The 71,876-nt window shown below is 48.8% G+C and overlaps 4 protein-coding genes across 4 annotated transcripts; 3 read left to right on the forward strand and 1 right to left on the reverse strand.

Moving 5' to 3' along the window:
* Positions 1–979: 979 nt before the first annotated feature.
* Positions 980–37,126, reverse strand: LOC137039693 (uncharacterized; the record flags this gene model as incomplete). Its single annotated transcript, XM_067414965.1, has 13 exons — positions 980–1,377; positions 1,632–1,928; positions 2,115–2,426; positions 5,024–5,435; positions 24,170–24,290; positions 29,224–29,304; positions 29,417–29,436; positions 29,653–29,778; positions 30,420–30,445; positions 31,487–31,612; positions 31,796–32,104; positions 36,368–36,709; positions 36,793–37,126. Coding segments are annotated over 13 exons (2,658 nt in total), but the record flags the coding sequence as incomplete, so codon positions are not given.
* Positions 37,127–39,274: 2,148 nt separating this feature from the next.
* LOC137039694 (zinc finger protein with KRAB and SCAN domains 7-like) lies at positions 39,275–43,970 on the forward strand. The gene is made up of 2 exons (XM_067414966.1): positions 39,275–40,153; positions 43,403–43,970. The coding sequence occupies exons 1-2, from the start codon at positions 39,275–39,277 to the stop codon at positions 43,403–43,405; spliced, it is 882 nt and encodes a 293-aa protein (XP_067271067.1). The 3' UTR covers positions 43,406–43,970.
* On the forward strand, positions 43,954–48,619 carry LOC137039695 (zinc finger protein with KRAB and SCAN domains 7-like). Its single transcript, XM_067414967.1, has 2 exons — positions 43,954–44,832; positions 48,085–48,619. Exons 1-2 carry the CDS (start codon positions 43,954–43,956, stop codon positions 48,085–48,087), a joined length of 882 nt encoding a protein of 293 aa, XP_067271068.1. The 3' UTR covers positions 48,088–48,619.
* A 4,672-nt stretch (positions 48,620–53,291) lies between these two features.
* Positions 53,292–57,949, forward strand: LOC137039696 (zinc finger protein with KRAB and SCAN domains 7-like). Its single transcript, XM_067414968.1, has 2 exons — positions 53,292–54,170; positions 57,415–57,949. The coding sequence occupies exons 1-2, from the start codon at positions 53,292–53,294 to the stop codon at positions 57,415–57,417; spliced, it is 882 nt and encodes a 293-aa protein (XP_067271069.1). The 3' UTR covers positions 57,418–57,949.
* Positions 57,950–71,876: the final 13,927 nt, after the last annotated feature.

Raw genomic sequence — 71,876 nt, forward strand, 5'->3', positions numbered from 1 at the left:
TGTAACCACGTATTGTGGTACTTGACAAAGGTTTGCCAAAGTAGTCCTGAGCCCATGTAGTGATATCGCTTATAGATGAATGACGATTCTTAATGCAGTGCCGCCTGAGGGATCGGAGATCACGGTTGTTCAGCTTAGGCTTGCGGCCTTGTCCTTTACGCACTGAAATTCCTCCAGATTCCTTGAATCTTGTAATTATGTTATGCACTGTTGAATGTGAAATATCCAAATCTCTTCCTATTTTTCTTTGAGGAACATTGTTTTTAAACATTTCAATAATTTTCTCACGTATTTGTTGGCAAACTGGCGATCCTCGGCCCATCTTTGCTCCTAAAGGATTAGATCTTTCTTGGATGCTGCTTTTGTACCAAATCATAATTTCAATCACCTGTTGACATCACCTGTTTCAAATTACATCATTATTTAACCCTTTACCTCATTACTAGCCCTAAATTGCTCCTGTCCCAACTTTTTTTGAAATGTGTTGCAGGTCTGAATGACAGGAAAGGATGCTTATTTACAAATGACATGAAGTTGACCAGACAAAACATGCAATATTTTGTGTTCATATTGTCTGCAATGAAATGCAAGTCAAAGTAAATTTAGAAATCACTACTTTCTTTTTTTATTTGCGTTTTCCAAACTGTCCCAACTTTTTCTGATTTGGGGTTGTAGTACTGATCTAAAGTACAGAGGGAGAGATTTAATTTATAGAGTGACAGCAAACATTAGCCTGTTTCACAAGCTCCTACAGTAACAGAAATAAAAATGATACTGTTCAACATATATGTATAGTGCATCTGGAAAGTATTCACTTTTTCCACATTTTGTTATGTTACAGCCTTATTCCAAAATTGATTAAATTCATTATTTTCCTCATAATTTGACATGCAATACCCCATAATGACAACATGAAAGAAGTTTTTTGTGAAATCTTTGCAAATGTTACGGAAGAGGAGCCGAGCAAAAAAAAAAAAAAAAAAAAAAAACATCTCGAGATTAAAGTCATTATAATGCGAGATTAAACGCGTTAAATTTCGAGAAAAAAAGTCGAGATACAATCTCGAGAATAAACTCATTAAATATCGAGAATAAAGTCGTTGTGTTTGCCGGAGATAAGTCGAGGGGAGCTTTGCGGCGAAACTTAACTCAGAACACGAGACTCATGAGACATCCACGGTTCTCCGACTGACTTCTTGCAAAAGCAACACCCGATCAAAACCAGTCACATCTGTTCTGTTTTCTCCGTTTTGGCTCTTGTAGCTCTGACGTCATTGAGAAGAAGAACAGCAGCAGCCGCAGCAGCCACGCCCATCAGCGCAGTGACGACCAATCGGAGCACAGCTTCAGCAGAATCACAACAGTGGGCGTGGACTTCTGAATAAAACAAACAGCATGAGCAAAGATTTAAAAGATTAACCAGCTTACTTTAGTCTATGTCAGAAATCAAAATAAAACTCGGCAAAAAAATATTTCCTTTTGTGCTCCACAGAAGAAAAATGTCAAAACTTCTTTTAAGAAATACATGAGTGGACTAAAATTAGAAAGAAGGTCGATCATCATTTCTGGCAGTTTAAGTCTCAGTAAAATCAACAAATTAAGTAATGTAGATAATATGATCTCTGCCATACCTGCACATGTGTGGCAGAGTTGAGTGATGTTGGGATGTCTGGTCTGGTTGCTGATGGGATTGTTCAGCACACAGCTGTAGGTGTTTTTATCCTGATATTCCACCTCCAGAGGTAGAGAGAGACTGATGCTGAGATCAGACACACTGATGCTGGACAATAAACTGTTTCCTTTGAACCAGGAGAGAGTCACATGACTCACATTCAACACCGAACACACCAGAGAACATGAGGATGATGATGATGAAGATGAAGAACAGTGTGAAGAGTTACTGGTGATGACAGGAACAGGAAGACGGGCTGGAAAACATAAAAAAGAAGAACAGGTCAGTTTACTGCAGCATCATTGAGTTTGACAGTAATCTTCATACATTTATAAAAGTGTATTATTTACATGCAAGGACAAATATCAGAGAGGAAAAGTATGCTTAGTTGAAATTATTATTATTTTTTTTATTTAAGATTAAAAGAAAACATCAAACTCACCATATACATTGAGACTGAAACTCTTGCTCTGACTGTTTGTCTCTAGTTTATAATCTCCAGCATGTTCAGTTGTGGTGTGTGTGATGGTCAGAGATCCAGTGTGATGATCCAGCTTCAGTCTGTCTCTGAATCTCCCGTCAGGACCATCATCATATACAGTCATGCTGTCCTCTGGTACATCGATCTCAGCTATTAAAGTGTTTTCAGCTCCAAACCTCCACTGAATCAGATCATCATCATCTATATCAGTGAGATCAGAGTTTAGAGTGACTGAATCTCCCTCCATCACTGACACTGACTCACCAAACACACCTGAAGAACAGAGAGTTATTTTTATCTGGCACTGTTAACACAATAGAGGTGGATCTTTGGGTGGAGTCACATGGGCATTTAAAGTTGCTTATACAAATCATTTTTAATTGAAAAAGTTCTTCAGGTTTATCCATCCAACATTAAGTATAGCCAATTTAAGTTTGGAAACAATATGTTGTATTTATAATGTCACACTAGAACACACTAATAATTCAAATGTTTTTTCATACATAAAAATATATAGATGGATGGATTTAGAAAGGGGGTCCCTCATAAAAGGTTCATCATATTTGGGGGGTCCTTGGCATCATAAAGTTTGAAAACCCCTGTTTTAGATCACAGAAGCTACTAGAGTAGAGAGCGCTATGAATTGTTCTTCACATGCACAGAAACTAAAATTGAAGACTCAATAAACGGGGGAACGGAGATGTAGGTCGGACGTCACCGACAAAATGGGATCCCTTCTGGCAGCCCCTATCAGCTTAGAGATATAGAGAACAGGCCAATGGCCTTTGGCATATGAGATTTGCATCTCGCACTCCGCAGCGTGGGTATGAAGCGGAAGGAGATGCAGTGCACCCTTTTTTCACTGAGGAGCTGAACTTAGTGACTCAATCCCGCAGTGATGGTACAGCAAATGTTGCGACAGGACGTATGTCTCTGATCCCTTCTTCAGGGAACGAAGGTTACAATTTAGTTGGATTTCCTTTTCAGTTGGTCACATTTGATGTACGTCGGACATCACCGATGAATTGGGATCCCTATGGAAAACACCACAGTTACTACCAGTGCCCAGCGAAAGCCCATCAGACCCCATCTGTTTCGGGCAGGAAATTTACGCAGGGAAGTCACGCTGCTGTTCCGCAAGACCCACTCAGCAGAGAATTGGATAACACTGGGAAAGCGTGTCCTGGGGATCCGCTGCGGAGCCACGTCCTACCCGTAGGGAGGTATTATGGGGAGTATACACTTATGGACTGGCCATGGGCAGTGCAAAAAATTGAAGTGATGTGAGTCTGGCTTGTCAGGCTATTTGCGACACATTGCCAGTTTATTCTTGACCAGATCAGAAATACAATTTTTAACTTTAGATGATGCAATAAAATGAACAGCATGGCAATAAATTATTTTTTTTTTGTACATTGTATCCAGTGTTGGGTGTAATTAGTTACTGAAATTGAATTACTTTTCCCAAGGCTGTTTCTAGCCTTTCTGGCACCCTAGGCAAGATTCATGTCTTGCACCCCCCGTAAACTATTAAAAAAGATATATATATTTTTTAAACTATAACTTATAAAGCAAATATGACTTCCTTATTTCATGGCCATATTGTATGTGCATTAATCTAATAATGTAGCCAGGTTTATTTTCACTGAGATCACACATTAGAAATGAGAACATTATGATCTACATATGTGTATTTTAAGATGTTCAGAAGGCCAAAAAATTAGATAACAATAGCTTGAAAACCATGTCATACGGCGCCACTGCGGATTGAAGAACACACTGACACAAAGACTCAAAGACGGGACGAAGCCGTAGCCGTAGCCGAAGCCGAAGCCTCGCGCCAGTTTCATATGTTTTAAAGGTTATCACATATTTTTTTAGGGGGGGCTGAGGCATAAGTTCATAAAAAAGGGCCTAGTGACGCCCATGGTTATGACAGTATTACTTGATCAATTTAAAAGGTCGGTGCAGCACTAACAGTTCCCCTGAACACTGCAGGAGTTCACATGCAGGTTTTCTTCTGGCGGCGCGTGTGAAATGTCTTCATCAGGTACAGTCAGTGGCATATGTTTCAGCATGTCATATGAATATAATTTCATGTGTTTTATTTTTTTCAAACGCCAAATAATCACGATGCTCACGTTTACAAGCCAGCGTCATTATAGTAAGATTATAGTAGTTGGTTACCGTTTTACAGAATCTATATGATACTTCAGTTCAATGTTTGAGTGGTAAGTAATCACATTAACAAGCAGGACAGCATCGGTCGGGCAGGCCTCCTTCAGCTCATGCCAACGAGCAAACGCTGGTCACATGTTGATCCTCATCCTGGCTTTAATCACATCACTTTTTCGTTTCCTCTTATTGCTTTCCTCCAACAAAACCTTTTCTTTTTTTATGTGTCTGTGCTGCTTCGGACATGACTATTATCCGACGAACAAAGTTGGGCTCGCACGTCCGAATTTAAGGAAGTGTGTGTGTTGGTGGAAGTGACGTATATGCCGTAAAGCAGTCGAATTTTGTAGTTCTTTTTGTTCTCGGGTTACTACCCGAAACCTGAAGTTTAAAAGTACGATTAAAAGCAATACAGACCCCATCAGGCGATGGCAGACGTGTCATTCAACCTATTGTAAGTTGATGTATCATCACAAGAGTCTTAAAAAATATATTATGAAGGTTGAAAAGTTACCTAGTGCTGATTTAAAGTCGGTTTAATGTTAAATTCAGTTTGAGCAGCAAAACAGGTTATGATTATATGAACAATAATGTAATTTGAGACAGTGTCCCACCTAAAACAGTCCAAGATGAGAAATAATTTATTGGCAGTATTCAATCTGTAAAATTCTTCAGGGTCAATGACATTGACTCACCAGTGACGATCACATTGAATGTCTTTATGGTTTCTTCAGTGCTGCTGCTTTTTCTGAAGATTTGTGTGCTGTTACACTTGCTGTTTCGGTTCAACCTTGTGCTGATTCCTGTTCCCTTGCTTCTGATGTGATCTGCTTCATAACGTCCGGCGTGTTCAGGTCGGATGTCTGTGATAGTCAGATTTCCAGTCTCATTGTTAACCTTCAGTCTGTCTCTGAATCTCCCGCCTTCAACGTCATATAAACAAATCTTACTCAACTCTCCGCTGATTTTAACAATGCGGATTTCATTAAAATACCACAGCATAATGTCGTCATGATTTTTGGTAACACCAGTGGGTAGAGTGACTGAATCGCTCTCCTTCACTGACACGTACTCTGGCTTCACTTCTGCTTCCAGCTCTGAAAACACCTGAAGACACAAATAAACAGTTAGTGTTAGTGTTAGTGTGTGTGTGTGTGTGTGTGTGTGTGTGTGTGTGTGTGTGTGTGTGTGTGTGTGTGTGTGTGTGTGTGTGTGTCCCAAATGAAATGTGCTAATCCAATACTCAGATCAGGTGGTATATGCTCTAATACTGACAGTGTTATTATACTTCATCTGGAGATCAAGGTCTTTGTTTCTGCATAAAATTACTTTATCTGGCTGGAGTTTAATGGAATTTTATCAGGGGTCCTCAGAAAATTTCAGAGAATAAAAAGCAAAAATGAATAAAGTCTACCAAACATCAAAACGGAATAATTTCTAAATTTTTCTCTCCCTTCTTGCCATTTACATATACTTTCCAGATTTGTATATGTTTGCTCACTATAGTACCCTTTATCTCGATCACTGGCAGGGTTGCCAGGTTTTTACAACAAAACCCGCCCAATCGTGTTTTTAGGGGTTCCCTGGTCAAAAAAATTCATTACGGAGGGTGAAAATATATGTTTTTTAACCAGGGTTCCCTTCTAAAATGAGTATTTTTGGCGCTAAATATAACATAATTGTAGTCACTTCAATTCGCAGACATAAAAATGTGTTCTGAAGATGAACGGAGGTCTTACGGGTGTGGAACGACATTAGGTGAGTCATTAATGAGATTAATTTCATTTTTGGGTGAACTAACCCTTTAACTGTGAGTTGTGTTGTATTGTGTTTTTTCTTATTGTCTGATTCCATCTTGTGACATGATCACCTGAGAGCTTATGCCAGCTATATGGAGTCAGACCCTGTGATTCAGTGAAGGGCCTACAGCTGACGTTCAACTCAGACCTGTTTGCATTGTGGGATTCATTTCATTTCAGCTAAGCTGTCACTTTATATACACATACCCAGGAAAAAAGGCCTTACATATTATGCACTTTACACTACACACCAACTTGTAACGGAACCAGGAGGACTTCTGGACAACCTGGAATGAATATTGAACGGTTTATTAGAGCGGGGCTCAACCTAACACATTGTTTGAAACTTTCCACACATGCCAGAATGCTGAAACTTAGTGTATTTAGTAGTTGCCATATCGACATTATTTAGAGAAAAACTGCACCAAAATGACAAAATCCAGAATAATAATAATAATAATAATAATAATAATAATAATAATAATAATAATAATGTGTTCGATTTATATAGCGCTTTTCAAGGCACTCAAAGCACTTTACATTGAAGGGGGGAATCTCCTCAACCACCACCAATGTGCAGGATCCACCTGGATGATGCGACGGCAGCCATATTGCGCCAGAACGCTCACCACACACCAGCTGATTGGTGGAGAGGAGACCGAGTGATGAAGCCAATCAGGAGAGGGGGGTGATTAGGAGGCCATGATGGACAGAGGCCAATGGGCAAATTTGGCCAGGATGCCGATGTTACACCCCTACTTTTTTTCTGAAAGACATCCTGGGATTTTTAACGACCACAGAGAGTCAGGACCTCGGTTTAACATCTCATCCGAAAGACGGTGCTCTTTGACAGTATAGTGTCCCCATCACTATACTGGGGTGTTAGGACCCACACAGACCACAGGGTGAGCGCCCCCTGCTGGCCTCACTAACACCTCTACCAGCAGCTCCTGGTTTTCCCAGTTGGTCTCCCATCCAGGTACTGACCAGGCTCAGCCCTGCTTAGCTTCAGTGGGAAACCAGTCTTGGGCTACAGGGTGATATGGCTGCTGGCTGCAGAAGATATCACTGAACATTTTATTTAACATTTTTCATCTCTGTTTTTTGTGCTTATTTAAAATAAGACAAATCTGACATTATGTTAATCTTCTATCTGTTATTTAAAAGTTGAGATGGTTCTTTAATGCTGATCTAACAGCAGAAGAAACGAGCTGCTTTCCCCTAATTCAGCACTTTTTTTTTCAAGTCAGAACACCCCTAGACCAAATGTATAAAAACCCAACAACCCACACACACACACAAAAACAAAAGAATAGGATGTGCCTGAAGCCTGCTAAAACCTTCTCTCGGGGCCACCATATGTGCGAAAATGGTATAAAAGTAAAACATCCCAGCTAACAGGGAACGTTCTCAGAACGTTGGCTAACGTTCTCTGAAAGTTCTCTCAAAGTTATCAAAAAACATTCTTGCAGTAACGTTATTAGAACGTTGTGCCAACGTTATTTGCTATTGAGAAACATTCTACAAACGTTAGCTATAAAACGTTATTCTTACATTGTTAGTGGAACGTTTTAAAAACGTTACTACATTAAAAAAGTATTAGTCATTACAAATTAGTCATACAGCTTTTTTCTCAAACTTCAGATACATAATTTGTATATCCAGAGACAACTTAATAACACTTAAATGCTATTTTCGTGTATATATTTATTTATTTTTACAATCAGAAGAAAAATCTAGTAAACTAATTATATATTAAATATAAATGTAATATAAATATAAAAGTCAATTACAAAAGTGGAGTTAGCTTTTTTTAAGAAAGAATAAGATGTCAATAAACAAAAGCAAGTACATTAAAGGAGAAAACAGGAATATTTTATTTGATCATACTCCACACCCTCTTAGAACCTAATGAGAACGTTAATATAACGTTCCACAAACTGGACATTTCAACGTTCCTAGAACATTCAAAAACGTTTTTAGAACTTAATGGGAACGTTAGGGAAACGTTCTTATAACCTAAAATTGTTAGCTGGGATGTTGTTGTTGTTGTAAAACAACACATGCTGTATTCATGCTTTATATAATTACTTTGATTATAGAGTAGACAAAACTTTAATAATGCAGCACATTTTTAAATTATATTCAATGTGCATTAGATCAGAAAACTTTGTCAAATGTACAATTATCCCACATTCTAAAAACCACATTTCAAAGAAATAAAAGAGAGATTTGTAAGAATTAAGTGATCGCAAGTGTTTTGGTGAAACTCTTCTGTCCACCATTTTGAAAAAAGTTAGAAAAGGAACAACTAAATGACCATATAAAGCAGATGTATAGTGAAAACCATCCATATATCATAATAAAGTATTTAAAACAATGCAGAATAAAACTAAAGACTTTAAGAGATTTTAAGGCAAGATTTTCAGAGACATGAAAGTTTATGAGCTAAGCTGACTGCGTCATTTGTCATCAATGAAACGTAAAGGGTTGGAACAAATAAATAAATGTCTTACCATCAATAAGAAAAGCAAGCAGAAAGAACATACAGCCTCTAGTCATTTTAAATGGCTTTGCAAATTGAACACAATATATTGGTGATTCAAACAGCTCCATTAGATCGTGGATCCGTTGCTGTAATGGAGTCTGACAGTTCCTTTTCCGGGTTCCCCAAGCCCTCAATGCACGAGTTCACTTCACAACAGATGATTTTGACATTCAGTGTAAATGTAAAGTAAGAAAAAAAATCTGATCATTTAAAACAGATAGCTTCAATAATATGACAATAAAAGTAACTCGGGTGTGACCAAACAGCGTGATCTGAATCTGCTTAGAACAATGTGGATTCACTTTTCATCTGTAACATATGTAGATATAAGTTTAGCATGTGCAGGATGTTGTTGTTGTTGTTGATGATGATGATGATGATGATGATGATGATGATGATACATCAGCCAATGTGATATATTGGAAATAAATATAAACATTTGCTAATTTAGGTGTTAAATCTCAAAATGTCAAATATTTAAAAAGGGTACACTGGGGAAAAAAGTGTTTCTAATATTTTCCCTTTTTTAATATTATATTTTAAATATACTTACAAAAAAGTGCAATCTTTAAATATATAAAGTATATTAGCATCATGTTTTCACAAAACAACTTTTAACATCTGGACTGCAGGTAAACAAGTGACACTCGAGGATAGAAAAAACGGCAGCTCGCATGGACACACACTTCATGTTCAGGCTGTTCAGGAGACTTTTAAACTTTCCCACAGATAAAAAATGTCAACAGTCATGGTTGATGTTTATTATAATCGGATACCACAACAATTTAATTCAAGATCGTTCGTTTGTTCGGCCCATTTCAAGCAAGCTTCGCTCAGCATCTTAAACTGAAGAAAGTGGCAATTACAACTGTATTCCTGCAAGCAGTAAGTAGCGATTTATCCACTTATTGACTGTTTAAACAATTTCTGATTAAATTGAAAGTTTCGTAGAGAGACCGCATTGTCTAGATAACGCAAGATGCGAGTACAGTAACAACAGGAAACTCCAAGTACCATACCAAACTAAATAGTGTGTCTAATGACAAAGGGTAATATTATTTTGCATTACAAAATACAACCGTAGATAATTTGCTTACGGATCGTTCACTCGATCCTTCTAGCAAACGTCACCTTTTCCACCATATAACTTAAAACAATTCATTTGACAAGGCTATTCATTTTGTAAAAATATATTTTTGAGAACTTAAAAAGGAAATTTAAGTCATTAGTGACTCACCTAATGTCGTTCCACACCCGTAAGACCTTCGTTAATCATCAGAAGTTTAAGATATTTTATATTTAGTCCGACAGCGTATCTAAGTGTATGCACACTATACTGTCCATGTCCAGGAAGGGAATAAAAACATCATTAAAGTAGATACACTTGGATACACTGTCAGACTAAATCTAAAATATCTTAAACTGTGTTCTGAAGATGAACGGAGGTCTTACGGGTGTGAAACGATATTAGGTGAGTCATTAATGACATCAATTTCATTTTTGGGTGAACTAACCCTTTAAATGTGATGTTTCATGCTTGTATTTCAGAGTACATCACAGTCACTGCGTAACGTTAGCCTACATTGTGACTAACGTTATATAAACATGCAATATCGTTGATGAAAAAAGATGAGTCTAAAATTACTGGTTTTGGTTTTGCCTGAGGGAAGAAAGACCGTTTGTGCTTGCGGCCAATCAGAGCTTTTCTGTGAAAAGAACACGTATACTATATCTGGCAACCATATGCACGTGAGCTCTCTGTCGCGCGCGGATGATCTGAAAACACCAATAAACGAGTAAGCTGCATTTTATCGATCTCCATTTGAGATTATCTGCTTAAAGTGTCATTCAGTCGATCTGTGTTCTGTCAGGACGGTCAGGACTCACGAGCCGCTTCACTGAACTGCTGTGAGCTGCTGAAATAAGCCAATCAGAGCAGAGCTCAACATTAATATTCATTAATATTCATTTATTTTGGAAGACTCTTCCAAATAAGGCAAAAACAGAGCATTCCATCCTAGGGACAATTTATAGGGTTGTAAATGGACCTGTAAAACTGTATCTGGACAATTTTTGCCCTCATTAATTACTCACCCTCATGTCGTTGGACACCTGTAAGACCTTCGTTCATCTTCAGAACACAAATGAAGCTATTTTTGTTGAAAGCTGATGGCTGAGAAAGGCTTCAGAAAGGCCTCCATTGGCATTCAGTACATTCCCACTGACCCACTCACAAGACCCAATAAGGCACTAAAGACGTCGATACAAAGTCCATCTCACTACAGTGGCTGTACAATCATTTTAAAATGCGACGAAAATAGTTATTGTGCGCACAAAAATCAAAATAACGATATAATCCACCAAATTATTGACGTGAACTCTACGCATACGCGAGAATATGACGCAGCGCCACTGTTTGAATCATAGCGAATACATGACCTGGAAGAGGAGGAGCGCCGCTATCGCGTGGGTTCCAGGTGAGTTCACGTCCGAGACCTACACGGAAGACAATCTCTTGGCAGATAAAGTCATTATTTTGATTTTTTTTTGCTCACAAAAACTGTTCTCGCCACTTGGTACAATTATTGTACAGCCACTGTAGTGAGATGGACTTTGTAACAAAGTCTTTAGTGCCTTTTATGGGTCTTGTGAGTGGGTCAGTGGGAATGTACTGAACCCCAATGGAGGCCTTTTTGAAGCCTTTCTCAGCCATCAGCTTTCAACAAAAATATCTTCATTTGTGTTCTGAAGATGAACGAAGGTGTTACAGGTGTCCAACGACATGAGGGTGAGTAATTAATGAAATAATTTTAATTTTTGGGTGAACTAACCCTTTAAATAAGCCACATACCCTCTAGATAGATATCAGAGAACAATTTAACATATTGTTTCAAATCATTCTAGGACACCTTTAAGGATATAATAATATACATGCAGTGAAGATCCCGGTAATCCAGTGTAGCCACAATGACGGTGTCTGTTCATCTGGCAAACGGCCAGATGTCTTTCGCCTCTCGTGAGGTGCGTTATCAGATCATGTTAATACGATTGATCACCGAAAAAGGCACCACGATGTCTGGAGACCACTCTTTGATCTCCCTTGAGAGACATCAAGCAGGCTCCGTAGTGACTTTTATTGCCCCCCAAATCGCCCTGCACGATACCTGACACCCCACACACACACACCCATAGAGCTCCGCCAGTACCAAAGGAATGTATGATTAAAAGTCACCACAAAAACGTATTAAATGTATGCTTTTCTGCTTAAAGTGTTTTTATATGTGTCTGAAACAATTATGAGAATTATAGGAATGTAACTCAAGCTGTGTACACCAACGGACAGTGGAAAGCCTGTATTTGTGTATTCCCAGATCTCAGACTTATGATCCAGGGTATCCTTGTAATCAGAAAAATGCGATCGTACCGAATCTTGTAAAAGAATTTACAGAACATGCATTATTACAAAATTACCAGCGTTGTAAAGAAAAATCGATCGATCTGATCGATTGGACCATCCAGGACATGGGCGTCGCTCGACCTGATCTACAAATGCCAATGTGACCCTCACCCTTCTGCTTTTGCATCGCATCAAACGCCGCAGAGCCATCCGCCATCCGCTTTCCAGCCCCCGAGGGCATTCTTCAGAGAGGAGAAGTCAGCACACTTCCAAGAGACTCGCCGCTCCACACCGACCTCGGAAAGAACCGCCGGACACGCAGGACATTTGAACTCAGAATACATGCACACACGCGAGAAGCCAAAACCAAAGCAAGTATTCTTATTTCTAAAATCCAAACTGCTGTTAAAACGGTCGTGTTATTTCCCGTTTGGGACGAGTTAAATCCGTGAGGGCTCTGTGTAACGAACTGAAGTGAACGCTGTCTCTCTCTCTCTCTCTCTCTCTCTCTCTCTCTCTCTCTCTCTCTCTCTCTCTCTCTCTCTCTCTCTCTCAATTCAATTCAATTAAATTCAAATGTGCTTTATTGGCATGACAATTGTTTCAATGTATTGCCAACGCATTAACATACATGTACATATACGTACATACATAAAATAAAAGAATTATATAAAATAAAATAAATAATAATAATAGTAATAAGTTGAACAATCTGTAAACATTTAGAATTCTAGGAACAATTTTGAATTCTCTCTCTCTCTCTGTGTGTGTGTGTGTGTGTGTGTGTGTGTGTGTGTGTGTGTGTGTGTGTGTGTGTGTGTGTGTGTGTGTGTGTGTGTGTGTGTGTGTGTGTGTGTGTGTGTGTGTGTGTGTGTGTGCATCACTGATTGGTCGACTCCTCCCTCTTTTTGTGACAGGCATTAATGTATCTTGCTGCTAGTAGGATACAATCTCTTTGTTCACCTAATACATGTAGAAGTTGTGTTTTATTGTTTGATTTTATGAAGTCAGGGCAAAGAATTTCGAATTTAGGATAGAATGTATTTCTGATTTGTTCATAGTTAGGGCAGCTGGTGAGGAAGTGTGTCTCTGTCTCCACTTCTCCAGCAGTGCAGTACGGGCAGATGCGGCTCTCTCTGGGCAGCCAGTTCTGTCTGTATCTGCCCGTCTCTACGGCCAGTGTGTGATTGCTCAGTCTGTACCTCGTTATTCTTCTTCTGAGCTCACTGTCTTTCACTGAGCTCAGGTATTCTGCTGTTGTGTAGTTTCTGTTTAGGGCCAAATAACATTCTAGTTTACTTTGTTTTTGTGTTGTTTCAGTCCAATAGGTCAGGTAGTTTTCTAGTTGTGCTGTAATCATTTGGTTGGGCCAGATTGTGTGGATGAGGGTGTCGGTGTCCTGAGGCTGATTATTGTTAGTCGTGTTAGTTTGTTTTTGCAGCCTCGGGACCAGCTGAATTAGGGGACTCTTCTTAGCGTTCACTTCATGGTTTTTAAGGGCTTTAAAAACTCTCTCTCTCTCTCTCTCTCTCTCTCTCTCTCTCTCTCTCTCTCTCTCTCTCTCTCCCTCTCTCTCTCTCTCTCTCTCTCTCTCTCCCTCCCTCTCTCTCTCTCTCTCTCTCTCTCTCTCTCTCTCTCTCTATTTTTAGTCTATTCATTCTTTTCGTTTATGTACCATATTCTTTTCGTTTACTATCTATATTTCTACTCTCTTTATGCATATTTAGTGTGTACTTTCTGTGTGAATTGTAGTGTTATTTTTAGTCTGTGTTTATAAAACTTACAAAATACATTTTTGAATTGAATCTGTTATTCTGCCACATACACAAAGTCAATGAAACTTACGATCCTAACGTTACCTAACTGCTTATGCTACTATTTTAGTAAAGTAACTGGTACGACCATTTGAAATATTGATTTTGTCCTGATCAGTAAAGTTAATGTTTCTTATGCGCTCGTAAAGCAGTAATCCCTTATTGAGAATTGATTTGAAAAGTCTATAACTAATTTGCAGGACAAACTTAGTAAGATAATTTCAAGCAATTCCGTAAAGGGTTACTTGTATTTAATTAAACATTTTTACTTATCGGAAAATTTAAATACGTAATGAACGACTAGCAAATTATATTCATAAATTCATGAATATTGAATATTGAATCCCTTTTGAGTTAATTATTCCTCGAGACATTAAACTCATAGTCATTTTTATTACACCAGGTAACGCTAATGGATTGGCTGAACCACATTTGTGTGGCTGTTAATGCTTAATATTTTCTTATGAAAATGAAAAGAGGCAGAGTGGTGTTTTATGACATATTTCACCTGGAGCGCCTTTAATGTGCATCTATTTCGCTTCAAATGCTCGATTTTTACGCACGTCCTATTAGCTGCAGATGCGTGAATGGATTCAAAATGTTCACGCGTCAAACTAGACGCGGTAGACACGATTTTGACGCTCTGTTCGCGTTCGGTGTGAACGTAGCATAAGGCACGTTTATAACTCGGTAGCGTGATCTGGTTAGCTCTACGAGTCGGTTGGCGGGGCTCCAGAAGCAGGCGTTCCATGACGTCAAGGGGCGATATATTCAATACAATATGTTTACCGTAGCTCGGTTTACAATGGTAAGCGTTTAATTCCAGTGGTACTGGTGGATTTCCATAGTAGGAAAAAAAAAATACTATGGAAGTCAATGGCTCCAGTTAACTGTTTGGTTACTGACATTCTTCAAAATATCTTCCCTTGTTTTCAGCTGAAGAAAGAAATTCATACAGGTTTTAAACCACTTGAGGGTGAGTAAAGGATGACAGTATTTTCATTTTAAAGTGAACTATCCCTTTAATGAGTTTGTCCGTGTTTGTCTTGATGTGATCTCAATAGCGTGTGGGTTAAGAGTGTTTTTCCATTCCTTCACATATGCTCCCAGTTTTACTTCTGCTTTACACAGACACAACTTTATTACGAAATACCTGTGCTGGTGTTTGTATTTAAACAAACAAAAACTAAAAAATAGAAAAAAGTAATACTGTAAAAAGTGAAAATATCATGAAAGCCGAGACTGTTTCATATCAAACCCTGCTCTGTCTGATCTGCGAGGTGTCATATTTTCTCCTCAATGTTTTTTCACTGCATGAGAAACTGGACGTGTGCCATGAGAGCGTAAGAACAGTAACCTTTAATACTGATGTGATCCTGCAGATAACAAGTGCTAAAGTCAGAAGGTATTTCCAGCTCTAGCACAAGAAGCTGAAAAATGTGATATTACTCCTTTAAAAATAAAAATAAATAAACATCATATCCTATTTGTGTCTGTCAATGTCTGAGTATTTAAAAATAAATATATTTCAAGATTCTTTGTTTTAATGTTTCTATTATCATACAAATGTTCAGTGATTAATTGTATTTTTCCATCACTTCTAGGGAGTAACTAACTAAAACGGTTATGAATCAGCGTATTGATTCATGATTCAGATTTTTCATATTTCGAAAAAATTTAAGCATCACTATAACACTTACAATAATAATGACAAATGCTGAACAATAGGCTACTTAAGGATATTACTTTTATTTTTGACTGAAATTATATTGTTTTAGTAAAACAAGCAAAATACAATTTGTTGTCATATGACATGGATAAATCTACACTAGACAAATACAGCCGATGTGAATATTGCTAGGAAAATATTGCTAGGAAAAAACGGTGGAACCACTTTTAGCGTGACTTCTGCTAAAAGGAAGAAGGTTAGCAGGATCTTTACTTTTTTCAAAAGTCGACGCAAACAAAGAGCCTGGCTATGCTGGGGCTTGCAGTGATGCTAGCAAAGAGGAGTTTATTGAAACCTGAGCACCAGCACGACAAGACCGAGAACCCCAGCCCGACACCTGCTCAAGTCCTCCACCCCCGACTCCGCTGCAGACCGAAATAGAAGCAGGTGCATAGGAAGTCGCTGAAAGCGTGCAGAGACGAGTAACATCAGTTTGACGTCCTCAAAATGTAGGCCGCCTATCTAGGCTCAACCCAGTCTCACGGCAGTTCGAAATGTATTCCAATTAATCAAAGTTGCACTGATATGTCACTAGACATTAAGAAATCATGTTAATATCAAATACTTCTATCACTGAAAACAGTAGTCCGGCCAGGATATTGTCATTTAAAAGTTGTTGTTGCGGCCCTCAACTGATGTTGATGTTGACATGTTTTGTTTTGGCCTGAAGCTCCGCCCTCCTAGTCTGACAAGCCAGACCCACATTTAGATGTTTGGTCTGGGAGCTCACCATTGGCAGCTCAATCTGAGAGGTGGGATTAATGGTTGTCTTTCAAACTCCCTCTGCACACAGTTGTATAGCGCTTTAACCAACTAGAGCAACGAAGAAGGATGAAGAGGAACTAGCTGATAGATTAAACTTTCTCCGTATCTGGTCTTAAGAATGACTTCAGTGCCATTCTTTGTTATTTTCTCAGAGAAAAGCTCAACTTCAAGTCGCGGTCAAAGCAGATTCGAAAGACCTCCGTTCGCCAGCCTTTTTTTTGTTTGCAATTAGCACTTGGATCCTCCGCAACTCTGCCATCATTATATTAAACCCCGCCCACCGACTCTATACGCGATGTGATTGGCCTGACCAGAGTTTGGTTTTTACAGCTCAGAAGTGTATTGAGAGTTGCTAGACGACACTCGTGGCAGATTAAAATTGCTGCTAGGGTGCGTCTAGATTTCTAGGCTACCACCCTCCACCTATCTACCAATCACATGAGATGTGTCTATCTACCAAGAGCCCTAGCCCATATGTGTCGGAATCCAGCTTGCTAAAGGTATGCTCTGTTAGACACGTACACATAAGCAAAACGATCTATAAATATGCAACACTATTACATATAAAAACACATTTTACTCACATAAGTATGTTGCACCATTCCTGTCGGGAGTCAAAATGAAACCTGCCGATTTCTGATCTGAAAAGAAATGTGGTTTGAACTGAAAGCCTGTGTGTGTTTTTGAGTGTAGGTGTGAAGATTGTGTTTCTCTGGCCTTTTTGTTCCCCATTCCTGTTGATACGAAGCTCACAAAACAGTTTTGCTATTAAATATAATACTATGAACCCATGAATGCTGACGTTTACCATACAAAGCATTCTCCTTACTGTTTGTGACAGATTAAAATGCCATATACTTTGGGTTAAGATTGCCCTGGTTGTTCATGACCTTTATCTTGCATTGTATACCATGTGATATTTCAGTAGAACTACAAGCTTCTCAGAAAATAAGCGTTGCTATCACACCTAGATTCCACATCCTGAAGAGGATCTTAGGTGCAAGACATACCAACAACATGTTGTTTTTCTGCGTTTGAGTGCCTGGACAGAAAACAGTCGACGCAAGTTGCAAAATTGATGGTATCATGCAGAACTCACTGTTTAGAAAACACTGAACTCACTGTTTAGAAAACATCTGTTTTAGAAAACACTGAACATTGATGTGTTTAAATAATAAATAGATATATGGGTCACTGATGAAACATTTACTGTAATATAATGCTTTTTTGTGATTTATATGTTGTTTATCAAAAAATATTTTTATTAGAATAGCAACAATTGCTGCCAATGGAGAGATATGATTATTCAAAAAAGTACCTGTGGCAGGGGGGGCGTGGTTTAGCGAGGTCTGCAGTGGGAGAGAGAGTCGGGAGATGAACGGTAAGTGAGTGGGTTGGACACAAACTACCAACACCTGTTTCTCGTTTCAGTAATTGGCGCAGAGAGAGTATAAAACGCCAGGAGAGACGGAAGCGAGGGAGAGGCCCAACAGCTCCGGGACTCCTGCCGCAAGTGGCTACTGGCTGAGGGAAGCGACGTGGATCAGGTGATCAATCTAGTGGTGCTGGAGCAATTCATCGCTCGGCTACCCAAGGAGACGGCCTAATGGGTCCAGTGCCACCGCACCACGTCTCTGGACTCGGCCATCGATCTGGCGGAGGACCACATGGTGGCGTGCCCAGGGGTCGGCGAACCCTTGCCTTCTAACTCTCTCCCTCCCCCTTCTCTCTCTCGCCCTGTCCCTCTCCCGGGGCGGGCCCGGGGTGGGATGGGCCCAGGACATTTCAGGAATCCGAGGGCTCCGCCCAGGGGGGCGGGGCTTATGGCTGCCGGGGGAGATATGGCTTCTGTTTCTCCGCTCTCTCCACGCCAATTCTCCAACCGACTCCCTGCCACTGGAGCGGCGGGTAGGGATGGTCTGGCCTGTTGGCGTTGCGGGGACCCGTAGCATTTCGTGGACAGGTGTCCCATGATGGAGGTAGGGACGATGATCTAGGTCCCGGACGTCCCCCAGGTCACCCCCGGTCAGGCTGGCGAGTACCAAACACCTGTGAGTATCAAGGGGGGTACATATCCGGCCTTGGTGGATTCAGGATGTAACCAAACCTCAATGCATCAAAGCCTGATTCAACCGGGGGCATTGGATACAAGCCGCGTGATTAAGGTGCGGTGCGTGCATGGTGATGTGGTGGAATATCCGGTTTTCCCAATTACTATTCAATTTCGGGGGGAAAAGCATAGTGTAGAGGTGGCGGTTAGTCCCCACCTCCGGCATCCGGTAATTTTGCGAACGAATTGGCCCACGTTTGCGTTTTATTGGGGTCATTATGTGTGGATGCCTCTTGGGAAAATAGAGCCCGGAAGGAGACAGCGCGGGTACAAGTGGGAGAAACTTAACCAGGGCCGCAGGGTTCGCCTTCAGAGGAACCGAACGCGATCGAGAGACTAATTCTCTCGGAGCGTGATGACTTTCCTCTGGAGCAGTCCCAGGATGAGACATTAAAACATGCGTTTCGACAGGTCCGCTCCAACGATGGCCAGTCTCTACAACCTGCTCTTCCGATCTCCTATCCATATTTTGCCATTTTAAAAGATCGATTGTATCGAGTGACCCAAGACGCTCGGACAAAAGTGGATGAATTGGGCGCTATGCTTGACATGGGGCTAATAGAAGAATCCAACAGTAACTGGGCGAGCCCGATAGTTTTAGTTCCGAAAATGGACGGCTCAGTCCGGTTCTGCATGGATTATCGCAAGGTGAATGCTGTGTCGAAATTCGACGCGTAATGCCGCGGGTTGACGAGTTGCTTGATCGACTTGGCACGGCTCGTTTTTATTCGACATTGGACTTAACAAAAGGCTATTAGCAGATCCCCTTGTCTCCATTATCCAGAGAAAAGACGGCTTTCACAACGCCGTTTGGTTTACACCAATTTGTTACCCTTCCGTTTGGCTTGTTCGGGACACCCGCTACCTTTCAGCGCCTCATGGATAAGATTTTGCAGCCCCATGCGGCATATACGGCTGCCTATCTAGATGATATCATTATATTCAGTAATGATTGGTAGCGGCATATGCAGCATCTGAGGGCTGTCCTGAGGTCGCTGTGGGGAGCGGGACTGATGGCCAACCCAAAGAAGTGTGCGATTGAGTTCAACCACTCATTCCTAATATTAGGATCCAAAGGAAGCTTATGCAGCGACTATGTTCTTCCACAACCAGGAATAGCGCAATATCTTGCTATCTTTCTCGGCATGTTTATTGTTGTTGACCAGCTAGCACGAGCCCTCCATGAGTCAGTGGGCGGGGCAACTGGATCAGACGCGCGGTAGAGGTGTGTTTCGTCGTGCACTGACGTCAGTATGAAGCACAGGATCGTTTCTGCTGTCTATAAAAGCTTTTCTTTGACTAACAAGGAAGTTTTCAGCTCTGAAACTTAGAGGATAATCTTATATTACCATGACCTTTTATATATCAAAAGCTCAAGGGAAAGTTGATTCCTCAATTCATCACCCCTTTAAAGACCAATACAAAGAAAGGATTTTTAGAAATCTTGGTCAAATGAAAAGCATAACCATGGAAAGTATGAGCATGTAGCACTCAATACTTAGTTTTCATTGTGCAAGGTGTCAATGGTCGTCTTTTGTCAGCAGTCTTCCCCATGATAGTGTAGCTTACAGACCTACACTGAGAGAACATTTAAAGGCCTTTGCAGGTGTTTTGAGTCAATTAGCTGATTAGAGTGTGGCACCAGGTGTCTTCAATATTGAAATTTTTCACAATATTAGAGTTTTCTGAGATACTGAATTTGGGATTTTCCTTAGTTATTAGTCATAATAAAAATTTAAATAAATAAAAACTTGAAATATATCAGTCTGTGTGTAATGAATGAATATTATATACAAGTTTCACTTTTTGAATGGAATGAGTGAAATAAATCAACTTTTTGATGATATTCTAATTAAATGACCAGCACCTGTAGTGTGAGTGTCAGAGAGTTAGAGAGTTGTTGTGTCAGTCGTTATTGAGGTTCATATGTGTTAGGGATATACATTATTACATTATGCTGTTATACTACATTATTACTAGGTTATATAGTTTTTCTCTAATAGTTTTCCTCTATTATTGTAACGGATTCACAGAGGCAGGATTCAAAAGCAAGTAATTAGTTTATTTGACGGATAGTGTCACAAAGGTGAAAACTCAGAACACTGAAGAAGTCCGGATAAGACAGAGCAGTGAGAGAGGCTCTGTTGGCGACACGGGCAGGCTGTGAGCAGCTGTGACTCGGGAGGTCGGTACAGGTAATCCGGGAAGGGATCCAGCGTTTCACGGAAGGGGGAAACGACAACCAACACGGAGACACAAGGGGAAACATCCAACAACGCTCTGACAAAGACAAGAGAGAAACAGAGAGACTAAATAGGGTGAAGGTGATGAGTTGCAGCTGGTGCAGGTGATCAGCCACAGGTGCGTGATGAGCCAATCCCAGGCTCCGCCCTCACCTACATTCAACACGCACCCAAGAGTGAGACAGGGAATCCATGAACCGTGACAGTACCCCTCCCCCTAGGAGCGTCCCCTGACGCTCCCAGCCGACCTTACCTGTTGATTGTAATCATCAATAAGGGAGTGATCCAGAATGTCCCTAGCAGGAACCCAACTTCTCTCCTCCGGACCGTAACCTTCCCAGTCCACCAAGTACTGGAAACCGCGTCCCCTCCGTCTAGAATCCAGAATGCGATTAACCGAATAAGTTGGTTCCCCATCTACGAGTCGCGGCGGTGGGGGAACCGGGACTGGCGGATTAAGGTGGGAGTGAAAAACAGGTTTGATTTTGGATACATGGAAGGCGGGATGAATCCTCCTGTACGCCGGAGGGAGTTTGAGGCGGACTGTCACCGGACTAATGATCTTGGTGACAGTGAACGGGCCGATAAATTTGGGAGCAAGTTTATTAGATACGGAGCGGAGAGGAATGTTCTTGGTAGAAAGCCACACTTTTTGACCGACGACGTAAACGGGAGGCTTAGACCGGTGGCGATCGGCTTTAGCCTTGGTGCGCGCTCCCACCTGGAGCAGAGTCTCACGGGCTCTGGTCCATGTGCGATGACACCTCTGGATAAAGGCGTGAACAGAGGGGACCGCGACCTCGGAATCCAGACTAGGAAAAATAGGTGGCTGGTAACCTACACTACACTCAAATGGCGAAAGGCCCGTAGATGACACTGGTAACGAGTTATGAGCGTACTCAACCATAGAGAGTTGCTGGCTCCAGGATGAAGGATTCTTGGATACCAAACATCGCAACACTCTCTCCAGATCCTGATTGGCTCTCTCGGTCTGACCGTTGCTTTGGGGGTGATAACCCGAAGACAGACTAACCGTGGCTCCTAGTAATTTACAAAACTCCTGCCAAAATTTGGACACAAATTGGGAACCTCTGTCGGAGACCACGTCCATCGGGAGGCCATGTAACCGAAAGACGTGATCTACTACAGATACCGCTGTCTCCTTGGCTGAGGGTAATTTGGGCAAGGGAATGAAATGTGCTGCCTTCGAGAATCGGTCCACGACGGTCAAAACGACCGTCTTGCCCTGGGAGGGCGGGAGGGCGGTAACAAAATCTAGAGCGATGTGGGACCAGGGTCTCGAAGGAACAGACAGCGGCTGAAGTAACCCCTGGGGAGGTTGGTTAGATGTCTTACCAACCGCACAGACCGAGCAAGCCAAAACAAAACTGCGAACGTCGCGAGCCATAAGTGGCCACCAAAATCGTTGCTTTATTAAACTGCAAGTGCGGTTTACCCCTGGATGACAGGCAATGTTGGAGCAGTGACCCCATTTGAGGACCTCGGATCTTAACCCCTCCGGAACGAACAAACAACTCGGTGGGCCGCCGGGCGGGGGCGTTACCCCTTCTAAGGCCACTTTGACCTTCGATTCGATCTCCCATGTGAGTGTAGAGATAACTATCTTCTCTGGCAAAATACACTCGGGAGTAACCGGGCGTTCGGAAGCATCAAAAATACGAGATAAAGAGTCGGGTTTGATGTTTTTAGACCCGGGGCGGTACGAGAGAACAAAGTCAAAACGTCCGAAAAAAAGTGCCCACCGAGCCTGCCTGGAGTTGAGTCTTTTAGCAGATCTAATATATTCAAGGTTCTTATGATCCGTCCATACAATAAAAGGTACCCCCGACCCTTCAAGCCAATGACGCCACTCCTCCAACGCTAACTTGACGGCCAACAACTCTCTGTTACCAATGTCATAATTGCGTTCGGCAGGAGAAAGACGATGGGAGAAAAACGCGCACGGGTGCATCTTGTCATCTGAGGGAGAGCGCTGTGAAAGAACCGCTCCTACCCCCACCTCTGACGCGTCGACCTCTACCACGAACTGACGTGTGGGATCAGGGGCGACTAAGATGGGAGCCGAAACAAAGCGGCTTTTCAGTTTGGCGAATACAGCCTCGGCTGTATCGGACCACCTGAACGTCATTCGGGGAGAGGTCAAGGCAGTCAGAGGTGCGGCTAGTTGGCTGAAATTGCGAATAAAACGCCGATAGAAATTGGCGAACCCCAGAAACCTCTGTAGGGCCTTACGGGAATCTGGACTTGGCCAATCCATCACAGCCTTAACCTTGTCGGGATCCATGCGCATTCCCTCCGATGACACGATGTACCCTAAAAAAGGAACAGACTGTGCATGAAAAGCGCATTTCTCCGCCTTGACAAAAAGCCCATTCTCTAGCAACCTCTGAAGCACTCGTCTGACGTGTCGAACATGTTCCTGGAGAGACGAAGAAAAAAATCAAAATGTCATCCAGGTAGACATATATGAATTGGTCGACCATGTCTCTCAACACATCATTGACGAGTGCCTGGAAAACCGCTGGGGAGTTGGAAAGGCCGAAAGGCATGACCAAGTATTCAAAATGCCCCCTGGGGGTATTAAATGCGGTTTTCCATTCATCCCCCTCCCTGATGCGAACCAAATGATAAGCGTTACGTAAGTCCAACTTCGTGAAGACGGATGCTCCCTGTAACCTCTCGAAAGCTGAAGACATCAACGGCAAAGGATAGGTATTCTTTACCGTGATGTTATTCAGCCCTCGGTAATCAATGCAAGGTCGCAGAGAACCATCCTTCAGGTCGAGGTACTCCGGAGGCACGTTAGACAGATTCACCGTCTCACTCTGAAAAACAGAACGAGAAACAGACGAACAAGCAGACACCAAACAAGACTCATAACATCTATCACTCCACGCAGACACAGAGTTTTGTCCCCAGTCAACCCTTGGATTGTGTAACTCCAGCCAAGGGTGACCGAGGACAACGGGAGCCAAAGGGGAGTCCAGGATGAAAAATGAAATGCGTTCTGTGTGGTTGCCGGAAGTGATCAGTGTAAGTGGTTCAGTGGTGAATGAAATGTCAGGGAGAACTTGTCCGTTGAGTGCGTTGACAGAAATGGTGTTCTTGAGTGCAATGGTGGGTATGTTAAGTTTGTGAGCAAGGGCAGAGTCAATGAAGTTACCTTCCGCTCCCGAGTCGAGGAGGGCGAGGCTGGAAAAATCCTGAGCTGCCCACAGCAATCTCACCGGGAGGAGAGTGGAGGATGAGGTCTTTTCCACGGAGATCCCGCCCGACAGTAGCCTTCCTTTTACCGCCGGGCGTGGTCTTTTACCGGGCAGGAGTCTAGCAGGTGTCCGTTCCCGCCGCAGTACAGGCAAAGACCACGGGATCTCCGTCTCGCCTTCTCCTCCCGGGAGAGCCGAGCTCGACCCACCTGCATGGGCTCCGGGTCGAAGGTGTAGCTGACCGCATCCGTTGCGCTGACCTGAGGGCATTCGACACTCCCATGCTGAGGCTCCATCCTGGACCTCAGCCGACTCAGACGAGCGTCCACCCTCAAGGCAAGGTCAATGAGACCGTCAATCTTCTCCGGAAGGTCGATGGCGAATATCTCCTTCTGGATGCGGTCAGCCAGCCCATGCAGGAACATGTCCCACTGTGCCTCCTCGTTCCACTTGCACTCGGCGGCCAGGGTGCGGAACTCGATGGAATAATCCGAGACCGAGCGGTTACCTTGGCGGAGCTCTGCGAGTTGACGTGCCGCTTCTCTTCCGGTCACCGCTCGGTCAAACACCCTTCTCATCTCTGCCGCCAGCGTCTGGAACGAGGAGCAGCAAGGATGTTGGTTCTCCCACACCGCCGTTCCCCAAAGTGCGGCTCGTCCGGAGAGCAGGGTGAGGACGAATGCCACCTTGGATCTTCCCGTGTTGAAAGTCTGCGGTTGAAGAGCGAAAAACAAGGAACACTTGGTAAGGAAGGCTCTGCAATAATTGCTCTCACCGGCATAACTCTCGGGGGTAGGCAGACGTGGTTCCGGTTGCCGTGATGCAGATGGTGTGTGGGGAATCGGCGGTGGGTCGGGCACAGTGGGACCGACGAGTTGTTGCATCTGTTGGGTCAGCTCGGCCACCCGTGCCACCAAGGTGTGTACTGCCTGTCCTGTGGCAGTTAAGTTCGCCTCCTGCTGGTCCAGTCTCTCGTTGCTGCTGGTCAGTAGGGCGTTGATACTCGCTGAATCCATGGTTGGTCAGAGCGTTCTGTAACGGATTCACAGAGGCAGGATTCAAAAGCAAGTAATTAGTTTATTTGACGGATAGTGTCACAAAGGTGAAAACTCAGAACACTGAAGAAGTCCGGATAAGACAGAGCAGTGAGAGAGGCTCTGTTGGCGACACGGGCAGGCTGTGAGCAGCTGTGACTCGGGAGGTCGGTACAGGTAATCCGGGAAGGGATCCAGCGTTTCACGGAAGGGGGAAACGACAACCAACACGGAGACACAAGGGGAAACATCCAACAACGCTCTGACAAAGACAAGAGAGAAACAGAGAGACTAAATAGGGTGAAGGTGATGAGTTGCAGCTGGTGCAGGTGATCAGCCACAGGTGCGTGATGAGCCAATCCCAGGCTCCGCCCTCACCTACATTCAACACGCACCCAAGAGTGAGACAGGGAATCCATGAACCGTGACAATTATTAAGTGTCCTTTGGCATCTGCTGGATATGTTGACCACAGTATATAAAGAAATAAATAATTAACAGTGTGTCTGACAGTTGTCTTTGTGCAAGTAACGTCAGACAGAGAAAAATACATACGGGATATTTTATTTTATACCCAAACAACAGACAAACGTCTGCTCAGGTCATTGGCTCAGGATTAATGGATTTGTCTGCTATTGGCTATTTTTTTGCACAGTGGCCAGGTGTCACTAGAGAGCAATGAGGAATGAAGCTTCAGGATCAGGAAGCCTTATTTCGTCATCACTACTTGCAGCTGCGCATGTTACGCAATAATCTGTGGCATGCAGCGCTGATTCTGTGCGCATATCCGGTGTTATAAACATGGAGAATTCAGAACAGAAAATGTTCACAACTACAGACAATTATGCACTGATAAACCACAAAGCACTTTATAATATAACAATAGTTTCACATAAAAAGTTAGTGTAAATACAGTTGTTGTTCTCACTTTAAAATCATTATTTAATATGGCATGCCCATAGAGTAACATATTTCCTTAGCTTTTGTTACTGACTTTTAAATCATTTACACAAGTAGTGAGCATATTATACTCCTAGAGCACACTTTAGTGTCCTAACCAGGAACTCACCTGAGATTAGTGCCACCATCCGATAATAATGATGATGATAATATAATAAAATTACAGTTTATTAGACTCAGTCTCTTGAGTTATGTACTGATTTAAAACGAAATAATTTTATGACAAACTGACAGATTCCAGTCATTATGGGAAAATCAGATCTGTTTTTATTGTCATTCATAACATGAAGAACTGCAAAGTAGAGCCTAATATTTATATTAAAAATAAATGTAAATTTCAAACTTAGACTTTCCTTTCCAGACTTTGACCAAATGCTACAAGTATTTATATTTTACAGCGAAATCATATTTAAATGGAGACTTCCTTATCTCGAACTTCTCTTATAATGCAGTGCACAACAGCGATTACACATTAACAGAAAAAAATATAAATCAAATGAAATGAGCAAATATAAAAACGACATGAATGAAGTAACAACACAGACGTATGTTTGCTCTTTTAAAGCCATGCTATTAAATGAAATCAATGCTTATATCAAGAGCTTGAAATACTTCAGTGATTGTTCACAGTACACATTATTCATGAGAACACACACCATTTCACAGCAAACTAATTCACAGCTGTTAAGAATAAATACAATTGGTTTTTCACATGAACATAGAAATATCTTCCAAAAACCTACTTGACTTTAAATCTCTCTTTTCCTTTGTTGCTAAAGAAAAATGTGTGAGAAGTCTGCATCAGACAGTATTTTAGATATGACACAAAATGACTCAGATTGCATTATGCTTTCATTGATGAGGCTACGATGTTCTAATAATATAAACTAATAAAACTACAAAGCATCAGTGCTTGAACATTAATCAATATGGACATCATAATAACAGGGCTTTAATTATGAAATGATTCCTGTTGAAAAACAAAATGGTTGGCTCTTAGTAGCTCTTCACCAGTAGACAAGTTGCCGCTCAGGATGCTGACCCTTCAAAGGCTGTTCAGTTAGAGACGGAATGAAGACTTGGTTGTTTTCTGGGATTTACTGCGTTTACTGCAACCACTCGTTTTCAAATGAATGATTTGCAGAAGTATAAGGTGGTATAGATGTTTATGATTGGTTGTGATTTTCTATAAAAACGGAAATAGTGACATAAAAATGAGTATAAATAATAAGTGTTAACAATTAAAGTAAGTGACATGAACATTATTAGCAAATGATTTAAAGCCGTTATAAGGCATGGTGTAAGCTTTATATCATATCCAGTAAACATCTGTTGCCCACGTAGCCCCTAAAGGGACATAATGGTGAAAAAGAGATGGATATCTCACAAAACCTGTTTTACCTGTTCACCTGAAAACTAACTCTGTACGTTAATAATGGAGAGGTTCATAGAGTTTTATCTTGAACTTGGACTTAAGTATAAAGAAATACAGTCAGTGATTAACGCAACAATTTTAGTAACAAGTTGGCAATATTCACTGATTTGAACTTCACTGATCAATAACTCTTATCAGCTAAACATTTATAAAACACCTCTTTAACGTAGACAACTAGCTACAAACTAATTTTCCTTAAAACGAGCCTCATAATATAAATTGTTCTCAATGAGCAGGCGCTGAGAGACAAGTGCGAAGGGACCTTCTGCAAAGTGCAAAACCTGAAAAGCGTTACTACAAAAATAGTTATTAACTTCAATGTTTCACAATGTACAGACTGTGGTGTCTCCAAATTCAGTTTAAACATCAATGATCTCCTACTGGTTATATTACAACACTATACACAAGTATAATTAAAGATAGCAAAATTACTTTTGCATTTACAAAGCGAAATATCAACACTTATTGATGATGGTGCTGTAACTTTACTGGTGCCGCAGCAAAATGTGGCTGGTGTGTGCATTCAATACTCACTGCACTTGGATGGGTGAAATGCAGAGCAAGCATGGGACACCATACTTGGCTACACGTCATTCCACTTTCTTTATTATCAGCATCTGTCGCTCGCTATACAGATTTAACGTCTCTTGGTTTCTGGATATTGATTCTCTCACAAAAGGTAAGTATGCACATTGCGTAGTACTGATCTAAAGTACAGAGGGAGAGATTTAATTTATAGAGTGACAGCAAACATTAGCCTGTTTCACAAGCTCCTACAGTAACAGAAATAAAAATTATACTGTTCAATATATGTATAGTGCATCTGGAAAGTATTCACTTTTTCCACATTTTGTTATGATACAGCCTTATGCCAAAATTGATAAAATTCATTATTTTCCTCAAAATTTGACATGCAATACCCCATAATGACAACATGAAAGAAGTTTGTGTGAAATCTTTGCAAATGTAATAAAAATAAACAACAACAACAAAAAAATGATTTGTACATTAATATTCACAGCCTTGCCATGACACTTTAAAATTCATTCAGCTGCATCCTGTTTCTATTGATCATCCTTGAGATGTTTCCACAACTTGTTTGAAGTCCACCTTTGTTAAACTCAGTTGATTTGGAAAGGCACACACTTGTCTATATAAGGTCCCACAGTTAACAGTGTACTTTAGAGCAAAAACCCAGCTATGAAGTCTAAAGAATTGTCTATAGACCTCAGAGACAGGATTGTATCGAGGCACAGATCTGGGGAAGGGTACAGAAAAAAAATCTGCAGCATTGACGTCCGAATGAGCACAGTGGCCTCCATCAGGCCTAAATGGAAAAAGTTTGGAACCTCCAGGACTCTTCCTAGAGCTGGCCGCCCGGCCAAACTGAGCAATCGAGGATAAGTCTTAGTCAGGGGGTTGAACAAGAACCCGATGGTTACTCTGACAGAGCGCCAGCATTTCTCTGTGGAGAGAGGAGAACCTTTCAGAAGAACAATCATCTCTACAGCACTTCACCAATCAGGCCTCTATGGTAGAGTGGCTAGACGGAAGCCACTCTTTAGTAAAAGGCACATGACAGCTCATCTGGAGTTTGCCAAAAGGCACCTGAAGGACTCTCAGACCATGTAAAACTAAATTTGTTGGTCTGATGAAACAAAAAATCTCTGGCCTGAATAGCAAGAGTAATTTCTGGAGAAAACCAGACACTGCTCATCACCTGGCCGATGCCATCCCTACAGTGAGGCATGGTGGTGGCAGCATCATGCTGTGGGGATGTTTTTCAGCGACAGGAACTGGGAGACTAGTCAGGATCGAGGGAAAAATTAATGCACCAATCCGTGATAAAAACCTGCTCTAGAGTGCTCTGGACCTCAGACTGGGGTAAAGACTCATCTTCCAGCAGGACAACGACCCTAAGCACACAGTCAAGATAACAAAGGAGTGGCTACAGGACAACACTGTGAATGTCCTTGAGTGGCCCAGCCAGAGCCCAGACTTAAACCCAATCTCTGGAGAGATCTAAACCTGATGGAGCTTGAGAGGTCCTGCCAAGAAGAATGGGAGAAACATCCCAATAATAGGTCTGCCAAGCTTGTAGCATCAAACTTAAAAGGATGTGTGGCTTTAATTGCTGCCAAAGGTGCTTCAACAAAGTACCAAGCAAAGGCTGTGAATACTTATGTATACGCATTTTTTTGCAAAGATTTCAAACAAACTTCTTTCATGTTATCAGATGCACTGTATCATTAAGTAGAATTCACACAAAATTGTTCATTTTCATATACCTGAGTTACCTGCCCGAATGAAATTCTGCTATTTCCAGTAAATGGTAGGGTATGACAAACCATCCTATCTTGCTCTGTCTCCACCTCACAGCTGTGTTGTAACTGAATGGGAAAGAGAACGTTAAGGGTAATTCACTCAAAGAGACAGCTGATGTGTTCTTTATATCAGGAGAGGAATAAAAGATCCAGCAAAACTACCATCTGCAATCTCATGTCGAACTACACAAAACACACTGCAGACAACAATCAGTTATACTAGTACAACATGTTCCTTCTGTCTGAGGCTTTTCTTTTTTTGCTGTATTTAATTTCATTTGAAGTTCATTCCAGTTTATCCACTCCAGTGTGATTTGACTGAAATCTGATCATGGCATGCCACGCAAAAATGCAAAGCCTCACTCTCATATTACATCAGAGATGTAACACACATACAAGTTCAGAGTATGAGTTTTTCATGGTTTAAACTGACTTTTTTATTAAACTTTATTCCATGATGTTTAACTACAGCTCTGAAAAAAAATTAAGAGACCACTTAACATTGATTTATTAATGTTAAGTGGCCTCTTAATTTTTTACAGAGCTGTATTCATCCAACCAGTAAAACAATTAGACTGCTTGAAAAAACCTTTGCAAATAAATATTAAATTAAAATTGTAAATAAGACAGCTATTTGGATGACAAGATTTACAAACAATATATTTTGTTAGCAATTGTATCATTTGTGCTGCAAAAAAGTATCTTACCTGATTCCGGGGGCTGATCCAGGTCTCTGTTTTAAAAACAGAAAACACAGATTCAAAATGTTTTGATTATGTCTTTAAAGTGTCTTTTACACATTCAATTTATGCTTCTCTTGTTATATCAGCTATTTGTAATACTTACTAATATTCAGAGGTGGGTAGTCACAAAGTAGACTACAGTAGAGTTAAATGTTGGTACTTAACTCAAGTCAATTTCTCTTACATTTTTAAAAACACTTTTACTGCATTACACTGGGCGACGTTCCTCTCGTTACTTTATTTTAATCCAATAAGTGCCCTATTCACAAATGAACCACTCTTTTGAGTTGATTCTGAAGAGTTGGCAAAACTGTGGCTGAATCCTCGCCTGACAAGCCAGACCCACATCACTTGAGATGTTTGGTCTGGGAACAACTCTATGCACGATGTGATTGGCCTGAGCAGAGTTTGTTTTTTTCATCTCACAAGCCAACAGAGAGTTGCTAGACAATCTGGCTGCAAATTATGTTTGCTGCCGTTAGGGTGTGTCTAGATTTCTAGGCTAGCTGAATACAAAAATCGGCCATTAAAGGGGGTTACAGATGATTCGCCGGCGACCTGTTCGTCTTAAAACAGTTAACCTGTTTACACGCTCCTCTTTTAGAGAACAGACGGAAGATCAGTCAATGTGCATTTGATCGTTGTCTGTGTTCAAACGTTAAGTAACGGTTATGAGCGTGAGCACGTGAAGAGTTTTCCCTGTCTTATTTCAAATGTAGCTGTATACATTATTATTATTATTATAAAAAGCAAAGTACATGCAATGACATTCGGGCAACAGATGCCAGAAATTATGGTTGTCTTTTCTGTGTTTGTTGCAAAGATATCTAATAATAATAATACATACAAAACAAATAGTATCTAATTAGTTGAAGTTTTTTCATTGGATACTTTTTACTCATACGTAAGTAACTATTAAGATTGTTATTTTCACTTTTACTTTGAGTAAATATTTCTATAAGCACTTTTACTTGAGTAAATATTTCTATAAGCACTTTTACTTGAGTACAGTTTTTGAGTTCTCTACCCACCTCCGTAAAGATGTGCTTGACGCGAGGCCCTGTTTTGGCAGCACTTCACAGCTATAGCTACAGCCATGACCAGCAGCAGAACAGCAACACCAATTACTGCTATAACACACGGAGACCAATCCCGTGCTGTAATGAAAACGAGATCAACAAATCAGCAATCTGACCATTTCTGGCTGACGTTTGCACCTTTCTGTTTTGGTTGTCAGTTATATTATAATATTATTAGTTTGCTCACTTAACAGTTAATTTCTAAACATGCTAATCTTAATATGGTTATCGTTATTACATTAAAAGATTTGAAATACTCACAACAGACAGAAAGATTGAATCTCTTGAATGTGGTGTTCTTGCCAATGATATCGAGATGATAAAGTCCAGCATGTTTAGTTCTGATGTTCCTGATGATCAGAGATCCGGTCATGCTGTCCAGCTTTAGAGTGTCTCTAAATCTCCCATTAGTACCATCAAATGTAGTGAAGTTCCTATAGCTGATTTTTGCTATGACAGCATCTTCATGTTCAAACCTCCATATCACATCATCTCTTTGTATATTAGAAACACCAGATTCTAGAGTGATTCTAGAAGTTCCCTCCATCACCGACAACGTATTCCCTCCATCTGTCTCGACGTACAGTAAAACACAGGAGAGATTAAGCACAGACAGAGATTAAGCACACAGTAAACCATTTAAGCATTAAGCTATTTTGCAAAGTGCATACATTTTTTGGAAATGGAAAAGTCACAATAGAAGCCAAAACAGCAGCATGTCAAAGACAGGCTCAAATATTCCAAAAGCAATCAAGCTCATAACACACAATACATCCTCAGCATCAACCAAACACAAATGTGCCCATGTAATGTAACTAATCCACAATCCAGTGAGACATTCTCTATGAAATTGGCTTGAGAATTCAATGTAAATCTGTAATGAGTGTACAGGATACAGTGACGTAGCATTATTGGCATCTTTTAACAGTAACTAACCCCTCTGAGGTAAATGGAAGCCTAACCACACAATCACCTGGGCTCCTAAATGGTGCCCCTCACTTGAGACTACAAGTCTCTCCTAAGTGAGACAGGTCATAAGGGAAAAATCAAGAGCTGTATAAACTCCAGGAACCATTTTGTCATTATGGCACAACTAACAGCAATTTCTCCCGAGACCTTCCTAGATCTTGTTCAGCAAAAATGGTAAGGATCATCCTGGAGACTTTCTGGGCTGGTGACTCTCTCCAGAACAATCTCCAGCTGTACAGTCTGAGGATGCAGCCGCCTCTCCCTGTTGGCTGTTTTTTTTTAAATTATTTCAAAATTGTTAAATTTGTATGTGGCAGAGGGGTCGTGGTTCTGCGAGGTCTGCATCGGGAGAGAAAGAGCAGAGTATAGCGGCAGGTAAGTAGGTCACGCACAGATGACGAACACCTGTTTCTGATTGCAGTAATTGGCGTGGAGAGACCGCTTATAAGCCGCTGCCGGGAGTGAGAGAGGAGAGATAGTTGGACTGGGACTTTGCCTGAGGTGAACCTGAGAAAGCTGAGAGCCTGTGACAGAGAAAAGAGTTTGAAAGGAGCGATCCAGATCGTGTTTATAGAGTGAAACGCCACTGAGCATATTTTGTTTATCTTTTTGAAGAAACTGAATAAAGAGAGCAATTCCCAGTCACGCCAACCCCGGTCTTCTTCCTTCCAAACATACAAACCTCATCACATTGTATTAATTTGATAATTTGATAGTGTAGTAGCACACTTATCCAATTTATTGCAACTGCATGACAGCAGCATGCTTGCAGAGACCCCATCCATGAGTTGTTCAGGTTATGATTTGTAATCGATGTTGTTGTTTATGGAAAAAAAGAGCCGCAGTGACATGCTTCAGAGGTGCACAGGGGCACCGGAATACTGAGCTGAAGGTGGAGTGACCAAGGATGACGGAGGTGCTGAATAGATGGAGGAGCCCAATGGAGCCAAAGGGGTTGAGGGATGAAGCAAAGTGGAAGGCGCGGAAGTCTATGGCATAGGTCGAGGGATGACCAACCAAGGCATTGAGCCAGAGAGACAAGGAAGCCAGGTGGAGCCAAAAGGACGACATTCCTGGGTGGAGCCGACACAGTAGAGCCAAATGCTTAACAGACTGAGGAGGAGTAGTGGGCACGGTGGTCTAAGGTGGAGCTACTGGGTTGACCATCCAAGGCTGAACTGAAAAATTGTCTGACTGAGGCAACCTAGTGATGATCAGAAAGGGAGCCAAAGGACTGAGAAAGGCAGTGCAGGCAAGGCCGGATTCCTGGGCAGTACAGATGGAGGAGAACAGACAGCCACTGGTTCTCTCGTTCAAGCCTGCCCATAAAAACCCATTGGTTGTAGTCGTCATAGTGGATTATATGTCGAAGGCCCAGGAAATCCTGTTTGTGTCTCCCTAGGGCAGGGGTGGGCACTTCCAGTCCTGGAGAGCCACTGTCCAGTAGAGTTTAGCTCCAACCCTGATAAAACTGTGTTTAAATAGTGTTGGTGCTAAACTCTACAGGACAGTGGCAATCCAGAACTGGAAGTGCCCATCCCTGCTCTAGGGATTTGTTTCCCTGCGAGAGCTCCACTCTCCGACTGTCTGTCAGAAATCTTGGAGTAATCTGTGACCAGCTGTCCTTCAAAGACAGCATTTCAAAGACATGCAGGTTTGAGCTGCACAACATCAGGAAGATCAGACCGTTCCTTACACAGCATGCAACCCAGCTTCTTATCCAAGCTCTGGGCATTTCTAGACTTGACTACTGCAATACGCTTCTGGCTGGACTACCATTGTGTGCGATCAAAACGCTTCAAATGATCCAGAACACTGTCTTGTCTTCAACAAGCTCAAAAGGGCCCATGTCACACCGCTCTTGATCTCTCTGCATTGGCCACCACTTTCTGCCCACTGCCCGCAGTTCAAAGCTCTAACTCTTGGTTACAGATCCACTATAAGCTCAGCACCCGCATACTTCGACTCGCTCCTACGAGTCTACACCCCCACCAGAAGCCTTCGCTCAGCTAACGAGTCTACACCCCCACCAGAAGACTTCACTCAGCTAACGAGAGAAGGCTTGTGGTACCATCACAGAGAGGCATGAAATCCCTCTTCTGCACAACATCAGGAAGATCAGACCGTTCCTTACAGAGCATGCAACACAGCTTCTTGTCCAAGCCCTGGGCATTTCTAGACTTGACTACTGCAATACGCTTCTGGCTGGACTTCCATCGTGTGCGATCAAAACGCTTCAAATGATCCAGAACGCTGTCTTGTCTTCAGCGAGCCCAAAAGGGCCCATGTCACACCGCTCTTGATCTCTCTGCATTGGCTACCACTCGCTGCCCGCATCAAGTTCAAAGCTCTGACTCTTGCTTACAGATCCACCACAAGCTCAGCACCCGCATACTTCGACTCGTTCCTACGAGTCTACACGTCCACCAGAAGCCTTCGCTCAGCTAACGAGACAGCTTGTGGTACTATCACAGAGAGGCATGAAATCCCTCTCCAGAACTTTTTCATTCACCGTTCCCGATTGGTGGAACAATCTTCAGACCTCCAGCTGCATGGCAGAATCACTGACTTAATTTAAAAGACAGGTAAAAACTAATATTTTCTTATCATCATCATAAATTAAAAAAACAATTCTAACTTTTCTTCCTTTATTTTCTTTTTCCTAACTATTCTAGCTTTTGCTACTCTGATTAATATCTAAAACTTCGTATTTAAGGCACTTAAGGTTTCTTCACCTCTTCGTGACAGATCGCTTGCTGTACTCCTCGCTTTGGATTAAAGTGTCTGATAAATGCACAAATGTAAATGAGAGCAGGAAGATCTGGACTGCTGCTAAGTCCACGGTATTTAGTCAGTTATTCTGTAACAAATTGGTTGCAATAATAAGGAGAAAATTATCTAAATGCAGCAGTCTTCATTTGAACAAAAAGGAGCTCAATAACTGAAACACCAAATTAAAGTGTGAAGTAGAACTGACAATGAGCTGAAAGAAACTCAAGGCCTAGGCCCCATCTACACGGAGATGTGTTTAGCTGTATACTTTAAAAAATGTATTGTTTAAGCATTTTGTCCACACAGATCCGGCGTTTTGGGAGCCTGATACTGCTATTTTTTTTAAACGATTTTATAAAAGTTGTATATTCTGTTAAATGGTGATGTCATCACACCACGTCTTGCACATGCGGCAATTCTTCTTCTCCATTTTTAGTGTATCTCTGTAGCAGAATTACAGCGCCACACACTGGTCTGGTATGTATACTACATCGTTTTGAGTTGGTATCAGTGGTTTTGTGTGTATGCAAATATTTCTGGAAACAAGGGGGAAAAAGATTGGATAGTGAAAGCTCTGGCTTCATGTGGACGGGGCCTAAGGCACATAACTGAAACAACACAAAACCCAGCCAAACATGACAAACTCAGATTCTCCCTATAGGAATCACATTGCGTCTGGTGTTAAAATAACTGGGTCATGTCTCAACAATGGAAAAAAAAATGAAGCATATATGATTCAAATACACTCAAACTCATAATAATCACATTCATACACTGATGACTGCTCTGATGAATACTTAGACTTAAAATATGCCTCTTCTGTGTTGATATTTTCTTAAATTGCTAAATATTTTTTTCTGTTTGTGTGGCATTAAGTCAATAATTTTAGGGTGGTACACCTGTAAGACACATACAAAAAGAAAATTGCAATATTCTGTTGTGAATTTTTTTTTAAAAATGTAAATATTTAAAACCATAGTATACAAATATAAAATTTCTGAGAACTTGGAACATGCGTTTATATCTAGATTTTTTAATGATTTGCTAATGACCCTAACACCCTTTAATCATTTGAATATTAAAGCGACTTACCAATGGTAGCAACTCTGAATGTCTTGTGTGTGGTGTAGCTGCTGCCACTCTTGAAGATATCTACTTTATAAAGTCCAGAGGTGTTTGGTCTGATGTTAGTAATGATGAGCGATCCAGTCTGTTGGTTCAGCTGCAGTCGGTCTACGAATCTCCCATCAAGAACGTCATCATAGGTAGAAAATAATCCAGCTGTTTGATTTATTTGAGCTACAAGTGTGCCTTCAAACTTCCAGGTTATCTGATCATCTCTCTGTATCTCAGTAAGACCAGAGGGCAGAATGACAGAGTCTCTCTCCAGCACCAACATGAGCTTCACACCATCTGACACCAGATTATTCACACCTAATGAACAGAAACAGTCCTGTTATTCAGCAAACACTTTGACCTTGAGTCTCAAACCTCACCGAAATACCTGACACACTCACCACTGACATTGAATGTCCTTTTTGATATCCCCCTGTAACCATTGATCTCTAGTTTATAAAGTCCAAAGTCTGTGATTCTGACATTCCTGATCTTGAGATCTCCAGTCTGATCGTCCAGATGCAATCTGTCTCTGAATGTCTTAATATAATTAACAGGTTTATCATTGATTCTACCAATAAGATCTTCTCCAAACCTCCACTCAATCACATCATCTCTCTGTATTTCAGTAACATCTGTATGGAGAGTGTAAGAATCTCCCACAATCACTGATACAGACTTGACATTTTCATCTGTCTCAACACCAGGCACACCTGCAGAACACACAGAAACAGTTATTTACATTAAAACCCACATTGAATATGAAAACAAATAAAATCTCCCATTGCCTAACAATATTTACTGTCAATTAATGTCCTGAAGACGATTCAGTGAAATTTGATGAAATAGAAAGCTTTTGTAAGATTATAAACTATACCATTCTAAGTTTAGGGGCCAAGATTTATTTAATTCAGCAAGGATGCATTAAATTGATCAAAAGTGACAGTGAAGATATTTATAATTTTGCAAAAGCTATCTAATTTTATGTTAATGCTGTGCTTTTGAACTTTCTATTCATCAAAGAATCCGAAATTGAAATTGATAATAAAATGTTTCTTGCGCAGCAAATCAGCATATTAGAATAATAGATCATGTGACAATTAAGATTGGAGTAATGATGCTGAAAATTCAACTTTTAATAAATTACATTTTATAATATAGTCAAATAGAAAAGTTATTTGAAGTTGTTAAAATATTTTACAATGTTACTGTTTTTGCTGTATTTTGTTACCAATAAATGCAGCCTAGGTGAGCATAAGAGACTTCTTTTAAATGAACATTAAACGGTCTTACTGATTTAAAACTTCAAATGATAATACGTACAATAAGGTTTAAGGCCCGGAAGCCTCTAAGCTTCCTAAAACGTGTTTCAACTGGTAAATAAAACCTAAGCATTGGAGCAAAAAAAAACACACAAGCAAACAACAACCCAACACTTACCGTTCGCAATTATTGAGGAAAGAAAGATTAATATAAGGCTCTTCATACTGATGTCAAGTTGAGTCTGATAACCCTGAGGCTCCAGCATGGATCCGATCCAGAACTGTATGGTAGTGGCGTAAGGAGACACACTGCTTTCTGAAAGTCATGTGATTAATGTAAGGGAATAAGGCCTCATTTAGCATGTCAAAACTTGACTCGAAAAACTGGTAGTCGAGGGTAGAATACTAAAATGTTTTCTAAGCATCTAAATTGTTTAATTCATCAATAATTTTAAGGTTACTCTTACTTTTTGGCTAATTTTGGTTTTGGTAAGTGTTTAGTGTGGGGCGATAAAGCAAACGTTTTCATTCTTATGCAAGAAATGATAGAATTCTTTTTAGAAACATTTTCAGTTGATAATATAATCGTTATTTTTCAGGTTTCATAGCTGGAATAAATTGAGCACTTTTTTGCAAATAAATGTCAATAATTTTCTTATTTTTTCATTTTATTAATATGAGAACAGCTGTTAAGATTATTGGACATTTTAAATAAATTATTTAATACAATTATTTAATTTATTCCCGTTACCAATTCATAAATATATATATATATATATATATATATATATATATATATATATATATATATATATATATATATATATATATATATATATATATATATATGTTGGCTGAATATTAAATAATTTCTTCTGTTGGTTCTTCTGAATAAAAGCCCCCCACGATATTTCACCCAAATAGTTAACATCCCAGAGAGCATGGGCCCAAACACTGTTGTGGCAAGGGGGGCGTGGTTCAGCGAGGTCTGCAGCGGGAGAGAGAGCCGCGGGACAAGCGGTACGTGAGTGGGTTGGAAGCAGATTAATAACACCTGTCTCTTGTTCTAGTAATGAGCGCGGAGAGGGGATAAAACATCAGTGGAACCGGAGATCGAGGAGAGAGAGAGCCCGGACGGTTGATGCCAAACCCCCTTCACAGAGACTGAGTAACCGGAAGCCGGAAGTGCCGACCCGGAAGTGATCGAGAGATCGTGTTTATGAGATTTCACACATGAGTGTGTGTTTATGAGTTATAGAGAAAATAAAGAGACAAGCATCAACCGTCCAGCCGACCCCGTGTCCTCTTCCTTCCTCCTTATATCGAACATTGTTACAGTGGTGCCGAAAACCCAGGAAGGAAGTAGGACCGCGCCGCCGCCATGACTACACCAACGCCCTCCGCCACGCCGTTTGCGGACATTATCACCTCTCTCGCGGCCCTCCACCAGGAACAACATCAGTCCATGCTGGAGCTGCGGGCGGACCAGGAGCGCCGATTCGAGGCCATCGTCCGCGGCCAGCAAGAGGACCGCGAGAGGTTCCGGAGCTGGATAGACCGGGAGGTTCGCACCGAAGCCGCCGGGCTCGCCAGCGCACCGGTCCACGTGCCCCTACACAAGATGGGGCCACAAGACGATCCCGAGGCCTTCATCGATCTGTTCCAGAAAGCAGCGGAGGCCTGCGGGTGGCCCCGGGCACAGTGGCCGGTGCGCCTCATTCCACTGCTCACCGGAGAAGCCCAGGCGGCCGCCCAACAACTGCCGGTGGCGAACCTCCTGGATTATGAAGATCTGAAGAGGGCCATCATCCAGCGGGTCGGTCGGACCCCCGAACAGCACCGTCAGCGGTTCCGCTCGCTGGAGTGGGGGGAGACCGGCCGGCCCTTCGCGATGGCCCAACAGCTCCGGGACGCATGCCGCAAATGGCTATTGGCCGGTGGAAGCGACGTGGACCACATCGTCGATCTGGTGGTACTGGAGCAGTTCATCGCTCGGCTACCTAAGAAGACCGCCGAGTGGGTCCAGTGCCACCGGCCCACGTCGCTGACGACGGCCATCAACCTGGCGGAGGACCATCTGGTGGCGTGCCCGGGGGTCGGCGAGCCCCGACTAACCTCTCCCTCTCTCTCTCCCCCCTCTGTCTCTCCTTCTCGCCCTGTCCCTCTCCCTAGGTCCCGCCCTCCAGGGCCCCCTCGCATTCCCCCCAGAGGCCGGGGTGGAATGGGCCCAGGGCAGTACGGGAGTTCGAGGGCCCCGCCCAGGGGGGCGGGGCTGCTGGGGTCGGGCGGGGATAACGGTTCCGGTTCCACCCCCCCTCCACGCTCATATTCCAACCCACTCCCCGCAGGGGCGGCGGGCAGGCCTGGGCTGGCCTGCTGGCGGTGCGGCGACCCGGACCATTTTGTGGACCGATGTCCAATGATGGACATCGGGACAATGATCCGGGTCCCGGACGTCCAGCGGACCACCCCTGATCAAGCAGGAGAGTACCAAGTTCCTGTGAGTATCAAGGGGGGTACATATCAGGCCTTGGTGGATTCAGGATGTAACCAAACCTCGATCCATCAAAGCCTGATGCAGCCTGGGGCATTGGATACAAGCCGCATGGTTAAGGTGCGGTGTGTGCACGGGGATGTGGTGGAATATCCGGTTGTCCCAGTCACGATACAGTTTAGGGGAGAAAATCATAGTGTTGAGGTGGCGGTTAGTCCCCACCTCCGGTGCTTGGGGAAACAAGGCTAGGAACGGGGCGGTGCGGGTGCAGGTTGGCGAGACTGATACGGGGCCCTCGGGAACTGCTTCAGAGGAACCGAGCGGGGTCGAGAGACTGATTCTCTCGGACCGCGATGACTTCCCTCTGGAGCAGTCTCAAGACGATACCCTAAAACATGCTTTCCAACAGGTCCGCACTATCGACGGTCAGTCCCTTCAACCCGCCTTGCCCGTCACGTATCCTTATTTTGCCATAATTAAGGATAGGTTGTATCGAGTGACCCAAGACGCTCAGACAAAAGTGGATACAACCCAGTTGTTAGTACCAAAGAGCCGCCGGGAAATGCTTTTCCAGGCGGCTCACTCTAACCCAATGGCGGGCCACCTGGGACAGGCGGCCACGCTGAATCGTTTAATGACCCGATTTTTTTGGCCAGGCATTCACGACAATGTGCGCAGGTGGTGCGCGTCTTGTCCTGAATGTCAGTTGGTGAATCCCCTGGCCTCCCCAAAAGCGCCATTGCGCCCCCTTCCATTAATGCAGGTCCCCTTCGAGAGAATTGCGATGGACCTCATCGGGCCATTAGAGCGATCCGCACGCGGACATCGTTTTGCGCTAGTTATCGTGGACTACGCAACACGATATCCGGAAGCAGTGGCTCTCCGCAACATCTCGGCGAAGAGTGTTGCGGACGCACTGTTTCGTTTAATCTCCCGAGTGGGGATTCCGAAGGAAATCCTCACTGATCAAGGCACGGCGTTTATGTCACGCACGCTAAGCGAATTATACGGGTTATTGGGCATCAAATCGATTCGGACAAGCGTCTATCACCCACAAACAGACGGCTTGGTCGAACGATTTAATCGCACTCTTAAATCCATGATCCGAAAATTCGTACAGGAAGACGCCAAAAATTGGGATCGGTGGTTAGAACCCCTCTTATTCGCTGTGCGGGAGGTCCCGCAAGCCTCCACGGGGTTTTCCCCCTTTGAGCTTCTCTACGGACGGCAGCCCCGGGGGGTGCTGGACGTCCTACGAGAAACTTGGGAGGAGGGGCCTTCTTTGGCCAAAAACGAAATTCAATATGTGCTGGACTTGCGAACAAAACTCCACACCTTGGGGCGGCTATCTAGGGAGAATTTGTTGCAAGCCCAGGACCGCCAAAGCCGGTCGTATAACAGGGGTACGAGACTACGCAAATTTACACCGGGAGAGAAAGTGCTCGTACTACTCCCTACATCGAGCTCTAAATTAATGTCGAAGTGGCAGGGGCCGTTTGAGGTCGCACGACAGGTTGGAGACCTCGATTATGAAGTGATACGGTCCGATAGGAACGGGGCACGGCAAATATATCACCTCAATCTCCTGAAGAAATGGAATGAGGTCGAATCAGTGTTGTTGGCGACGGTGATCGGGGGAGAGGATGATCTCGGGCCAGAGGCGAGCATCAAAGCACAATCGGTCGCACTGGCCCCTGGGGGAGATCACCTCTCACCGTCCCAACTCACTGATCTCTCAAAACTACAGGCGGAATTCGCCGACGTGTTCTCGCCCCTACCGGGACGTACCGACTTAATTCAGCACCATATCGAGACCGAGCCGGGCGTGGTAGTTCGCAGCCGGCCGTATCGCTTACCTGAACACAAAAAAAAAGTAGTTCAGGAAGAATTAGGGGCAATGCTCAATATGGGAGTAATAGAGGAGTCCAACAGTGACTGGGCGAGCCCGATCGTTTTGGTTCCTAAAACCGACGGCTCGGTCAGGTTCTGTGTGGACTACCGCAAGGTGAACGCAGTGTCGAAATTCGACGCGTATCCAATGCCGCGGGTTGACGAGTTGCTTGATCGGCTGGGCACGGCTCGATTTTATTCGACATTGGACTTAACGAAGGGCTATTGGCAGATCCCCTTGTCTCCATTGTCCAAAGAAAAGACAGCCTTCACCACGCCGTTCGGATTGCACCAATTCGTCACGCTTCCCTTCGGCTTGTTCGGGGCACCCGCTACCTTTCAGCGCCTCATGGACAGGATTTTGCGTCCCCATGCCGCATATGCTGCTGCCTACCTGGACGACATCGTGATTTACAGTCACGATTGGCAGCGGCATATGCAGCATGTCCGGGCGGTCTTGAGGTCGTTGAGGGGAGCGGGGCTCACGGCCAACCCGAAGAAGTGTGCAATTGGGCGGGTGGAGGTAAGGTATCTGGGCTTCCACTTGGGTCATGGGCAGGTGCGTCCCCAAATTGATAAGACCGCCGCAATTGCAACCTGTCCGAGGCCCAAGACCAAAAAGGAGGTAAGGCAGTTCTTGGGGCTGGCGGGATATTATAGACGGTTTATACCAAATTATTCGGACCTCACCAGCCCTTTAACTGACCTTACTAAAAAGGGGCTACCAGATACGGTCCAATGGACGGAGCCGTGCCAGCAGGCCTTCACCCGAGTTAAGGCTGCTCTATGTGGCGGGCCGCTTTTACACTCCCCTGACTTTTCTCTCCCTTTTCTGTTGCAGACTGACGCGTCGGACAGGGGGCTGGGCGCAGTCCTGGCCCAGGAGGTGGAGGGGGGAGAGCGGCCGGTGCTGTACATTAGCCGTAAGCTCTCGAAGAGAGAGGCTAAGTACAGCACCATCGAAAAAGAGTGCCTTGCCATCAGGTGGGCCGTTCTCACCCTCCGCTATTACCTTCTGGGGCGGGAGTTCACCCTCTGTTCGGACCACGCTCCTCTCCAATGGCTCCACCGCATGAAGGATACCAACGCGCGGATCACCCGTTGGTATCTAGCTCTTCAGCCTTTTAAGTTCCAGGTGGTCCACAGGCCGGGTGCTCAGATGGCGGTGGCCGACTTCCTCTCCAGAAATGGGGGGGGGGGGGGGGGGGCTGCAGGCCGGACGGCTCCCCGGCCTGAGTCGGGCGGTGGGGGTATGTGGCAAGGGGGGCGTGGTTCAGCGAGGTCTGCAGCGGGAGAGAGAGCCGCGGGACAAGCGGTACGTGAGTGGGTTGGAAGCAGATTAATAACACCTGTCTCTTGTTCTAGTAATGAGCGCGGAGAGGGGATAAAACATCAGTGGAACCGGAGATCGAGGAGAGAGAGAGCCCGGACGGTTGATGCCAAACCCCCTTCACAGAGACTGAGTAACCGGAAGCCGGAAGTGCCGACCCGGAAGTGATCGAGAGATCGTGTTTATGAGATTTCACACATGAGTGTGTGTTTATGAGTTATAGAGAAAATAAAGAGACAAGCATCAACCGTCCAGCCGACCCCGTGTCCTCTTCCTTCCTCCTTATATCGAACATTGTTACAGTGGTGCCGAAAACCCGGGAAGGAAGTAGGACCGCGCCGCCGCCATGACTACACCAACGCCCTCCGCCACGCCGTTTGCGGACATTATCACCTCTCTCGCGGCCCTCCACCAGGAACAACATCAGTCCATGCTGGAGCTGCGGGCGGACCAGGAGCGCCGATTCGAGGCCATCGTCCGCGGCCAGCAAGAGGACCGCGAGAGGTTCCGGAGCTGGATAGACCGGGAGGTTCGCACCGAAGCCGCCGGGCTCGCCAGCGCACCGGTCCACGTGCCCCTACACAAGATGGGGCCACAAGACGATCCCGAGGCCTTCATCGATCTGTTCCAGAAAGCAGCGGAGGCCTGCGGGTGGCCCCGGGCACAGTGGCCGGTGCGCCTCATTCCACTGCTCACCGGAGAAGCCCAGGCGGCCGCCCAACAACTGCCGGTGGCGAACCTCCTGGATTATGAAGATCTGAAGAGGGCCATCATCCAGCGGGTCGGTCGGACCCCCGAACAGCACCGTCAGCGGTTCCGCTCGCTGGAGTGGGGGGAGACCGGCCGGCCCTTCGCGATGGCCCAACAGCTCCGGGACGCATGCCGCAAATGGCTATTGGCCGGTGGAAGCGACGTGGACCACATCGTCGATCTGGTGGTACTGGAGCAGTTCATCGCTCGGCTACCTAAGAAGACCGCCGAGTGGGTCCAGTGCCACCGGCCCACGTCGCTGACGACGGCCATCAACCTGGCGGAGGACCATCTGGTGGCGTGCCCGGGGGTCGGCGAGCCCCGACTAACCTCTCCCTCTCTCTCTCCCCCCTCTGTCTCTCCTTCTCGCCCTGTCCCTCTCCCTAGGTCCCGCCCTCCAGGGCCCCCTCGCATTCCCCCCAGAGGCCGGGGTGGAATGGGCCCAGGGCAGTACGGGAGTTCGAGGGCCCCGCCCAGGGGGGCGGGGCTGCTGGGGTCGGGCGGGGATAACGGTTCCGGTTCCACCCCCCCTCCACGCTCATATTCCAACCCACTCCCCGCAGGGGCGGCGGGCAGGCCTGGGCTGGCCTGCTGGCGGTGCGGCGACCCGGACCATTTTGTGGACCGATGTCCAATGATGGACATCGGGACAATGATCCGGGTCCCGGACGTCCAGCGGACCACCCCTGATCAAGCAGGAGAGTACCAAGTTCCTGTGAGTATCAAGGGGGGTACATATCAGGCCTTGGTGGATTCAGGATGTAACCAAACCTCGATCCATCAAAGCCTGATGCAGCCTGGGGCATTGGATACAAGCCGCATGGTTAAGGTGCGGTGTGTGCACGGGGATGTGGTGGAATATCCGGTTGTCCCAGTCACGATACAGTTTAGGGGAGAAAATCATAGTGTTGAGGTGGCGGTTAGTCCCCACCTCCGGTGCTTGGGGAAACAAGGCTAGGAACGGGGCGGTGCGGGTGCAGGTTGGCGAGACTGATACGGGGCCCTCGGGAACTGCTTCAGAGGAACCGAGCGGGGTCGAGAGACTGATTCTCTCGGACCGCGATGACTTCCCTCTGGAGCAGTCTCAAGACGATACCCTAAAACATGCTTTCCAACAGGTCCGCACTATCGACGGTCAGTCCCTTCAACCCGCCTTGCCCGTCACGTATCCTTATTTTGCCATAATTAAGGATAGGTTGTATCGAGTGACCCAAGACGCTCAGACAAAAGTGGATACAACCCAGTTGTTAGTACCAAAGAGCCGCCGGGAAATGCTTTTCCAGGCGGCTCACTCTAACCCAATGGCGGGCCACCTGGGACAGGCGGCCACGCTGAATCGTTTAATGACCCGATTTTTTTGGCCAGGCATTCACGACAATGTGCGCAGGTGGTGCGCGTCTTGTCCTGAATGTCAGTTGGTGAATCCCCTGGCCTCCCCAAAAGCGCCATTGCGCCCCCTTCCATTAATGCAGGTCCCCTTCTAGATAATTGCGATGGACCTCATCGGGCCATTAGAGCGATCCGCACGCGGACATCGTTTTGCGCTAGTTATCGTGGACTACGCAACACGATATCCGGAAGCAGTGGCTCTCCGCAACATCTCGGCGAAGAGTGTTGCGGACGCACTGTTTCGTTTAATCTCCCGAGTGGGGATTCCGAAGGAAATCCTCACTGATCAAGGCACGGCGTTTATGTCACGCACGCTAAGCGAATTATACGGGTTATTGGGCATCAAATCGATTCGGACAAGCGTCTATCACCCACAAACAGACGGCTTGGTCGAACGATTTAATCGCACTCTTAAATCCATGATCCGAAAATTCGTACAGGAAGACGCCAAAAATTGGGATCGGTGGTTAGAACCCCTCTTATTCGCTGTGCGGGAGGTCCCGCAAGCCTCCACGGGGTTTTCCCCCTTTGAGCTTCTCTACGGACGGCAGCCCCGGGGGGTGCTGGACGTCCTACGAGAAACTTGGGAGGAGGGGCCTTCTTTGGCCAAAAATGAAATTCAATATGTGCTGGACTTGCGAACAAAACTCCACACCTTGGGGCGGCTATCTAGGGAGAATTTGTTGCAAGCCCAGGACCGCCAAAGCCGGTCGTATAACAGGGGTACGAGACTACGCAAATTTACACCGGGAGAGAAAGTGCTCGTACTACTCCCTACATCGAGCTCTAAATTAATGTCGAAGTGGCAGGGGCCGTTTGAGGTCGCACGACAGGTTGGAGACCTCGATTATGAAGTGATACGGTCCGATAGGAACGGGGCACGGCAAATATATCACCTCAATCTCCTGAAGAAATGGAATGAGGTCGAATCAGTGTTGTTGGCGACGGTGATCGGGGGAGAGGATGATCTCGGGCCAGAGGCGAGCATCAAAGCACAATCGGTCGCACTGGCCCCTGGGGGAGATCACCTCTCACCGTCCCAACTCACTGATCTCTCAAAACTACAGGCGGAATTCGCCGACGTGTTCTCGCCCCTACCGGGACGTACCGACTTAATTCAGCACCATATCGAGACCGAGCCGGGCGTGGTAGTTCGCAGCCGGCCGTATCGCTTACCTGAACACAAAAAAAAGTAGTTCAGGAAGAATTAGGGGCAATGCTCAATATGGGAGTAATAGAGGAGTCCAACAGTGACTGGGCGAGCCCGATCGTTTTGGTTCCTAAAACCGACGGCTCGGTCAGGTTCTGTGTGGACTACCGCAAGGTGAACGCAGTGTCGAAATTCGACGCGTATCCAATGCCGCGGGTTGACGAGTTGCTTGATCGGCTGGGCACGGCTCGATTTTATTCGACATTGGACTTAACGAAGGGCTATTGGCAGATCCCCTTGTCTCCATTGTCCAAAGAAAAGACAGCCTTCACAACGCCGTTCGGATTGCACCAATTCGTCACGCTTCCCTTCGGCTTGTTCGGGGCACCCGCTACCTTTCAGCGCCTCATGGACAGGATTTTGCGTCCCCATGCCGCATATGCTGCTGCCTACCTGGACGACATCGTGATTTACAGTCACGATTGGCAGCGGCATATGCAGCATGTCCGGGCGGTCTTGAGGTCGTTGAGGGGAGCGGGGCTCACGGCCAACCCGAAGAAGTGTGCAATTGGGCGGGTGGAGGTAAGGTATCTGGGCTTCCACTTGGGTCATGGGCAGGTGCGTCCCCAAATTGATAAGACCGCCGCAATTGCAACCTGTCCGAGGCCCAAGACCAAAAAGGAGGTAAGGCAGTTCTTGGGGCTGGCGGGATATTATAGACGGTTTATACCAAATTATTCGGACCTCACCAGCCCTTTAACTGACCTTACTAAAAAGGGGCTACCAGATACGGTCCAATGGACGGAGCCGTGCCAGCAGGCCTTCACCCGAGTTAAGGCTGCTCTATGTGGCGGGCCGCTTTTACACTCCCCTGACTTTTCTCTCCCTTTTCTGTTGCAGACTGACGCGTCGGACAGGGGGCTGGGCGCAGTCCTGGCCCAGGAGGTGGAGGGGGGAGAGCGGCCGGTGCTGTACATTAGCCGTAAGCTCTCGAAGAGAGAGGCTAAGTACAGCACCATCGAAAAAGAGTGCCTTGCCATCAGGTGGGCCGTTCTCACCCTCCGCTATTACCTTCTGGGGCGGGAGTTCACCCTCTGTTCGGACCACGCTCCTCTCCAATGGCTCCACCGCATGAAGGATACCAACGCGCGGATCACCCGTTGGTATCTAGCTCTTCAGCCTTTTAAGTTCCAGGTGGTCCACAGGCCGGGTGCTCAGATGGCGGTGGCCGACTTCCTCTCCAGAAATGGGGGGGGGGGGATGGGGGGGGGCTGCAGGCCGGACGGCTCCCCGGCCTGAGTCGGGCGGTGGGGGTATGTGGCAAGGGGGGCGTGGTTCAGCGAGGTCTGCAGCGGGAGAGAGAGCCGCGGGACAAGCGGTACGTGAGTGGGTTGGAAGCAGATTAATAACACCTGTCTCTTGTTCTAGTAATGAGCGCGGAGAGGGGATAAAACATCAGTGGAACCGGAGATCGAGGAGAGAGAGAGCCCGGACGGTTGATGCCAAACCCCCTTCACAGAGACTGAGTAACCGGAAGCCGGAAGTGCCGACCCGGAAGTGATCGAGAGATCGTGTTTATGAGATTTCACACATGAGTGTGTGTTTATGAGTTATAGAGAAAATAAAGAGACAAGCATCAACCGTCCAGCCGACCCCGTGTCCTCTTCCTTCCTCCTTATATCGAACATTGTTACAGTGGTGCCGAAAACCCGGGAAGGAAGTAGGACCGCGCCGCCGCCATGACTACACCAACGCCCTCCGCCACGCCGTTTGCGGACATTATCACCTCTCTCGCGGCCCTCCACCAGGAACAACATCAGTCCATGCTGGAGCTGCGGGCGGACCAGGAGCGCCGATTCGAGGCCATCGTCCGCGGCCAGCAAGAGGACCGCGAGAGGTTCCGGAGCTGGATAGACCGGGAGGTTCGCACCGAAGCCGCCGGGCTCGCCAGCGCACCGGTCCACGTGCCCCTGCACAAGATGGGGCCACAAGACGATCCCGAGGCCTTCATCGATCTGTTCCAGAAAGCAGCGGAGGCCTGCGGGTGGCCCCGGGCACAGTGGCCGGTGCGCCTCATTCCACTGCTCACCGGAGAAGCCCAGGCGGCCGCCCAACAACTGCCGGTGGCGAACCTCCTGGATTATGAAGATCTGAAGAGGGCCATCATCCAGCGGGTCGGTCGGACCCCCGAACAGCACCGTCAGCGGTTCCGCTCGCTGGAGTGGGGGGAGACCGGCCGGCCCTTCGCGATGGCCCAACAGCTCCGGGACGCATGCCGCAAATGGCTATTGGCCGGTGGAAGCGACGTGGACCACATCGTCGATCTGGTGGTACTGGAGCAGTTCATCGCTCGGCTACCTAAGAAGACCGCCGAGTGGGTCCAGTGCCACCGGCCCACGTCGCTGACGACGGCCATCAACCTGGCGGAGGACCATCTGGTGGCGTGCCCGGGGGTCGGCGAGCCCCGACTAACCTCTCCCTCTCTCTCTCCCCCCTCTGTCTCTCCTTCTCGCCCTGTCCCTCTCCCTAGGTCCCGCCCTCCAGGGCCCCCTCGCATTCCCCCCAGAGGCCGGGGTGGAATGGGCCCAGGGCAGTACGGGAGTTCGAGGGCCCCGCCCAGGGGGGCGGGGCTGCTGGGGTCGGGCGGGGATAACGGTTCCGGTTCCACCCCCCCTCCACGCTCATATTCCAACCCACTCCCCGCAGGGGCGGCGGGCAGGCGACCCGGACCATTTTGTGGACCGATGTCCAATGATGGACATCGGGACAATGATCCGGGTCCCGGACGTCCAGCGGACCACCCCTGATCAAGCAGGAGAGTACCAAGTTCCTGTGAGTATCAAGGGGGGTACATATCAGGCCTTGGTGGATTCAGGATGTAACCAAACCTCGATCCATCAAAGCCTGATGCAGCCTGGGGCATTGGATACAAGCCGCATGGTTAAGGTGCGGTGTGTGCACGGGGATGTGGTGGAATATCCGGTTGTCCCAGTCACGATACAGTTTAGGGGAGAAAATCATAGTGTTGAGGTGGCGGTTAGTCCCCACCTCCGGTGCTTGGGGAAACAAGGCTAGGAACGGGGCGGTGCGGGTGCAGGTTGGCGAGACTGATACGGGGCCCTCGGGAACTGCTTCAGAGGAACCGAGCGGGGTCGAGAGACTGATTCTCTCGGACCGCGATGACTTCCCTCTGGAGCAGTCTCAAGACGATACCCTAAAACATGCTTTCCAACAGGTCCGCACTATCGACGGTCAGTCCCTTCAACCCGCCTTGCCCGTCACGTATCCTTATTTTGCCATAATTAAGGATAGGTTGTATCGAGTGACCCAAGACGCTCAGACAAAAGTGGATACAACCCAGTTGTTAGTACCAAAGAGCCGCCGGGAAATGCTTTTCCAGGCGGCTCACTCTAACCCAATGGCGGGCCACCTGGGACAGGCGGCCACGCTGAATCGTTTAATGACCCGATTTTTTTGGCCAGGCATTCACGACAATGTGCGCAGGTGGTGCGCGTCTTGTCCTGAATGTCAGTTGGTGAATCCCCTGGCCTCCCCAAAAGCGCCATTGCGCCCCCTTCCATTAATGCAGGTCCCCTTCGAGAGAATTGCGATGGACCTCATCGGGCCATTAGAGCGATCCGCACGCGGACATCGTTTTGCGCTAGTTATCGTGGACTACGCAACACGATATCCGGAAGCAGTGGCTCTCCGCAACATCTCGGCGAAGAGTGTTGCGGACGCACTGTTTCGTTTAATCTCCCGAGTGGGGATTCCGAAGGAAATCCTCACTGATCAAGGCACGGCGTTTATGTCACGCACGCTAAGCGAATTATACGGGTTATTGGGCATCAAATCGATTCGGACAAGCGTCTATCACCCACAAACAGACGGCTTGGTCGAACGATTTAATCGCACTCTTAAATCCATGATCCGAAAATTCGTACAGGAAGACGCCAAAAATTGGGATCGGTGGTTAGAACCCCTCTTATTCGCTGTGCGGGAGGTCCCGCAAGCCTCCACGGGGTTTTCCCCCTTTGAGCTTCTCTACGGACGGCAGCCCCGGGGGGTGCTGGACGTCCTACGAGAAACTTGGGAGGAGGGGCCTTCTTTGGCCAAAAACGAAATTCAATATGTGCTGGACTTGCGAACAAAACTCCACACCTTGGGGCGGCTATCTAGGGAGAATTTGTTGCAAGCCCAGGACCGCCAAAGCCGGTCGTATAACAGGGGTACGAGACTACGCAAATTTACACCGGGAGAGAAAGTGCTCGTACTACTCCCTACATCGAGCTCTAAATTAATGTCGAAGTGGCAGGGGCCGTTTGAGGTCGCACGACAGGTTGGAGACCTCGATTATGAAGTGATACGGTCCGATAGGAACGGGGCACGGCAAATATATCACCTCAATCTCCTGAAGAAATGGAATGAGGTCGAATCAGTGTTGTTGGCGACGGTGATCGGGGGAGAGGATGATCTCGGGCCAGAGGCGAGCATCAAAGCACAATCGGTCGCACTGGCCCCTGGGGGAGATCACCTCTCACCGTCCCAACTCACTGATCTCTCAAAACTACAGGCGGAATTCGCCGACGTGTTCTCGCCCCTACCGGGACGTACCGACTTAATTCAGCACCATATCGAGACCGAGCCGGGCGTGGTAGTTCGCAGCCGGCCGTATCGCTTACCTGAACACAAAAAAAAAGTAGTTCAGGAAGAATTAGGGGCAATGCTCAATATGGGAGTAATAGAGGAGTCCAACAGTGACTGGGCGAGCCCGATCGTTTTGGTTCCTAAAACCGACGGCTCGGTCAGGTTCTGTGTGGACTACCGCAAGGTGAACGCAGTGTCGAAATTCGACGCGTATCCAATGCCGCGGGTTGACGAGTTGCTTGATCGGCTGGGCACGGCTCGATTTTATTCGACATTGGACTTAACGAAGGGCTATTGGCAGATCCCCTTGTCTCCATTGTCCAAAGAAAAGACAGCCTTCACCACGCCGTTCGGATTGCACCAATTCGTCACGCTTCCCTTCGGCTTGTTCGGGGCACCCGCTACCTTTCAGCGCCTCATGGACAGGATTTTGCGTCCCCATGCCGCATATGCTGCTGCCTACCTGGACGACATCGTGATTTACAGTCACGATTGGCAGCGGCATATGCAGCATGTCCGGGCGGTCTTGAGGTCGTTGAGGGGAGCGGGGCTCACGGCCAACCCGAAGAAGTGTGCAATTGGGCGGGTGGAGGTAAGGTATCTGGGCTTCCACTTGGGTCATGGGCAGGTGCGTCCCCAAATTGATAAGACCGCCGCAATTGCAACCTGTCCGAGGCCCAAGACCAAAAAGGAGGTAAGGCAGTTCTTGGGGCTGGCGGGATATTATAGACGGTTTATACCAAATTATTCGGACCTCACCAGCCCTTTAACTGACCTTACTAAAAAGGGGCTACCAGATACGGTCCAATGGACGGAGCCGTGCCAGCAGGCCTTCACCCGAGTTAAGGCTGCTCTATGTGGCGGGCCGCTTTTACACTCCCCTGACTTTTCTCTCCCTTTTCTGTTGCAGACTGACGCGTCGGACAGGGGGCTGGGCGCAGTCCTGGCCCAGGAGGTGGAGGGGGGAGAGCGGCCGGTGCTGTACATTAGCCGTAAGCTCTCGAAGAGAGAGGCTAAGTACAGCACCATCGAAAAAGAGTGCCTTGCCATCAGGTGGGCCGTTCTCACCCTCCGCTATTACCTTCTGGGGCGGGAGTTCACCCTCTGTTCGGACCACGCTCCTCTCCAATGGCTCCACCGCATGAAGGATACCAACGCGCGGATCACCCGTTGGTATCTAGCTCTTCAGCCTTTTAAGTTCCAGGTGGTCCACAGGCCGGGTGCTCAGATGGCGGTGGCCGACTTCCTCTCCAGAAATGGGGGGGGGGGGGGGGGGGGGGCTGCAGGCCGGACGGCTCCCCGGCCTGAGTCGGGCGGTGGGGGTATGTGGCAAGGGGGGCGTGGTTCAGCGAGGTCTGCAGCGGGAGAGAGAGCCGCGGGACAAGCGGTACGTGAGTGGGTTGGAAGCAGATTAATAACACCTGTCTCTTGTTCTAGTAATGAGCGCGGAGAGGGGATAAAACATCAGTGGAACCGGAGATCGAGGAGAGAGAGAGCCCGGACGGTTGATGCCAAACCCCCTTCACAGAGACTGAGTAACCGGAAGCCGGAAGTGCCGACCCGGAAGTGATCGAGAGATCGTGTTTATGAGATTTCACACATGAGTGTGTGTTTATGAGTTATAGAGAAAATAAAGAGACAAGCATCAACCGTCCAGCCGACCCCGTGTCCTCTTCCTTCCTCCTTATATCGAACATTGTTACAGTGGTGCCGAAAACCCGGGAAGGAAGTAGGACCGCGCCGCCGCCATGACTACACCAACGCCCTCCGCCACGCCGTTTGCGGATATTTTCACCTCTCTCGCGGCCCTCCACCAGGAACAACATCAGTCCATGCTGGAGCTGCGGGCGGACCAGGAGCGCCGATTCGAGGCCATCGTCCGCGGCCAGCAAGAGGACCGCGAGAGGTTCCGGAGCTGGATAGACCGGGAGGTTCGCACCGAAGCCGCCGGGCTCGCCAGCGCACCGGTCCACGTGCCCCTACACAAGATGGGGCCACAAGACGATCCCGAGGCCTTCATCGATCTGTTCCAGAAAGCAGCGGAGGCCTGCGGGTGGCCCCGGGCACAGTGGCCGGTGCGCCTCATTCCACTGCTCACCGGAGAAGCCCAGGCGGCCGCCCAACAACTGCCGGTGGCGAACCTCCTGGATTATGAAGATCTGAAGAGGGCCATCATCCAGCGGGTCGGTCGGACCCCCGAACAGCACCGTCAGCGGTTCCGCTCGCTGGAGTGGGGGGAGACCGGCCGGCCCTTCGCGATGGCCCAACAGCTCCGGGACGCATGCCGCAAATGGCTATTGGCCGGTGGAAGCGACGTGGACCACATCGTCGATCTGGTGGTACTGGAGCAGTTCATCGCTCGGCTACCTAAGAAGACCGCCGAGTGGGTCCAGTGCCACCGGCCCACGTCGCTGACGACGGCCATCAACCTGGCGGAGGACCATCTGGTGGCGTGCCCGGGGGTCGGCGAGCCCCGACTAACCTCTCCCTCTCTCTCTCCCCCCTCTGTCTCTCCTTCTCGCCCTGTCCCTCTCCCTAGGTCCCGCCCTCCAGGGCCCCCTCGCATTCCCCCCAGAGGCCGGGGTGGAATGGGCCCAGGGCAGTACGGGAGTTCGAGGGCCCCGCCCAGGGGGGCGGGGCTGCTGGGGTCGGGCGGGGATAACGGTTCCGGTTCCACCCCCCCTCCACGCTCATATTCCAACCCACTCCCCGCAGGGGCGGCGGGCAGGCCTGGGCTGGCCTGCTGGCGGTGCGGCGACCCGGACCATTTTGTGGACCGATGTCCAATGATGGACATCGGGACAATGATCCGGGTCCCGGACGTCCAGCGGACCACCCCTGATCAAGCAGGAGAGTACCAAGTTCCTGTGAGTATCAAGGGGGGTACATATCAGGCCTTGGTGGATTCAGGATGTAACCAAACCTCGATCCATCAAAGCCTGATGCAGCCTGGGGCATTGGATACAAGCCGCATGGTTAAGGTGCGGTGTGTGCACGGGGATGTGGTGGAATATCCGGTTGTCCCAGTCACGATACAGTTTAGGGGAGAAAATCATAGTGTTGAGGTGGCGGTTAGTCCCCACCTCCGGTGCTTGGGGAAACAAGGCTAGGAACGGGGCGGTGCGGGTGCAGGTTGGCGAGACTGATACGGGGCCCTCGGGAACTGCTTCAGAGGAACCGAGCGGGGTCGAGAGACTGATTCTCTCGGACCGCGATGACTTCCCTCTGGAGCAGTCTCAAGACGATACCCTAAAACATGCTTTCCAACAGGTCCGCACTATCGACGGTCAGTCCCTTCAACCCGCCTTGCCCGTCACGTATCCTTATTTTGCCATAATTAAGGATAGGTTGTATCGAGTGACCCAAGACGCTCAGACAAAAGTGGATACAACCCAGTTGTTAGTACCAAAGAGCCGCCGGGAAATGCTTTTCCAGGCGGCTCACTCTAACCCAATGGCGGGCCACCTGGGACAGGCGGCCACGCTGAATCGTTTAATGACCCGATTTTTTTGGCCAGGCATTCACGACAATGTGCGCAGGTGGTGCGCGTCTTGTCCTGAATGTCAGTTGGTGAATCCCCTGGCCTCCCCAAAAGCGCCATTGCGCCCCCTTCCATTAATGCAGGTCCCCTTCGAGAGAATTGCGATGGACCTCATCGGGCCATTAGAGCGATCCGCACGCGGACATCGTTTTGCGCTAGTTATCGTGGACTACGCAACACGATATCCGGAAGCAGTGGCTCTCCGCAACATCTCGGCGAAGAGTGTTGCGGACGCACTGTTTCGTTTAATCTCCCGAGTGGGGATTCCGAAGGAAATCCTCACTGATCAAGGCACGGCGTTTATGTCACGCACGCTAAGCGAATTATACGGGTTATTGGGCATCAAATCGATTCGGACAAGCGTCTATCACCCACAAACAGACGGCTTGGTCGAACGATTTAATCGCACTCTTAAATCCATGATCCGAAAATTCGTACAGGAAGACGCCAAAAATTGGGATCGGTGGTTAGAACCCCTCTTATTCGCTGTGCGGGAGGTCCCGCAAGCCTCCACGGGGTTTTCCCCCTTTGAGCTTCTCTACGGACGGCAGCCCCGGGGGGTGCTGGACGTCCTACGAGAAACTTGGGAGGAGGGGCCTTCTTTGGCCAAAAACGAAATTCAATATGTGCTGGACTTGCGAACAAAACTCCACACCTTGGGGCGGCTATCTAGGGAGAATTTGTTGCAAGCCCAGGACCGCCAAAGCCGGTCGTATAACAGGGGTACGAGACTACGCAAATTTACACCGGGAGAGAAAGTGCTCGTACTACTCCCTACATCGAGCTCTAAATTAATGTCGAAGTGGCAGGGGCCGTTTGAGGTCGCACGACAGGTTGGAGACCTCGATTATGAAGTGATACGGTCCGATAGGAACGGGGCACGGCAAATATATCACCTCAATCTCCTGAAGAAATGGAATGAGGTCGAATCAGTGTTGTTGGCGACGGTGATCGGGGGAGAGGATGATCTCGGGCCAGAGGCGAGCATCAAAGCACAATCGGTCGCACTGGCCCCTGGGGGAGATCACCTCTCACCGTCCCAACTCACTGATCTCTCAAAACTACAGGCGGAATTCGCCGACGTGTTCTCGCCCCTACCGGGACGTACCGACTTAATTCAGCACCATATCGAGACCGAGCCGGGCGTGGTAGTTCGCAGCCGGCCGTATCGCTTACCTGAACACAAAAAAAAAGTAGTTCAGGAAGAATTAGGGGCAATGCTCAATATGGGAGTAATAGAGGAGTCCAACAGTGACTGGGCGAGCCCGATCGTTTTGGTTCCTAAAACCGACGGCTCGGTCAGGTTCTGTGTGGACTACCGCAAGGTGAACGCAGTGTCGAAATTCGATGCGTATCCAATGCCGCGGGTTGACGAGTTGCTTGATCGGCTGGGCACGGCTCGATTTTATTCGACATTGGACTTAACGAAGGGCTATTGGCAGATCCCCTTGTCTCCATTGTCCAAAGAAAAGACAGCCTTCACCACGCCGTTCGGATTGCACCAATTCGTCACGCTTCCCTTCGGCTTGTTCGGGGCACCCGCTACCTTTCAGCGCCTCATGGACAGGATTTTGCGTCCCCATGCCGCATATGCTGCTGCCTACCTGGACGACATCGTGATTTACAGTCACGATTGGCAGCGGCATATGCAGCATGTCCGGGCGGTCTTGAGGTCGTTGAGGGGAGCGGGGCTCACGGCCAACCCGAAGAAGTGTGCAATTGGGCGGGTGGAGGTAAGGTATCTGGGCTTCCACTTGGGTCATGGGCAGGTGCGTCCCCAAATTGATAAGACCGCCGCAATTGCAACCTGTCCGAGGCCCAAGACCAAAAAGGAGGTAAGGCAGTTCTTGGGGCTGGCGGGATATTATAGACGGTTTATACCAAATTATTCGGACCTCACCAGCCCTTTAACTGACCTTACTAAAAAGGGGCTACCAGATACGGTCCAATGGACGGAGCCGTGCCAGCAGGCCTTCACCCGAGTTAAGGCTGCTCTATGTGGCGGGCCGCTTTTACACTCCCCTGACTTTTCTCTCCCTTTTCTGTTGCAGACTGACGCGTCGGACAGGGGGCTGGGCGCAGTCCTGGCCCAGGAGGTGGAGGGGGGAGAGCGGCCGGTGCTGTACATTAGCCGTAAGCTCTCGAAGAGAGAGGCTAAGTACAGCACCATCGAAAAAGAGTGCCTTGCCATCAGGTGGGCCGTTCTCACCCTCCGCTATTACCTTCTGGGGCGGGAGTTCACCCTCTGTTCGGACCACGCTCCTCTCCAATGGCTCCACGGCATGAAGGATACCAACGCGCGGATCACCCGTTGGTATCTAGCTCTTCAGCCTTTTAAGTTCCAGGTGGTCCACAGGCCGGGTGCTCAGATGGCGGTGGCCGACTTCCTCTCCAGAAATGGGGGGGGGGGGGGCTGCAGGCCGGACGGCTCCCCGGCCTGAGTCGGGCGGTGGGGGTATGTGGCAAGGGGGGCGTGGTTCAGCGAGGTCTGCAGCGGGAGAGAGAGCCGCGGGACAAGCGGTACGTGAGTGGGTTGGAAGCAGATTAATAACACCTGTCTCTTGTTCTAGTAATGAGCGCGGAGAGGGGATAAAACATCAGTGGAACCGGAGATCGAGGAGAGAGAGAGCCCGGACGGTTGATGCCAAACCCCCTTCACAGAGACTGAGTAACCGGAAGCCGGAAGTGCCGACCCGGAAGTGATCGAGAGATCGTGTTTATGAGATTTCACACATGAGTGTGTGTTTATGAGTTATAGAGAAAATAAAGAGACAAGCATCAACCGTCCAGCCGACCCCGTGTCCTCTTCCTTCCTCCTTATATCGAACATTGTTACAGTGGTGCCGAAAACCCGGGAAGGAAGTAGGACCGCGCCGCCGCCATGACTACACCAACGCCCTCCGCCACGCCGTTTGCGGACATTATCACCTCTCTCGCGGCCCTCCACCAGGAACAACATCAGTCCATGCTGGAGCTGCGGGCGGACCAGGAGCGCCGATTCGAGGCCATCGTCCGCGGCCAGCAAGAGGACCGCGAGAGGTTCCGGAGCTGGATAGACCGGGAGGTTCGCACCGAAGCCGCCGGGCTCGCCAGCGCACCGGTCCACGTGCCCCTGCACAAGATGGGGCCACAAGACGATCCCGAGGCCTTCATCGATCTGTTCCAGAAAGCAGCGGAGGCCTGCGGGTGGCCCCGGGCACAGTGGCCGGTGCGCCTCATTCCACTGCTCACCGGAGAAGCCCAGGCGGCCGCCCAACAACTGCCGGTGGCGAACCTCCTGGATTATGAAGATCTGAAGAGGGCCATCATCCAGCGGGTCGGTCGGACCCCCGAACAGCACCGTCAGCGGTTCCGCTCGCTGGAGTGGGGGGAGACCGGCCGGCCCTTCGCGATGGCCCAACAGCTCCGGGACGCATGCCGCAAATGGCTATTGGCCGGTGGAAGCGACGTGGACCACATCGTCGATCTGGTGGTACTGGAGCAGTTCATCGCTCGGCTACCTAAGAAGACCGCCGAGTGGGTCCAGTGCCACCGGCCCACGTCGCTGACGACGGCCATCAACCTGGCGGAGGACCATCTGGTGGCGTGCCCGGGGGTCGGCGAGCCCCGACTAACCTCTCCCTCTCTCTCTCCCCCCTCTGTCTCTCCTTCTCGCCCTGTCCCTCTCCCTAGGTCCCGCCCTCCAGGGCCCCCTCGCATTCCCCCCAGAGGCCGGGGTGGAATGGGCCCAGGGCAGTACGGGAGTTCGAGGGCCCCGCCCAGGGGGGCGGGGCTGCTGGGGTCGGGCGGGGATAACGGTTCCGGTTCCACCCCCCCTCCACGCTCATATTCCAACCCACTCCCCGCAGGGGCGGCGGTGCGGCGACCCGGACCATTTTGTGGACCGATGTCCAATGATGGACATCGGGACAATGATCCGGGTCCCGGACGTCCAGCGGACCACCCCTGATCAAGCAGGAGAGTACCAAGTTCCTGTGAGTATCAAGGGGGGTACATATCAGGCCTTGGTGGATTCAGGATGTAACCAAACCTCGATCCATCAAAGCCTGATGCAGCCTGGGGCATTGGATACAAGCCGCATGGTTAAGGTGCGGTGTGTGCACGGGGATGTGGTGGAATATCCGGTTGTCCCAGTCACGATACAGTTTAGGGGAGAAAATCATAGTGTTGAGGTGGCGGTTAGTCCCCACCTCCGGTGCTTGGGGAAACAAGGCTAGGAACGGGGCGGTGCGGGTGCAGGTTGGCGAGACTGATACGGGGCCCTCGGGAACTGCTTCAGAGGAACCGAGCGGGGTCGAGAGACTGATTCTCTCGGACCGCGATGACTTCCCTCTGGAGCAGTCTCAAGACGATACCCTAAAACATGCTTTCCAACAGGTCCGCACTATCGACGGTCAGTCCCTTCAACCCGCCTTGCCCGTCACGTATCCTTATTTTGCCATAATTAAGGATAGGTTGTATCGAGTGACCCAAGACGCTCAGACAAAAGTGGATACAACCCAGTTGTTAGTACCAAAGAGCCGCCGGGAAATGCTTTTCCAGGCGGCTCACTCTAACCCAATGGCGGGCCACCTGGGACAGGCGGCCACGCTGAATCGTTTAATGACCCGATTTTTTTGGCCAGGCATTCACGACAATGTGCGCAGGTGGTGCGCGTCTTGTCCTGAATGTCAGTTGGTGAATCCCCTGGCCTCCCCAAAAGCGCCATTGCGCCCCCTTCCATTAATGCAGGTCCCCTTCTAGATAATTGCGATGGACCTCATCGGGCCATTAGAGCGATCCGCACGCGGACATCGTTTTGCGCTAGTTATCGTGGACTACGCAACACGATATCCGGAAGCAGTGGCTCTCCGCAACATCTCGGCGAAGAGTGTTGCGGACGCACTGTTTCGTTTAATCTCCCGAGTGGGGATTCCGAAGGAAATCCTCACTGATCAAGGCACGGCGTTTATGTCACGCACGCTAAGCGAATTATACGGGTTATTGGGCATCAAATCGATTCGGACAAGCGTCTATCACCCACAAACAGACGGCTTGGTCGAACGATTTAATCGCACTCTTAAATCCATGATCCGAAAATTCGTACAGGAAGACGCCAAAAATTGGGATCGGTGGTTAGAACCCCTCTTATTCGCTGTGCGGGAGGTCCCGCAAGCCTCCACGGGGTTTTCCCCCTTTGAGCTTCTCTACGGACGGCAGCCCCGGGGGGTGCTGGACGTCCTACGAGAAACTTGGGAGGAGGGGCCTTCTTTGGCCAAAAACGAAATTCAATATGTGCTGGACTTGCGAACAAAACTCCACACCTTGGGGCGGCTATCTAGGGAGAATTTGTTGCAAGCCCAGGACCGCCAAAGCCGGTCGTATAACAGGGGTACGAGACTACGCAAATTTACACCGGGAGAGAAAGTGCTCGTACTACTCCCTACATCGAGCTCTAAATTAATGTCGAAGTGGCAGGGGCCGTTTGAGGTCGCACGACAGGTTGGAGACCTCGATTATGAAGTGATACGGTCCGATAGGAACGGGGCACGGCAAATATATCACCTCAATCTCCTGAAGAAATGGAATGAGGTCGAATCAGTGTTGTTGGCGACGGTGATCGGGGGAGAGGATGATCTCGGGCCAGAGGCGAGCATCAAAGCACAATCGGTCGCACTGGCCCCTGGGGGAGATCACCTCTCACCGTCCCAACTCACTGATCTCTCAAAACTACAGGCGGAATTCGCCGACGTGTTCTCGCCCCTACCGGGACGTACCGACTTAATTCAGCACCATATCGAGACCGAGCCGGGCGTGGTAGTTCGCAGCCGGCCGTATCGCTTACCTGAACACAAAAAAAAGTAGTTCAGGAAGAATTAGGGGCAATGCTCAATATGGGAGTAATAGAGGAGTCCAACAGTGACTGGGCGAGCCCGATCGTTTTGGTTCCTAAAACCGACGGCTCGGTCAGGTTCTGTGTGGACTACCGCAAGGTGAACGCAGTGTCGAAATTCGACGCGTATCCAATGCCGCGGGTTGACGAGTTGCTTGATCGGCTGGGCACGGCTCGATTTTATTCGACATTGGACTTAACGAAGGGCTATTGGCAGATCCCCTTGTCTCCATTGTCCAAAGAAAAGACAGCCTTCACAACGCCGTTCGGATTGCACCAATTCGTCACGCTTCCCTTCGGCTTGTTCGGGGCACCCGCTACCTTTCAGCGCCTCATGGACAGGATTTTGCGTCCCCATGCCGCATATGCTGCTGCCTACCTGGACGACATCGTGATTTACAGTCACGATTGGCAGCGGCATATGCAGCATGTCCGGGCGGTCTTGAGGTCGTTGAGGGGAGCGGGGCTCACGGCCAACCCGAAGAAGTGTGCAATTGGGCGGGTGGAGGTAAGGTATCTGGGCTTCCACTTGGGTCATGGGCAGGTGCGTCCCCAAATTGATAAGACCGCCGCAATTGCAACCTGTCCGAGGCCCAAGACCAAAAAGGAGGTAAGGCAGTTCTTGGGGCTGGCGGGATATTATAGACGGTTTATACCAAATTATTCGGACCTCACCAGCCCTTTAACTGACCTTACTAAAAAGGGGCTACCAGATACGGTCCAATGGACGGAGCCGTGCCAGCAGGCCTTCACCCGAGTTAAGGCTGCTCTATGTGGCGGGCCGCTTTTACACTCCCCTGACTTTTCTCTCCCTTTTCTGTTGCAGACTGACGCGTCGGACAGGGGACTGGGCGCAGTCCTGGCCCAGGAGGTGGAGGGGGGAGAGCGGCCGGTGCTGTACATTAGCCGTAAGCTCTCGAAGAGAGAGGCTAAGTACAGCACCATCGAAAAAGAGTGCCTTGCCATCAGGTGGGCCGTTCTCACCCTCCGCTATTACCTTCTGGGGCGGGAGTTCACCCTCTGTTCGGACCACGCTCCTCTCCAATGGCTCCACGGCATGAAGGATACCAACGCGCGGATCACCCGTTGGTATCTAGCTCTTCAGCCTTTTAAGTTCCAGGTGGTCCACAGGCCGGGTGCTCAGATGGCGGTGGCCAACTTCCTCTCCAGAAATGGGGGGGGGGGGGGGGGGGGCTGCAGGCCGGACGGCTCCCCGGCCTGAGTCGGGCGGTGGGGGTATGTGGCAAGGGGGGCGTGGTTCAGCGAGGTCTGCAGCGGGAGAGAGAGCCGCGGGACAAGCGGTACGTGAGTGGGTTGGAAGCAGATTAATAACACCTGTCTCTTGTTCTAGTAATGAGCGCGGAGAGGGGATAAAACATCAGTGGAACCGGAGATCGAGGAGAGAGAGAGCCCGGACGGTTGATGCCAAACCCCCTTCACAGAGACTGAGTAACCGGAAGCCGGAAGTGCCGACCCGGAAGTGATCGAGAGATCGTGTTTATGAGATTTCACACATGAGTGTGTGTTTATGAGTTATAGAGAAAATAAAGAGACAAGCATCAACCGTCCAGCCGACCCCGTGTCCTCTTCCTTCCTCCTTATATCGAACATTGTTACAGTGGTGCCGAAAACCCGGGAAGGAAGTAGGACCGCGCCGCCGCCATGACTACACCAACGCCCTCCGCCACGCCGTTTGCGGACATTATCACCTCTCTCGCGGCCCTCCACCAGGAACAACATCAGTCCATGCTGGAGCTGCGGGCGGACCAGGAGCGCCGATTCGAGGCCATCGTCCGCGGCCAGCAAGAGGACCGCGAGAGGTTCCGGAGCTGGATAGACCGGGAGGTTCGCACCGAAGCCGCCGGGCTCGCCAGCGCACCGGTCCACGTGCCCCTGCACAAGATGGGGCCACAAGACGATCCCGAGGCCTTCATCGATCTGTTCCAGAAAGCAGCGGAGGCCTGCGGGTGGCCCCGGGCACAGTGGCCGGTGCGCCTCATTCCACTGCTCACCGGAGAAGCCCAGGCGGCCGCCCAACAACTGCCGGTGGCGAACCTCCTGGATTATGAAGATCTGAAGAGGGCCATCATCCAGCGGGTCGGTCGGACCCCCGAACAGCACCGTCAGCGGTTCCGCTCGCTGGAGTGGGGGGAGACCGGCCGGCCCTTCGCGATGGCCCAACAGCTCCGGGACGCATGCCGCAAATGGCTATTGGCCGGTGGAAGCGACGTGGACCACATCGTCGATCTGGTGGTACTGGAGCAGTTCATCGCTCGGCTACCTAAGAAGACCGCCGAGTGGGTCCAGTGCCACTGGCCCACGTCGCTGACGACGGCCATCAACCTGGCGGAGGACCATCTGGTGGCGTGCCCGGGGGTCGGCGAGCCCCGACTAACCTCTCCCTCTCTCTCTCCCCCCTCTGTCTCTCCTTCTCGCCCTGTCCCTCTCCCTAGGTCCCGCCCTCCAGGGCCCCCTCGCATTCCCCCCAGAGGCCGGGGTGGAATGGGCCCAGGGCAGTACGGGAGTTCGAGGGCCCCGCCCAGGGGGGCGGGGCTGCTGGGGTCGGGCGGGGATAACGGTTCCGGTTCCACCCCCCCTCCACGCTCATATTCCAACCCACTCCCCGCAGGGGCGGCGGGCAGGCGACCCGGACCATTTTGTGGACCGATGTCCAATGATGGACATCGGGACAATGATCCGGGTCCCGGACGTCCAGCGGACCACCCCTGATCAAGCAGGAGAGTACCAAGTTCCTGTGAGTATCAAGGGGGGTACATATCAGGCCTTGGTGGATTCAGGATGTAACCAAACCTCGATCCATCAAAGCCTGATGCAGCCTGGGGCATTGGATACAAGCCGCATGGTTAAGGTGCGGTGTGTGCACGGGGATGTGGTGGAATATCCGGTTGTCCCAGTCACGATACAGTTTAGGGGAGAAAATCATAGTGTTGAGGTGGCGGTTAGTCCCCACCTCCGGTGCTTGGGGAAACAAGGCTAGGAACGGGGCGGTGCGGGTGCAGGTTGGCGAGACTGATACGGGGCCCTCGGGAACTGCTTCAGAGGAACCGAGCGGGGTCGAGAGACTGATTCTCTCGGACCGCGATGACTTCCCTCTGGAGCAGTCTCAAGACGATACCCTAAAACATGCTTTCCAACAGGTCCGCACTATCGACGGTCAGTCCCTTCAACCCGCCTTGCCCGTCACGTATCCTTATTTTGCCATAATTAAGGATAGGTTGTATCGAGTGACCCAAGACGCTCAGACAAAAGTGGATACAACCCAGTTGTTAGTACCAAAGAGCCGCCGGGAAATGCTTTTCCAGGCGGCTCACTCTAACCCAATGGCGGGCCACCTGGGACAGGCGGCCACGCTGAATCGTTTAATGACCCGATTTTTTTGGCCAGGCATTCACGACAATGTGCGCAGGTGGTGCGCGTCTTGTCCTGAATGTCAGTTGGTGAATCCCCTGGCCTCCCCAAAAGCGCCATTGCGCCCCCTTCCATTAATGCAGGTCCCCTTCGAGAGAATTGCGATGGACCTCATCGGGCCATTAGAGCGATCCGCACGCGGACATCGTTTTGCGCTAGTTATCGTGGACTACGCAACACGATATCCGGAAGCAGTGGCTCTCCGCAACATCTCGGCGAAGAGTGTTGCGGACGCACTGTTTCGTTTAATCTCCCGAGTGGGGATTCCGAAGGAAATCCTCACTGATCAAGGCACGGCGTTTATGTCACGCACGCTAAGCGAATTATACGGGTTATTGGGCATCAAATCGATTCGGACAAGCGTCTATCACCCACAAACAGACGGCTTGGTCGAACGATTTAATCGCACTCTTAAATCCATGATCCGAAAATTCGTACAGGAAGACGCCAAAAATTGGGATCGGTGGTTAGAACCCCTCTTATTCGCTGTGCGGGAGGTCCCGCAAGCCTCCACGGGGTTTTCCCCCTTTGAGCTTCTCTACGGACGGCAGCCCCGGGGGGTGCTGGACGTCCTACGAGAAACTTGGGAGGAGGGGCCTTCTTTGGCCAAAAACGAAATTCAATATGTGCTGGACTTGCGAACAAAACTCCACACCTTGGGGCGGCTATCTAGGGAGAATTTGTTGCAAGCCCAGGACCGCCAAAGCCGGTCGTATAACAGGGGTACGAGACTACGCAAATTTACACCGGGAGAGAAAGTGCTCGTACTACTCCCTACATCGAGCTCTAAATTAATGTCGAAGTGGCAGGGGCCGTTTGAGGTCGCACGACAGGTTGGAGACCTCGATTATGAAGTGATACGGTCCGATAGGAACGGGGCACGGCAAATATATCACCTCAATCTCCTGAAGAAATGGAATGAGGTCGAATCAGTGTTGTTGGCGACGGTGATCGGGGGAGAGGATGATCTCGGGCCAGAGGCGAGCATCAAAGCACAATCGGTCGCACTGGCCCCTGGGGGAGATCACCTCTCACCGTCCCAACTCACTGATCTCTCAAAACTACAGGCGGAATTCGCCGACGTGTTCTCGCCCCTACCGGGACGTACCGACTTAATTCAGCACCATATCGAGACCGAGCCGGGCGTGGTAGTTCGCAGCCGGCCGTATCGCTTACCTGAACACAAAAAAAAGTAGTTCAGGAAGAATTAGGGGCAATGCTCAATATGGGAGTAATAGAGGAGTCCAACAGTGACTGGGCGAGCCCGATCGTTTTGGTTCCTAAAACCGACGGCTCGGTCAGGTTCTGTGTGGACTACCGCAAGGTGAACGCAGTGTCGAAATTCGACGCGTATCCAATGCCGCGGGTTGACGAGTTGCTTGATCGGCTGGGCACGGCTCGATTTTATTCGACATTGGACTTAACGAAGGGCTATTGGCAGATCCCCTTGTCTCCATTGTCCAAAGAAAAGACAGCCTTCACAACGCCGTTCGGATTGCACCAATTCGTCACGCTTCCCTTCGGCTTGTTCGGGGCACCCGCTACCTTTCAGCGCCTCATGGACAGGATTTTGCGTCCCCATGCCGCATATGCTGCTGCCTACCTGGACGACATCGTGATTTACAGTCACGATTGGCAGCGGCATATGCAGCATGTCCGGGCGGTCTTGAGGTCGTTGAGGGGAGCGGGGCTCACGGCCAACCCGAAGAAGTGTGCAATTGGGCGGGTGGAGGTAAGGTATCTGGGCTTCCACTTGGGTCATGGGCAGGTGCGTCCCCAAATTGATAAGACCGCCGCAATTGCAACCTGTCCGAGGCCCAAGACCAAAAAGGAGGTAAGGCAGTTCTTGGGGCTGGCGGGATATTATAGACGGTTTATACCAAATTATTCGGACCTCACCAGCCCTTTAACTGACCTTACTAAAAAGGGGCTACCAGATACGGTCCAATGGACGGAGCCGTGCCAGCAGGCCTTCACCCGAGTTAAGGCTGCTCTATGTGGCGGGCCGCTTTTACACTCCCCTGACTTTTCTCTCCCTTTTCTGTTGCAGACTGACGCGTCGGACAGGGGGCTGGGCGCAGTCCTGGCCCAGGAGGTGGAGGGGGGAGAGCGGCCGGTGCTGTACATTAGCCGTAAGCTCTCGAAGAGAGAGGCTAAGTACAGCACCATCGAAAAAGAGTGCCTTGCCATCAGGTGGGCCGTTCTCACCCTCCGCTATTACCTTCTGGGGCGGGAGTTCACCCTCTGTTCGGACCACGCTCCTCTCCAATGGCTCCACCGCATGAAGGATACCAACGCGCGGATCACCCGTTGGTATCTAGCTCTTCAGCCTTTTAAGTTCCAGGTGGTCCACAGGCCGGGTGCTCAGATGGCGGTGGCCGACTTCCTCTCCAGAAATGGGGGGGGGGATGGGGGGGGGATGGGGGGGGGCTGCAGGCCGGACGGCTCCCCGGCCTGAGTCGGGCGGTGGGGGTATGTGGCAAGGGGGGCGTGGTTCAGCGAGGTCTGCAGCGGGAGAGAGAGCCGCGGGACAAGCGGTACGTGAGTGGGTTGGAAGCAGATTAATAACACCTGTCTCTTGTTCTAGTAATGAGCGCGGAGAGGGGATAAAACATCAGTGGAACCGGAGATCGAGGAGAGAGAGAGCCCGGACGGTTGATGCCAAACCCCCTTCACAGAGACTGAGTAACCGGAAGCCGGAAGTGCCGACCCGGAAGTGATCGAGAGATCGTGTTTATGAGATTTCACACATGAGTGTGTGTTTATGAGTTATAGAGAAAATAAAGAGACAAGCATCAACCGTCCAGCCGACCCCGTGTCCTCTTCCTTCCTCCTTATATCGAACATTGTTACAGTGGTGCCGAAAACCCGGGAAGGAAGTAGGACCGCGCCGCCGCCATGACTACACCAACGCCCTCCGCCACGCCGTTTGCGGACATTATCACCTCTCTCGCGGCCCTCCACCAGGAACAACATCAGTCCATGCTGGAGCTGCGGGCGGACCAGGAGCGCCGATTCGAGGCCATCGTCCGCGGCCAGCAAGAGGACCGCGAGAGGTTCCGGAGCTGGATAGACCGGGAGGTTCGCACCGAAGCCGCCGGGCTCGCCAGCGCACCGGTCCACGTGCCCCTGCACAAGATGGGGCCACAAGACGATCCCGAGGCCTTCATCGATCTGTTCCAGAAAGCAGCGGAGGCCTGCGGGTGGCCCCGGGCACAGTGGCCGGTGCGCCTCATTCCACTGCTCACCGGAGAAGCCCAGGCGGCCGCCCAACAACTGCCGGTGGCGAACCTCCTGGATTATGAAGATCTGAAGAGGGCCATCATCCAGCGGGTCGGTCGGACCCCCGAACAGCACCGTCAGCGGTTCCGCTCGCTGGAGTGGGGGGAGACCGGCCGGCCCTTCGCGATGGCCCAACAGCTCCGGGACGCATGCCGCAAATGGCTATTGGCCGGTGGAAGCGACGTGGACCACATCGTCGATCTGGTGGTACTGGAGCAGTTCATCGCTCGGCTACCTAAGAAGACCGCCGAGTGGGTCCAGTGCCACCGGCCCACGTCGCTGACGACGGCCATCAACCTGGCGGAGGACCATCTGGTGGCGTGCCCGGGGGTCGGCGAGCCCCGACTAACCTCTCCCTCTCTCTCTCCCCCCTCTGTCTCTCCTTCTCGCCCTGTCCCTCTCCCTAGGTCCCGCCCTCCAGGGCCCCCTCGCATTCCCCCCAGAGGCCGGGGTGGAATGGGCCCAGGGCAGTACGGGAGTTCGAGGGCCCCGCCCAGGGGGGCGGGGCTGCTGGGGTCGGGCGGGGATAACGGTTCCGGTTCCACCCCCCCTCCACGCTCATATTCCAACCCACTCCCCGCAGGGGCGGCGGGCAGGCGACCCGGACCATTTTGTGGACCGATGTCCAATGATGGACATCGGGACAATGATCCGGGTCCCGGACGTCCAGCGGACCACCCCTGATCAAGCAGGAGAGTACCAAGTTCCTGTGAGTATCAAGGGGGGTACATATCAGGCCTTGGTGGATTCAGGATGTAACCAAACCTCGATCCATCAAAGCCTGATGCAGCCTGGGGCATTGGATACAAGCCGCATGGTTAAGGTGCGGTGTGTGCACGGGGATGTGGTGGAATATCCGGTTGTCCCAGTCACGATACAGTTTAGGGGAGAAAATCATAGTGTTGAGGTGGCGGTTAGTCCCCACCTCCGGTGCTTGGGGAAACAAGGCTAGGAACGGGGCGGTGCGGGTGCAGGTTGGCGAGACTGATACGGGGCCCTCGGGAACTGCTTCAGAGGAACCGAGCGGGGTCGAGAGACTGATTCTCTCGGACCGCGATGACTTCCCTCTGGAGCAGTCTCAAGACGATACCCTAAAACATGCTTTCCAACAGGTCCGCACTATCGACGGTCAGTCCCTTCAACCCGCCTTGCCCGTCACGTATCCTTATTTTGCCATAATTAAGGATAGGTTGTATCGAGTGACCCAAGACGCTCAGACAAAAGTGGATACAACCCAGTTGTTAGTACCAAAGAGCCGCCGGGAAATGCTTTTCCAGGCGGCTCACTCTAACCCAATGGCGGGCCACCTGGGACAGGCGGCCACGCTGAATCGTTTAATGACCCGATTTTTTTGGCCAGGCATTCACGACAATGTGCGCAGGTGGTGCGCGTCTTGTCCTGAATGTCAGTTGGTGAATCCCCTGGCCTTCCCAAAAGCGCCATTGCGCCCCCTTCCATTAATGCAGGTCCCCTTCGAGAGAATTGCGATGGACCTCATCGGGCCATTAGAGCGATCCGCACGCGGACATCGTTTTGCGCTAGTTATCGTGGACTACGCAACACGATATCCGGAAGCAGTGGCTCTCCGCAACATCTCGGCGAAGAGTGTTGCGGACGCACTGTTTCGTTTAATCTCCCGAGTGGGGATTCCGAAGGAAATCCTCACTGATCAAGGCACGGCGTTTATGTCACGCACGCTAAGCGAATTATACGGGTTATTGGGCATCAAATCGATTCGGACAAGCGTCTATCACCCACAAACAGACGGCTTGGTCGAACGATTTAATCGCACTCTTAAATCCATGATCCGAAAATTCGTACAGGAAGACGCCAAAAATTGGGATCGGTGGTTAGAACCCCTCTTATTCGCTGTGCGGGAGGTCCCGCAAGCCTCCACGGGGTTTTCCCCCTTTGAGCTTCTCTACGGACGGCAGCCCCGGGGGGTGCTGGACGTCCTACGAGAAACTTGGGAGGAGGGGCCTTCTTTGGCCAAAAACGAAATTCAATATGTGCTGGACTTGCGAACAAAACTCCACACCTTGGGGCGGCTATCTAGGGAGAATTTGTTGCAAGCCCAGGACCGCCAAAGCCGGTCGTATAACAGGGGTACGAGACTACGCAAATTTACACCGGGAGAGAAAGTGCTCGTACTACTCCCTACATCGAGCTCTAAATTAATGTCGAAGTGGCAGGGGCCGTTTGAGGTCGCACGACAGGTTGGAGACCTCGATTATGAAGTGATACGGTCCGATAGGAACGGGGCACGGCAAATATATCACCTCAATCTCCTGAAGAAATGGAATGAGGTCGAATCAGTGTTGTTGGCGACGGTGATCGGGGGAGAGGATGATCTCGGGCCAGAGGCGAGCATCAAAGCACAATCGGTCGCACTGGCCCCTGGGGGAGATCACCTCTCACCGTCCCAACTCACTGATCTCTCAAAACTACAGGCGGAATTCGCCGACGTGTTCTCGCCCCTACCGGGACGTACCGACTTAATTCAGCACCATATCGAGACCGAGCCGGGCGTGGTAGTTCGCAGCCGGCCGTATCGCTTACCTGAACACAAAAAAAAAGTAGTTCAGGAAGAATTAGGGGCAATGCTCAATATGGGAGTAATAGAGGAGTCCAACAGTGACTGGGCGAGCCCGATCGTTTTGGTTCCTAAAACCGACGGCTCGGTCAGGTTCTGTGTGGACTACCGCAAGGTGAACGCAGTGTCGAAATTCGACGCGTATCCAATGCCGCGGGTTGACGAGTTGCTTGATCGGCTGGGCACGGCTCGATTTTATTCGACATTGGACTTAACGAAGGGCTATTGGCAGATCCCCTTGTCTCCATTGTCCAAAGAAAAGACAGCCTTCACCACGCCGTTCGGATTGCACCAATTCGTCACGCTTCCCTTCGGCTTGTTCGGGGCACCCGCTACCTTTCAGCGCCTCATGGACAGGATTTTGCGTCCCCATGCCGCATATGCTGCTGCCTACCTGGACGACATCGTGATTTACAGTCACGATTGGCAGCGGCATATGCAGCATGTCCGGGCGGTCTTGAGGTCGTTGAGGGGAGCGGGGCTCACGGCCAACCCGAAGAAGTGTGCAATTGGGCGGGTGGAGGTAAGGTATCTGGGCTTCCACTTGGGTCATGGGCAGGTGCGTCCCCAAATTGATAAGACCGCCGCAATTGCAACCTGTCCGAGGCCCAAGACCAAAAAGGAGGTAAGGCAGTTCTTGGGGCTGGCGGGATATTATAGACGGTTTATACCAAATTATTCGGACCTCACCAGCCCTTTAACTGACCTTACTAAAAAGGGGCTACCAGATACGGTCCAATGGACGGAGCCGTGCCAGCAGGCCTTCACCCGAGTTAAGGCTGCTCTATGTGGCGGGCCGCTTTTACACTCCCCTGACTTTTCTCTCCCTTTTCTGTTGCAGACTGACGCGTCGGACAGGGGGCTGGGCGCAGTCCTGGCCCAGGAGGTGGAGGGGGGAGAGCGGCCGGTGCTGTACATTAGCCGTAAGCTCTCGAAGAGAGAGGCTAAGTACAGCACCATCGAAAAAGAGTGCCTTGCCATCAGGTGGGCCGTTCTCACCCTCCGCTATTACCTTCTGGGGCGGGAGTTCACCCTCTGTTCGGACCACGCTCCTCTCCAATGGCTCCACCGCATGAAGGATACCAACGCGCGGATCACCCGTTGGTATCTAGCTCTTCAGCCTTTTAAGTTCCAGGTGGTCCACAGGCCGGGTGCTCAGATGGCGGTGGCCGACTTCCTCTCCAGAAATGGGGGGGGGGGGGGGGGCTGCAGGCCGGACGGCTCCCCGGCCTGAGTCGGGCGGTGGGGGTATGTGGCAAGGGGGGCGTGGTTCAGCGAGGTCTGCAGCGGGAGAGAGAGCCGCGGGACAAGCGGTACGTGAGTGGGTTGGAAGCAGATTAATAACACCTGTCTCTTGTTCTAGTAATGAGCGCGGAGAGGGGATAAAACATCAGTGGAACCGGAGATCGAGGAGAGAGAGAGCCCGGACGGTTGATGCCAAACCCCCTTCACAGAGACTGAGTAACCGGAAGCCGGAAGTGCCGACCCGGAAGTGATCGAGAGATCGTGTTTATGAGATTTCACACATGAGTGTGTGTTTATGAGTTATAGAGAAAATAAAGAGACAAGCATCAACCGTCCAGCCGACCCCGTGTCCTCTTCCTTCCTCCTTATATCGAACATTGTTACAGTGGTGCCGAAAACCCGGGAAGGAAGTAGGACCGCGCCGCCGCCATGACTACACCAACGCCCTCCGCCACGCCGTTTGCGGATATTTTCACCTCTCTCGCGGCCCTCCACCAGGAACAACATCAGTCCATGCTGGAGCTGCGGGCGGACCAGGAGCGCCGATTCGAGGCCATCGTCCGCGGCCAGCAAGAGGACCGCGAGAGGTTCCGGAGCTGGATAGACCGGGA

This window comes from Pseudorasbora parva, chromosome 14, assembly GCF_024679245.1.
Source record: "Pseudorasbora parva isolate DD20220531a chromosome 14, ASM2467924v1, whole genome shotgun sequence".
In the NCBI taxonomy this organism is placed as follows: Eukaryota; Metazoa; Chordata; class Actinopteri; order Cypriniformes; family Gobionidae; genus Pseudorasbora; species Pseudorasbora parva.

Bases quoted from the DNA above. Each gene is read 5' to 3' on its own strand.
- LOC137039695 (XM_067414967.1), top strand. From the start codon at position 43,954: ATGGGGCCACAAGACGATCCCGAGGCCTTCATCGATCTGTTCCAGAAA.
- LOC137039694 (XM_067414966.1), top strand. From the start codon at position 39,275: ATGGGGCCACAAGACGATCCCGAGGCCTTCATCGATCTGTTCCAGAAA.
- LOC137039696 (XM_067414968.1), top strand. From the start codon at position 53,292: ATGGGGCCACAAGACGATCCCGAGGCCTTCATCGATCTGTTCCAGAAA.